Raw genomic sequence first — 71,708 nt, 5'->3', positions numbered from 1 at the left:
AATTATAAATTAATTAGTAAATAGATTTAATAAACCAATCTTTTTAAATCTCTTACCAAACATACAAAGCTTTTATCCTTTAATTTTCTTTTCAAAGTACAAAAAAAGAAACCCACTAGATAAGTGCATAGAACATAAATATGAGACATATAAATACATAATATACAATCATTGTGAGAACTAGTGAAGGGTATATTGGAAAATGATATATAGTAATATTTCAATCGCTTTTGAACCTTATGTTCCTTACAAAGACATGCTATACGATAAATAGCATATCAGAAGGAGCTAAGTAGCAACGTAACACGTACAGGTACCTCTTTTCCGAAACAAAATAAAAAGCGTACCATTACATGATAATCAAGTACATGTTTATATTTAGATAGCTACAAGAGTAATTGACGTCTGATTATCACTTGTCAGACAATTTGCTAGAATGACCATTTTATCAGCTTCGTTACTGTTACCCAACACCAGTTCAGTTAACATTAACAAACTATATACATACGCATAATTCATGACAATAATTTTTGATAAAGTGTATAAAGCTATATATCCGCTACAACAAGTAATGTTATATCTGAAAAAAGGAGAATACTTCCAAAATGTTTGTATGAAAGAAATAGTCTTATAAATGATACATGTTGTAAAGATTATAGCTTTATACCCTTTAAATAAAATACCCTTTAAATAAACGCACATGTATGTTAGTCTATTATTAAATTACATACATTATATTTATTTCAGAGCACGTATTTTATTATGATTATTTGATGTAAAATTTTTTTAACCGATATCATGTTTGTTAGACATTCATTTTGATCAGAAACTTAGTCAACTTTAGTTTTTATAAACTATACTTAAATTGTATCCTATGAAGTTAAACGACACTCGTCGTTAAAAATACAGGTATAGTGAAATGTTATGTCAGTGTAATGACTCACGTTTATTACTTGCCAAATAAATGAACTTAGCTGTTTTATTCAGCAACTGAGCACAATTTGTATTCATTAAATATTTGAATTTATTCATAGTAGGCCAAACACAATAATAACTTGGTAAACATTCCCTTCTGAGATCTCTATACTTAGGACATACTAACAGAAAGTGGTATTCATTTTCTACTTTGTTCATATCACAATTAATACAAATTCTATCATTTCTTAACAAATATATCAAAAAGGATTTTCGAGAAGCTGTTACATAGATAAACTACCAGGCAATTTAGCTAAGAAATTATTACTTTTTTTGACAAGAAATCATCGCCTTTCAATTGAAATAGGACGGTAGCAGAATATACCTACTCAAGACCATAAATGTAATATATGTAACGATATATATCTTGGCGATAATTTTCATTGTCTTTTTTTATGTCCAGACTTTGAAAATGATAGAAAATATACATAGATAACTTTTACATGAATAGGCTTAGTATGTTTAAATTTGTAAGCCTGCTCACATAGGAAAATACATATAAACTAAAGAATCTTAGTATTTTTTTGTATGAAAATAATGCAACATTTTATTAGAACTCGATGTGTTTAACTAGACAACTTTAAATCATGTCTTAAATTACAATATGCAAAAGATAAGTTATGACCCTTTTGTGTTTTTGATGATTGAATTTTTTTATATTTATTACTTTTCGCTTACATATATATACACACAGCTCAACTTTATAGCTTAAATAAATATGAATGTGTTAGGCTCTGTTTTTGGAAATCTCAATAGCCGTTTTCTACTACATTATGTTATGTGATTCTATGTATGTATGTATGCATTTATGTATGTCGCAAGTTTGCTTATGTTTCCCGCTATTGTGGGACTTTTGCATATATTGAAAATAAATCTTGAAACATCTTGTATCTGCGGATGTAATTGTGTTAACTGACGATTTGTTGTATACATGAGCGTTGTACACAGCGAGGTTTAATATAGATCTATTTAGGAAAGGAGGGTCAGAACTTTTTTATGATATAGACACTGCTAGTTAGTGATAGTACAGAAGTTTAAATTCTTTATGAAATATTTTAACTTCAGATAATTTGTATTGTATATGCAATCTATCAAGCCTGTAATGTTAATGATATAGAATTGTGACCTTATTTATATCCTTTTTACATTTCACGTGTTTAATTCGCTCTTTTATCAGTTATGCATGCCATGTATGGGACTAGGTTTTATAATATATAAAGAACAATTTTATTTATAAAGAGTTGTGTGAAGATGAGTACAAAGGTATGTACGTGCATCCAGATAACTTGATAACTTAAAATGATAAAATAATGGTCCAAATTTGAAAGTATTAATAATATTATTTCAAATATAATATAATAACGCAATGTTAATAATCTCAAGTTTCATGTTGACTCTTATTAAAATCTTTGAATAATGGGCAGCATAAGATTTAGTGTCTTTTGCATGATAATTGCGACGTTGCCGGAGCAATCATAATAACTCGAGCTAAATGAGCTAAATATAGCAAATAAAGAAGAAGAAAAAATGTTTTGTCATTGACATAGTTTAAAATACGGTGATACATGATTTAAACGACTAGTTCACTTTAAAGTTAACAGAGAAATATAAATCATACCGATCGAAAAGAAAACATGCATTCACGTAATGTCAATATTCAAATATATTTGGCAAGACAGGCATTTTGTGACCATATTACAATGGTTCAAAGGGGATATAGACTTAGTAAGAATTGTTCATATAATTATTATGCCCCCATTTCGAAGAAAAGGGGGTATATTGCTTTGCACTTGTCGGTCCGTCGGTCCGTCGGTCCGTAGACCAAATGATTTCCGAGTGATAACTAAAGAACCCTTAGGCCTAGGAACTTCAAACTTGGTATGGTGATTGGCCATGATCAGTAGATGACCCCTATTGATTTTGGGGTCAAGGGGTCAAAGGTCAAGGTCACATTGACCTTGTAAGCAAAAACGGTTTCCGATCAATAACTAAAGAACCTTAAGGCCTAGGAACTTCAAACTTGGTATGGTGATTGGTCATGATTAGTAAATGACCCCTATTGATTTTGGGGTCAAGGGGTCAAAGGTCAAGATCACATTGACCTTGTAAGCAAAAACGGTTTCCGATCAATAACTAAAGAACCTTTAGGCCTAGGAACTTCAAACTTGGTATGGTGATTGGTCATGATCAGTAGATGACCCCTATTGATTTTGGGGTCAAGGGGTCAAAGGTCAAGGTCACATTGACCTTGTAAGGAAACACGGTTTCCGATCAATAACTAAAGAACTTTAAGGCATAGGAACTTCAAACTTGGTATGGTGATTGGTCATGATCAGTAGATGACCCCTATTGATTTTGGGGTCAAGGGGTCAAAGGTCAAGGTCACATTGACCTTGTAAGCAAAAACGGTTTCCGATCAATAACTAAAGAACTTTTAGGCCTAGGAACTTCAAAGTTGGTATGGTGATTGGTTATGACCAGCAGATGGCCCCTGTTTATTTTGGGGTTAAGGGGTCAAAGGTCAAGGTCACATTGACCTCTTGGGTAAAAACGGTTTCCGATCAATAACAAAAGAACCCTTAAGCCTAGGGACTTCAAACTTGATATGGTGATAGGTCATGATCAGTAGATGACCCCTATTGATTTTGGGGTCAAGGGGTTAAAGGTCAAGGTCACATTGACCTCTTAGGTAAAAACGGTTTCCGATCAATAACTAAAGAACCCTTAGGCCTAGGAACTTCAAACTTTGTATGATGATTGTTCGTGACCAGCAGATGACCCCTATTGAGTTTTGGGTCAAGGGGTCAAAGGTCAGGGTCACATTGACCTTGAAAGTAAAAACGGTTTCTGATCAATAACTTAAGAACGCTTAGGCCTAGGAACTTCAAACTTGGCATGGTGATTTGTCATGACCAGCAGATTACCCCTATTGATTTTGGGATCAAGGGGTCAAAGGTCAAGGTCACATTGACATTGTAAGTAAAAACGGTTTCTGATCAATAATTAAAGAACGCTTCGGCATAGGAACTTCAAACTTGGTATGGTGATTGGTCATGAGCAGCAGATGACCCCTATTGATTTTAGGGTCAAAGGTCAAGGTCACATTGACCATGTATGTTAAAACGGTTTCCAATCAATAACTAAAGAACCCTTAGGCCTAGGAACTTCAAACTTGGTATAGTGATTGGTCATGACCAGCAGATGACCTATTGATTTTGGGGTCAAGTGGTCAAAGGTCAAGGTCACATTGACCTTGTAGGTAAAAACGGTTTCTGATCAATTAACTAAAAACGCTTAGGCCTAGGAACTTCAAACTTTGTATGATGATTGGTCGTGACCAGCAGATGACCCCTATTGAGTTTTGGGTCAAGGGGTCAAAGGTTAAGGTCATGACCAGTAGATACTTGATAACCCTTATTAATTGTTTGATCACTGGGTCAGAAGTCATGCATAATAACCTTATCACATTATTGACTAATTGGCTGCTGATAGGGGGCATACATGTTTTACAAACATATCTTGTTTTACTTGAACATTGTACATGTATTTTTCAATTGAATGTTGAATATTTAAATGCGAATGCATTTAAGACATCAACTTTATCATAAAAGATGTATATTTCAAACAAAATTCTGTCCACCACCTTTAGCTCAATTAAGAAGAGCATAGGATTTGTAATTCACTCTGGTAAGGCGGAATTTCTTCTTGACAATTTATCCATGTCATATGTGCCATTAAATCTGTAGCAAGAACTTCCTGATGAATCACAAAGTATGGATGGTGCGTTGATAAACGGTGGTGGTAGCTTAATGGCTAAGATGTTTGCGTCTCAACCCCAAGATTGTGGGTTCGAGCCCAACTCGGGTCACGACTATGTTTCTTCATTTGACACCAGTATTGAAAGTGATTGATACATGTTGAAAGAGCGTGTTTCGCAATCGAGCATAAAAAATATGTTTAAACTAATAGCTTGTAGATTTATTAAAGGCCCTAGTATCTTGCACTAAAATATATTCTTGTTTACAGGGATATTGCAGTACGATACTAATGAAATATATTTTGTGCTTATTTTGTGAAATATTTGTTTATTATACACTTTTAAAAAATTCGGAGAAATATTTGTTTATTTTACACATTTAAAAAAGTCGGTGAAATATTTGTTTATTATACACTTTAAAAAAATCGGTGCATTATTACGACATTTTATCAAGATGTTATAGGGATAACATAAATGAAACTCTTGGTTATTATACTAACCTCCTTTAGTTCCTTAATCAGAACGGGCTAGGACGTGGAGAACTTTTAACATCCACGTCCTTACCTCGACTAAGCCTGTCCTACCAAATCACAGTGAGCGAGATTCTGAGTATTGTATACGACAAAAACTAATAGTATGTATCTTAGTATCTTGTTCTCACGACATGATAAAAACATATTTTTATAGTACATTTTGATAAGCCAATTGCTTCGTTTGCACGACTTAGCGACATAGGATCTAGTGCTTCTGGTTAACACTACGGCACTGTATGATAACACTTTATATTTGTCTGTAACTTCTAGTAGGCCTACCCCTACTACTTAGAGCACTAAATTGAATATTTTGCTGTAACTGCTATTGTAGTTTGTGGTGATGATAATGTTGTAGCTGCTGCTGCTGCTGCTGATGATGATGATGATAGTGGTTTTGATGGCACATGTGGTATTTACGATTCCGTCAATAGTTTCTTTTTTTAAATAAACGGTATCGTGCAAAACGGGCTTATTTGAGTAAAAAATTAAACGTGACGTATACGTTGGTATTTCAATTTTTATGTGCGCATTTGAGCGACAAGCATAGAAAAATTAAATTCAACCGAATATGGCACATTTTATGTTCCAATTTCGGCTGAGGATTGTGCCATATTGGACCGGATTTGTCACTCGTGCGAATATGTCACAGGCATGCCATATTCGGTCTGTGAAATACGAGTATACGGTCCGACACGGCCTTCCTCATTATATCAAGTCTGCTCATTTGTAACCATTTTAAAACTTATACTTAAGATATTATCACACATTGGTGTATAAACAAATTGCTGGTCTCATATATGTAACATTTATGTGTTTAAATAGTTTGAATATCTTTAATATTGTTCCTTGTTAATGTTGTTAATGGTCTCATGGAAAAATGATATGTTGTTCAAATGAGTTCTCTCTTTATTATTATTATTATTGTTGTTACTACATGTATTATTATTATCATTATTTAATGATCATTATTCTTACTATAATTATTATTTTTAATAAATACGTATAAAGTTTAAGCTTTCACAATTTTTATATATAATTCAATATTTTCTCGGGATGAAAAGATGTCAGTTTGAGAAGGCATTGATGTAAAATATGAAACACACGATATACTAACGTATTTTACATTATTATATTTGATAAATTTAGTTGTAGATATTATTATGTTTGCATGAAGTTTTTGTTTAGGTACAGTTTGCAATGGAACCATAACCTTATGTTAGTATTGTTAACCACAGATTCTTAAACCTTAAAGATCCTTATAACTTAGACTGGTTGAAGGTTTTTATTATCTTAAAGGCACATTATGCCTCAGAAATCCATATTTTTTAAAAAAAATCTTTAGAAATGCCAGACATTTATCTAATATAATTTTTAATAATGAATTTAGAGAATATAAAATATTTTACAACTAAAGTAAGTTGTGCTGAATGCGCAGTAATGTGTCATAAAGGCAGCAAAATGTAAATAATGAAGTATTTTGACTTCAATATAAAAAACTCATTCACTATAATTGCAAGCAGCAGAGCAAAAGAAGTAACAGCCAGCTGAAATGAGTATGTTTTTTGGAAACCGTAACAAGACACCAAAAATAAAATAGTTTTCAGAAATAAAAATGATGACATTCTTAGGCCTAATGTGCCTTTAAAACTGTGATATTGAAACCAAATGATATTCGAGTCATTTAAATATTTTCGAGATCTTATTAAAATGTCTCTGTCATTTAATCTACTATTGAAATATATCACTTGAAGATAAAATAACAGAAGATTATATTGTTTGTTCGAATGGTATTGCTCCAGTAAATTTAACAGATGCAATCTCAAAACACCATGGTGAAATTGATCGAGCGAACATCAAATAGCATAACAACAATTATTATAATACTTTATATTAACAGGAGAGAATATCAATATGTAAACATTGCATCAAAAAGAAGAGCATTTGGAGGTAATGTTTAATTTGAATGTAAACTATTTTTAAAATCTATTTATACAGCAATAAAATACAAACATAAATCAACAGCTAAAGTGGTGACGGTTCGACAGGACTCTTAAACTATTAATAAATAAACTACTAGTTCTGTTCTTTATACGTTATAGTGTACTTAAACCATGTTATCGTTTTGTTATTTTTTTTTTAATTATGTTGAACAATACGACAGTACGTTGAAATAGCGCCACGTTTGAAGGTTTTACCTTGCATTGTCAATCACTATACATTGTCTCTATGTGAAGGTAGTTATTGTTTTCCCATAAACTGTCATTTTAGTTCCCGGTCACTTGAGTTCTGTCTATTCATACAATCAATAAACTTCTTTAGTGCTAGATAATGGTCAGCTCTTATAACATCTCCACGAATCCTTTCATTGGTTTAGCATATCTATTTTTTTTCTCTGTTTAAATATTTATCTCTTGTTAAATTGTTATCTATGGTTAAAATGGAATCCGTGTTATAGTTTGAACAATAAATTATGTTTGTTTGTTGTTTGTTTTTTTCGCATGTATACATAGTTTGATAAGTTCTTCATATTCTCGTTTAAAGTCTTAAAATAATAAACAGAACAGAACATAATTTATTTTGGGTTGCACATAGTACATCATGACTGCAATATAAATACACAAATTGTAAATATGTCACGTTTCTTTTTAACAAACAATATAGGATTTAATATATAGTATTGAATTCCATGTAAAGCTGTAGAATGAACAATTATGGATTAAGAGAATATTATTATCACTTGTAATATAATTTCCTCAGCAGAGTATAAACATATTTGATACAACAAATCAATTGAATTTTGAGTATAAATTTGCAACAAATATAAAATTTAGTTGTTAGTACTAACAAAAGTGTTCCTGATTTTAATCGATTCTCTCAGATATTTAGCTAGATTCGTAAGTATAATTTTATTATTAGAAGAAATCAGTTCAATAAATTTACATATTGATGGTCTTTTGTAATAATATTGTTTCAAATATTTTTCCTTATGTCTACATAGCATGGGCATATCAAAACAAAATGGTATTCATCTTCCAAATCCATAGAATAACAAAATAAACAATATCTTTCACTCCTTGGGATTCAATTTTGCCCATATCTACCCGTTTGTACTCTAAGTGTATGTGCAGACATTCTAATTCTTGTGATGTAAAATCTAAGATTCTTAGGCAATATGGTAGTTTTCGTATGAAAATAATTCTTTACAATTTTTATACTGTTCTAAAACAGAACAGAATTATTTTCTATAGATGAATGCCATATTTGTATATAATTATCAATAACTCTTTGTTTAAATAATTTTGGAAATAATTTACTATCTACAATATCATTTTAAAAAAAGTATTCGGATAAACCATATATATTTAGCATTGCTTGGACATTTGACACCCAGTTCTTTTAACCTATGTAACAATCAGATAACTTAATTTATATATTTTCCGTAAAATTATATTGTCAGTATTTATCAATTGACATTACGCCAGAGAAGAGATTGCTCCGCCCACTGATTCACGTGACCCGGTCATTCAGAACCTTAGACAAAAGACGGTACCGACGTTTACGCGAAACTGTCATGCCACTTAAGTGACTAATGAATTTACCTTATATCATTTGGTATATATAAATTTTAATGCTTTTATTGAATAGTTCAATGTATTATGGTATTTTTAAAAAAAATTAACTGCATTCACGCATTAATTATAAATAAAACGTTTGGCAAAGATCTTGTTATATTTCTTGCTGACATCAAGGAAGATGTTACTGACAAAATATCATTTTAGTTTACAAATTCAAAGATAGTTAAAATTGATGTAGTGGAACATATAATAGTAAAATTATATCAATGAAACAGTAACATTTACAAATGTTTTTGGGGTTTTATGTGCGAAATCACTTATATATAATGCATTTGCGCATAAATTGTCAAAATTAAATGAGAAAATTGCCCTTGCGTAACTTTGTTATATGATATATGATTATATGTTTATTTGTACATTAGATATTTTCGTGATAAAACGCAATATTATTCACTTCAAAATAAATTTCACATATACCATACCTCAACTTTAAATTAAAACCGTGATCAGATATAATGTTATTGAAGCAGATGTATTTAAATATTTAATATTTAATCTTAATTCATTGAGCTTTAATAGAAATATTTAGGTAGAATAATTTCACCTGAAATATTTATTGCATATTTTTTTTTTCATTTTATTTGCAAGTACTTTTTTCTACTACAGCATTTTATTGACAATATGTTATAAACGAACAAAAAATGTCATATCTTCTGGATATTCCGAGATCTTATAATATATTATGTGATTATGAATAGACATAATTGTAATGAAGGAAGGAATAGAGTATTTGTTTAAACTTTTTCCTTGTTTAATGCAATGTGGTATAGCCAGTTTTAACTTTCCTACCTGCTATATAACTTATTATCTTCATATATAGAAAGTTACTGATATTTTTGTTTTGTGTAAAATGAACTAACTAACTCCATCTGACAATATGTCAGGTTATTTTGTAACTTAGATATACCGTTTTAATAGCTTTAAATTGACAAAAAATCAAAATTTCAATATAAATACAGCTGCACCATTGTCTTATACACATAATTTGTCTAAGGAAAATGGCGGACTTCTCAGACATCTTAGCATAAAACTGATAACGATCGCCGATTGGCTTATTTGTAAGACCCCTGCCAGCTTGATTGACAGGCGGCGTAATGTCAATTTGCACCAAAATTTAATTATTCTTACATATCTATTTATATACAATGGGTAACGGCCGAGTTCGCCGTATATACTGACATTGCTTGTATTGGCTCTAACATTTAAAATTCTTTTATAAAATTTCAAGTGAATATGCTCAATATCTTTTGATTTGCTATAACCCCATACTTCTGATGTATATGATATGATTGAGCCTACAAAAGAATCAAATAATTGACATAATAATTTGGGTTTTAAATCCATGTCTTTACAATTTATCAATAATGTGCTCATTGCTTTTAAAGCTTCGCCAGTTAAATTGAGAAAAAATGCCTGTATAGCTGAACACTGTACATAGGTAGTTAAAGTGATCTACTACTTCTATCGTCTGACCGTTATACGTCTATTTTTCGTTAATAAAACGAATTATTTATTATACCTGAAATATATGATAAAGTTGGATTTCTCTTTCGCTTGTTCAAGGAATTTACTTGTAAACCAATTGTTTTAAAGTTATAGATACAAGATTGTCTCCATTTGTTTGCTTTGTTAAAACGTATTGATCGCATTTAATTGGATGTAGAAATTAAGTATTTGATTAAACAGTGTTAAACGATATCTAAATACACGATGAAAAAATACCGAAGTGTCTCGGATAAGTCCGTATTGTAATATTCCCTGGAGCACATTCACTATTGTGCCTTCAAATGAGCGTAAAGTGACGGGATTTGTAATATGGAAAATTTATTTAATATTGGTATAGTATGTTTGTTTTATTCTTTACTAAAACTAAATAATAATCTTAAAATTTTGTTAGTATTGCTTCTCTGTGCACCTCAAAGTAATTTTCATATCTTATTTTCGAAGAAAAAAATGGAGTTATTATCATGACCCACTCGTCGGCGTCGGCGATCATAAACCTTTCCGTTAATGTTATTCACATTAAACTTGATATACATCTTTAATATCCAAATTTAACTCTGTTTCAGAAAGGCACATATTTTGAAATTAATTTTTGCTAAATTAAGTTCCTTTTCTTTTTACATTAATTTACCATTTAGGGACAGGTCTTGTGAAACTTAATACATTGAGCGCATGATATTTTTGTTAACTTTTTCTCTTAATGAAATAGATATTCCGATATTGATATATTCATTTTAAAGCATATACTTGACGTTTAACCACTTGTAACATAATCTCGAGGTGGTAGTGTTTCTTTCACATGAAAACGTTGATTAAATTAATATTTTGTAAATTTGACATTTTGCAAATAACGGATACGTTTCGATAAGACATTGTTGACAAAATCTGCAGGTACTTTTATATACTTTTATTTTGATATATTAACATTTAAACAGTTATTTGATCACGTTAAACGTCATTCTGTTGTATATGAGTTGCTAAGCAACTGTACTTTAACTTCGTATGACTATTGATTGGGTAGAGGTCGACAGATCCAAGTAAAAACCTGGTAAATATCCTTGCTGAAGAAAGTATGACAGTATAAAGCCGGTAACATGTGATTGTAAATCTAGACATTAATTAAACGTCATCAATTATAAAGAGTTTTAACATGATATATGGTACCAATATAAATGGGGTTAGCGTATATAATGGAGGTTATATAGCAAACAACCGTTTGTTAGATCATATTATCTGTCAATATAAATAACAAAATCATAATTTATCAAAACTGCTTCCTTGGAAATAATTCTAAAATATGCTGCAGCGGCGAATATTTTATACATATATGCATGTATACGCTAATAAATGGAAGAATTTAAACAAGAACATCCGACTGTACCTGTCAAGCTCGATTAAGAGTTATCACGCTTGTTTTATCTATAGAGATACCTTTTAATTTAAATAAATAAATTGCAAATCAAACGCTGCTGAAGACACTTTGTGGTAAAAAGTATGTTTCAAATTTAAGCTTTTTTTATCGGAAGGAAAAGTAGGACAAAACACTATAAGCGTCACAATTATTAATGAAAGTCGGCGTTACAAACGTGCGGTATTATAGATATCATAATTATATTTATTTATATTAATGACTCACTAAACACGTTTCACGATCTATTTTTCAGGCAAGGCAGCAAATGCTATCAACAATACTTAATGAATGTAACTTTGTTGGAATTATGAGCATTTTATGTTCAAAAGTATCTTGAATCGGTGTACCTAAATGACACGGCAAAGAAATTTCAACTTATGATTTATTATAAAAGACGCTCCTGATTTACATTACTTATAAACTCGATGTTTTTGCTGAATATTGCCAGAATTACATAATTAAGAAAACATCGGTAAAATTAACATTGAAATCCTCTGAAACCAAATCAACAGTTTCATTACAATGTTACTACAAAGGATGACGCGTTATGGACTAGTCACAACATCAAGACGATATTTGCTGAGCGTTTGTATTGTTTCTACAATCTTTGTTTTTGTTCTAACTAAATTATCTCTCGTTTATAACACAACACCTACAAAACACAATAGAGATGACTCAAGCGAAAATCCTTCTATCTATCTGCAGTCACGACGATTTGATGTTATTGTTAAAATGGTTTATGCATATTTCTATGTTTATAAAAGTGAATTACCACATCCAATACTGCAGGCGTATTTAGACCACTTACGGGTTTGGAATCATTTTAAGGAATATTGTAGCAGTATAAAGAAGACATGGTTTGATGGTAAAATACCGTGCAAAAATAAACGAAACCAGTCAGATTTCATTTCATCATTTCATAAAACAATTGATGATATTAAACAAAATGGGTTTAAATCTAGTGTATCAAAAATTCCACTGGATAACACCGGTTTCCTTATGAATGGTGCTCATAGAATATCGGCAGCCGTAGTTCTATCACAAAATGCCAGCTTTGAACATCATCAGTATAAACAGAATGCCTTTCATTGGGACTATAATTTTTTTATAAGGAGGGGAATGCCACAAGAGAGACTAAATATTGTTGTTTTAGAATGGATGAAGATTCAGATGACTCTGCCGTATTTGAAAAGTTTTGTGTTTATTGTTTCTGTATTGTCCAATAATAACAATAAAGATAAAGCGATGCGAAAGATTGTAGAGAAGCAATGCTCAAAAGATAATAGCATTTTATATGAAGTACAAGTCAATTTTACAAGAAACGGAATGCAACAATTAGTAACCCACATGTATGGAAAACAACCTTTCACTTACACAAAATTGAAAAAGATTATGTCGAAATTTAATTCAACATACATTGGAAAGTTTTTTTTTATCTTTACAAAAGGTATCAAACATCTTGATAAATGTAAAAGACGGATCCGAAAACTGTACAATGACACAGACCAGACATTTACAGTTCATATTCCAGAAACGATTGAAAGAAATGTGATTTTAGCAGAAATGATTCTTAATTCAAATTCTATACAATTTATGAATTATGCTAAAAACGCGTTAGAGTGTTACCTGATCGCGAATGAAATGGCAAGACGTTATATAAACAAACCAGTAAAAGCGTTACCCGGGATATTTATTGGAAGGGATGATGTCATGGTTAACTCTGGAACTGTGCTTGCTATATATGGTATACGTAAACGAACAGACGTACACGTATTATTTTTACGTAAAATTATAAATGAATTAGCTCTACTTGGGAAAGAGCGCAAAATAGTTTTCCAAGCACACGCTTTCAAAGACAATTTCATATCGAAAGGAGATCGAGAAGATCAATTTGGCTCAAATGTAACAACTAATCAATGGGCCTTATTTTATGATCCCCATAATTTTGGATATTGATACGGTATAAAATTTGTATCTTTGGAACAATTAATTTGGTACAAAAGAATGCAGAATGATTTGGAAGACGTTCAGTTAATAAATAACTTTTTTAAGTCAATTGTTTAGATAATTATCCGCTATTCCTGTACTATGTAATCAAATATTTTCTTCATTTAACCAACACATACTTGTTTACATTGTCTCTTTTTGGTATGTCCCACAACAAGATAATAAGTACACTATCTAAAATAACTACACATTATTTGTTCATCTCAATGACAATATGTATAATATTATCATAGGTAGATGATATCTGATTTCGGATTATATGATATTCGTATATGTATTTGTTTCCGTAATACAACTATATCAGAGACTTATATAGGTCTGCAATCTAAAATATGAGTCTGTGCTTTATTTGTATTTGTTATTTATTACTTATTAATTATTATTTTTTTTATTAATTAGCTACATTTATGCACACGAGAGCAAAGTTTAAAAGACGATTGCTTCTTAAATATATGTTTTAAATGATTGTATTCTAATATTGTGTATGTGTTAAAGGGTTTGGAATTTTTCTCAATGTCAGGTCGAATTGTCGGTGTTAAATTAGAAAGTCCTTGTATCTTGATGGTGATACAATTATAGAGTTTAACATTTTTAAAAAGTTTTTTTTTAACAGAGGAATATCTTTATTTGAATATTCTGGAAGAAAAGTCATTTGGTGTGACCGTCTTTATTGTTTAAAACTTCATCATATGATACAGTATCAAAACGAACGTACTACCCGCTATTCCACAGAAAATCTATTAGCGTATACCGTAAAAAATTGATCTGTCATATGTAATTGTGGTTCGGATCGGAATATCTGTCCCGAGGGAGGAAAAAGAGACTTGTCAAGTTAAGGCCCATGGGCAGGTTCCCGAGGGGCTGATATTCCGATCCGATCCACAAACATGTCAGATATTTTTTTTTTGCATGTTCTACCATATTCCATTATACTTCAAATTCTTTACCTAAATATAACAAATTTTCCATGGAAATTTATGTCATTACATCCATTATTATTTTCTTACACATAACGGTAAATTACATCATACCAGATGAAACTTTCCGGCATGTGCAAAACTAACGGAAACGCCAGTCTGATAAACAACTTTTTACAAGAAACTAGTTTCTTGTTTGTGTCAAAGACGACCATTCAAATTGTAAACGAATAATAGTAATAGTAAAATTATCTTTAGGAAGAAAAATAAAAAAATAATGTATTGTCAATACCGACTCTTTATCTTCTGCATTTTCTAACAATGTCGTGTTTAATTACTTGTGTTTTCCAACTATTGCCTAAATCCAATAGCCCTAGGATGGCAGGACAAATTGTTTTATATACACCAATCAGTAATACGATCAAAATAAAGTTGTATTTCTCATACTGTCATACATAGAGATCTATCGTTGACCGATCTATGAATAATTCTATGGTAGAAAAAAAATAATTTCAAAATTTCGATAGTGGCATAAACATTTTTCAGCTTTCCTTGCATTAATTAGAAATAGTTTTTTTCACATAAGCTTGTCAATATTTCGAAGTTCGTTGGAGGCGTACATGTCTTAATTTTTTTATTTTGCTTTATGCCGACGATACAGTGATCTTCAGTGAAAATGAAATTGATCTTCAAAAGTCTTAAGATCTGTTTAAAATATATTGTGAAACGTTGAAATTAAATATTAATGTAAATAAAACATAAGTTATGATATTTAGTAAAGGACGTCCAAAAATAAATAGTGTTTTTAAAACTGGGCAACATTTCTTGGAAATTGTAAATGAATATAAATATTAAAGGATATATTTCAAGAAAAGTGGTTCGTTTAATAAATCAAAAATACAAATTGCTGAGCAAGCTAATAAAGCACTATTTGCATTGCTGAGGAAAATTAAAACTATGGCTTTACCATTTGACCTACAAATTGAATTATTTGAAAAAGACATCAAGCCTATTTTACTGTACGGAAGCGAAATTTGGGGATATGGAAATGTTAATGTTTTAGAGAAAATTCAGCTGAATTTCTCAAATATATATTAAAATTTTAAAAATCAACCGCGTCTTATATGATATATGGTAAAACAGGTGTTCTACCACTCAGTATGCACATTTAACACAGAGTAATTACATTTTGGGCAAGACTTATTGAAAACATCAATGAACCAACAAAATTATCTTCAAAGGTATAGATTTTCTTACGTAAATTACATATAGATAATAAAGTTAAATCATTGGGGATAGAAAATGTAAAACAATATTTATGTGAAACAGATTTTTTTTCTGGGATTTGGTATATAGAAAATTATAGCAGTAGTAGATGGTTGATAAAAAAAACATTTCAAAAACTAAAAGATATTTACGCACAGAATCGGCGTTCTGAACTAAATAACACTTCTGATACAAACGTTAACAAATATATCAAAAAGGATTTTTCCAGACGCTGTTACATAGATAAACTACCAGGCATTTTATCTAAGAAATTATTACTATTTTTGACAAGAAATCATCACCTTCCAATTGAAATAGGACGATGGCAGAACATACCTACTCAAGACCGTAAATGTAATATATGTAACGATATTGGCGATGAATTTCATTATCTTTTTGTTCTTCCAGAATTTGAAAATGATAGAAAATATACATAGATAACTTTTACATAAATATGCCTGAATTTGTAAGCCTGCTCACATAGGAAAATACAAATAAACTAAAGAATCTTAGTATTTTTTTGTATGAAAATAATGCAACATTTTATTAGAACTTGATGTGTTTAACTAGACAACTTTAAATCATGTCTTAAATTACAATATACGAAAGATAAGTTATGACATTTTTTGTGTCTTTGATGATTGAATTTTTTAATATTTATTACTTTTCACTTACATATATGAACACAGCTCAACTTTATAGCTTAAAATAAATATGAATGTGTTAGGGCTCTGTTCTTGAAATCTCATAGCCGTTTTCTACTACATTATAGTTATGTGATTCTAATGTAAGTATGTATGCATTTATGTATGTCGCAAGTTTGTTTATGTTTCCCGCTATTGTGGGACTTTTGCATATATTGAAAATAAATCTTGAAAAATCTTGTATCTGCGGATGTAATGGTGTTAACTGAAGATTTGTTGTATACATGAGCAGATGGTTGTACACAGCGAGGTTAATATACGATCTATTTTATGAAAGGAGGGTCAGAACTTTTTTATGATATAGTCACTGCTAGTTAGTGCTAGTACAGAAGTTTTGAAATTCTGTAAAGAAATATTTTAAACTTGAGATAATATTTGTATGTGATATGCAATCTAGATCAGCCTGTAATGTTAATGATAAAGAATTGTGACCTTATTTATATCCCTTTTTACATTTCACGTGTTTGATTCGCTCTTTTATCAATAATGCATGCCCTGTATTCGACTAGGTTTTATAATATATAAAGAACAATTTTTAAACCAGTTATATTGATAACTTAAAATGATGAAATAATGGTCTAAAGTTGCAAGTACTAATAATATTCTTTCAAATATAATATAATAACGCAATGTTAAAAATCTCAAGTTTCATGTTGACACTTATTAAAATCTTTGAATAATGGGCAGCATAAGATTTAGTGTCTTTTGCATGATAATGGCGACGTCGCCGGAGCAATCATAATAACTCGAGCTAAATGAGCTAAATATAGCAAATAAAGAAGAAGAAAAAATGTTTTGTCATTGACATGTTTTAAAATACGGTGATACATGCTTTTAAACGACTAGTTCACTTAAAAGTTTACAGAAGAATATATATCTTGCCGATCGAAAAGATAACATGCATTCACTTAATGTCAATATGTAAGTAAGTTTGGCAAGATAGACATTTTGTGAACATATTACAATGGTTCAACGTGCAAGGGGGATATAGATTTGTTAAGAATTGTTCATATTTATTTTACTTGAACATTGTACATGTATTTTTCAATTGAATGTTGAATATTTAAATGCGAATGCATTTAAGACATCAACTTTATCATAAAAGATGTATATTTCAAACAAAAGTTTGTCCACCATCTTTAGCTCAATTAAAAAGAGCATAGGATTTGTAATTCAAGGACCGCTAGTACTCTGGTAAGGCGGAATTTCTTCTTGACAATTTATCCATGTCATATGTTCCATTAAATCTGTAGCAAGAACTTCCTGATGAATCACAAAGTATGGATGGTGCGTTGATAAACGGTGGTGGTAGCCTAATGGCTAAGATGTTTGCGTCTCAACCCCAAGATTGTGGGTTCGAGCCTAACTCGGGTCACGACTATGTTTCTTCATTTGACACCAGTATTGAAAGTGATTGATACATGTTGAAAGAGCGTGTTTCGCAATCGAGCATAAAAAATATGTTTAAACTAATAGCTTGTAGATTTATTAAAGGCCTTAGTGTCTTGCACTAAAATATATTCTTGTTTACAGGGATATTGCAGTACGATACTCATGAAATATATTTTGTGCTTATTTTGTGAAATATTTGTTTATTATACACTTTTAAAAAATTCGGAGAAATATTTGTTTATTTTACACATTTAAAATAGTCGGTGAAATATTTGTTTATTATACACTTTAAAAAAATCGGTGCATTATTACGACATTTTATCAAGATGTTATAGGGATAACATAAATGAAACTCTTGGTTATTATACTAACCTCCTTTAGTTCCTTAATCAGAACGTGCTAGGACGTGGAGAACTTTTAACATCCACGTCCTTACCTCGACTAAGCCTGTCCTACCAAATCACAGTGAGCGAGATTCTGAGTATTGTATACGACAAAAACTAATAGTATGTATCTTAGTATCTTGTTCTCACGACATGATAAAAACATATATTTTATAGTACATTTTGATAAGCCAATTGCTTCGTATGCACGACTTAGCGACATAGGATCTAGTGCTTCTGGTTAACACTACGGCACTGTATGATAACACGTTATATTTGTCTGTAACTTCTAGTAGGCCTACCCCTACTACTTAGAGCACTAAATTGAATATTTTGCTGTAACTGCTATTGCAGTTTGTGATGATGATAATGTTGCTGCTGCTGCTGCTGCTGATGATGATGATGATGATAGTGGTGATGATTGCACATGTGGTATTTACGATTCCGTCAATAGTTTCTTTTTTTAAATAAACGGTATTGTGCAAAACGGGCTTATTTGAGTAAAAAATCACATGTGACGTATACGTTGGTTTTTCAATTTTTATGTGCGCATTTGAGCGACAAGCATAGAAAAATTAAATTCAACCGAATATGGCACATTTTATGTTTCAATTTCGGCTGAAGATTGTGCCATATTGGACCGAATTTGTAACTCGCGCGAATATGTCACAGGTATGCCATATTCGGTCTGTGAAATACGAGTATACGGTCCGACACGGCCTTCCTCATTATATCAAATCTGCTCATTTGTAACCATTTTAAAACTTATACTTAAGATATTATCACACATTGGTGTATATACAAATTGCTGGTCTCATATATGTAACATTTATGTATTTTAATAGTTTGAATATGTTTTTACATTGTTCTTGATTGATATGTTGTTCAAATGAGTTCTCTCTTTATTATTATTATTATTAATTATTATTATAATAATTATTATTATTATTATTATTTAATTATTATTCTAATTCTTATTATTAATTAATACACAGGATTCTCAATAAATTATTCATAAGTAGCCAAAAAGCAAATTCCAGCAGGCCTTTTGTGTAATTCAAACAACAATTTTCTGAATAAAAGTAAGAAAACTGTATAAGTTTCAACAGGCCAAATCATGATTTCAGCCAGTCATTTTGGCCTGTGGCCTGCTGTTATTAAAAACCCTGATACATATAAAGATTAAGCTTTCACAATTTTAATATATAATTTAATATTTTCTCGGGATGAAAAGATGTCAGTTTGAGAAGGCATTGATGTAAAATATGAAACACACGATATACTAACGTATTTTACATTATTATATTTGATAAAATTAGTTGTAGATATTATTATGTTTGCATGAAGTTTTTGTTTAGGTAGAGTTTGCTATTGAACCATAACCTTATGTTATTTGTGTTAACCACAGATTCTTAAACCTTAAAGATCCTTATAACTTAGACTAGTTGAATTTTATTTATTATCTTAAAGGCAAATTATGCCTCAGAAATCCATTTTTTTTTTTTAAATCTTTAGAAATTCCAGACATGTATCTAATAATGTTTTAATAATGGTTTTAGAGAATATTAGATGTTTAACAACTAAAGTAAGTTGTGCTGAATGTGCAGTAATGTGTCATAAAGGCAGCAAAATGTAAATAATGTAGTATTTTGACTTCCATACAAAGTACTCATTCACTATGATTGCAAGCAGCAGAGCAAAATAAGTAACAGCCAGCTCAAATGAGTATTTTGTTTGGAAACCGTAACAAGACACCAAAAATAAAATATTTTTCAGAAATAAAAAATGATACCATTCTGAGGCCTAATGTGCATTTAGATAAAATAACAGAAGATTATATTGTTTGTTTAAATGGTATTGCTACAGTAAATTTAACAGATGCAATTTCAAAACATCATGGTGAAATTGATCGAGCGAACATCAAATAGCATAACAACAATGATTATAATACTTTAGATTAACAGGAGAGAATATCAATATGTAAACATTGCATCAAAAAGAGAAGCATTTGGTTGGAGGTAATGTTTCATTTGAATGTAAAATATTTTTAAAATCTATTTATACAGCAATAAAATACAAACATAAATCAACAGCTAAAGTGGTGACGTTTCGACAGGACTCTTAAACTATATATATTTGTTCTTTATACGTTATGGTGAACTTAAACCATGTTATCTTTTAGTTATTTTTTTTAAAAATTATGTTGAACAACACGACAGCACGTTGTAATAGCGCCACATCCTTGCATTGTAAATCACTATACATTGTCTCTATGTGAAGGTAATTATTGTTTTCCCATAAACTGTCATTTCAGTTCCCGGGTACTTGAGTTCTGTCTATTTATAAATCAATAAACTTCTTTACTGCTAGATAATGGTCAGCTCTTATAACATTTCCACGAATCCTTTCATTGGTTTAGCATATCTGTTTTTTATCTGTTTAAATATTTATCTCTTGTTAAAATGTTATCTATGGTCAAAATGGAATCCGTGTTATAGTTTGAACAATAACTTATGTTTTTTGTTTTTTTGTTTTGTTTTTTTTTTTGAATGAAAACAGAGTTTGAACAGAACATAATTTATTTTGGGTTTGCACATAGTACATCATGACTGCAATATAAATACACAAATTGTAAATATGTCACGTTTCTTTTTAACAAACAATATAGGATTTAATATATAGTATTGAATTCCATGTAAAGCTGTAGAATGAACAATTATGGATTAAGAGAATATTATTATCACTTGTAATATAATTTCCTCAGCAGAGTATAAACATATTTGATACAAAAAATCGATTGAATTTTGAGTATAACTTTGCAACAAATATAGAATTTAGTTGTTAGTACTAACAAAAGTGTTCCTGATTTTAATCGATTCTCCCAGATATTTAGCTAGATTCGTAAGTATAATTTTATTATTAGAAGAAATCACTTCAATAAATTTACATATTGATGGTCTTTTGTAATAATATTGTTTCAAATATTTTTCCTTATTGTCTACATAGCATGGGCATATCAAAACAAAATGGTATTCATCTTCCAAATCCAAAGTATTACATAATAAACAATATCTTTCACTCCTTGGGATTCTATTTTGCCCATATCTACCCGTTTGTACTCTTAGTGAATGTGTAGACATTCTAATTCTTGTGATGTAAAATCTAAGATTCTTAGGCAATATGTCAAGGAAGTTTTCGTATGAAAATAATTCTTTAGAATTTTTATACAGTTCTAAAACAGAATTATTTTCTATAGATGAATGTCATATTTGTGAATAATTATCAATAACTCTTTGTTTAAATAATTTTGGAAATAATCTGCTATATAAAATATCATTTTAAAAAAGTATTCGGATAAACCATATATATTTAGCATTGCTTTGACATTTGACACCCAGTTCTTTTAACCTTTGTAACAATCAGATAAACTTAATTAATATATTTTCCGTAAAATTATATTGTCAGTATTTATTAATTTGCACCAAAAATTAATTATTCTCACATATCTTTTTATATACAATGGGTAACGGCCGAGTTCACCGAATATACTGACATTGCTTGTATTGGCCCTAACATTTAAAATTATTTTATAAAACTTCAAGACAATACGCTCAATATCTTTTGATTTGCTATAACCTCATACTTCTGATGTATATGATATGATTGAGCCTACAAAAGAATCAAATAATTGACATGATAATTTGGGTTTTAAATCCATGTCTTTACAATTGATCAATAATGTGTTAATTGCTTTTAAAGCTTCACCAGTTAAATAGAGAAAAATTGCCTGTATAGCTGAACACTGTACATAGGTAGTTAAAGTGATCTACTACTTCTATCGTCTGACCGTTATACGTCCATTTTTCGTTTATAAAACGAATTATTTATTATAACTGAAATATATGATAAAGTTGGATTTCTCTTTCGCTTGTTCAAGGAATTTACGTGTAAACCAATTGTTTTAAAGTTATAGATACAAGATTGTCTCCATTTGTTTGCTTTGTTAAAACGTATTGATCGCATTTAATTTGATGTAGAAATTAAGTATTTGATTAAACAGTGTTAAACGATATCTAAATACACGATGAAAAAATACCGAAGTGTCTCGGATAAGTCCGTATTGTAATATTCCATGGAGCACATTCACTATTGTGCCTTCAAATGAGCGTAAAGTGACGGGATTTGTAATATGGAAAATTTATTTAATATTGGTATAGTATGTTTGTTTTATTCTTTACTAAAACTAAATAATAATCTTAAAATTTTGTTAGTATTGCTTCTCTGTGCATCTGAAAGTAATTTTCATCTCTTATTTTCGAAGAAAAAAATGGAGTTATTATCATGACCCACTCGTCGGCGTCGGCGATCATAAACCTTTCCGTTAATGTTATTCACATTAAACTTGATATACATCTTAAATATCCAAATTTAACACCGTTTCAGAAAGGCAGATATCTTCAATGTATTTTTTGCTAAATTAAGTCCCTTTTCTTCTTACATTGTTTTAACATTCGGGGACAGGTCTTGTGAAACTTAATACAACACATGATTTTTTCCTTAACTTTTTCTCTCAATAAAATAGATATTCAAATATTGATACATTCATTTGAAAGCATATACTTGACGTTTATCTGGTCCTTTGTGTAAAATATCAAACCACTGGAAACAGAATCTCGAAGTGGCTTTGTTAAATAGTTAAGAGCCAACTTCTTTCAATTCAATTCAATTCAATATCTTTATTGTACAAAAGGCCTCCTGCCAATACACAGTGTTTACCATACACAATACAAATTGGCATTGCTGAAGATATCTTTAAAACATCTTGTTACTGAAAATTGTTTTATTTTGTCAACTAAAAGTTACTTCTTATATTTGAAACATCTACTCCACTCTGAGTACTGCCAACCCCTCTCTCGAGTGTTATAGGCAGGAAATATAGTGCGCGTCGGGTGTGTTAGTGAAAGGTTTGAGAGAAAGTATAAACCTGAAAATGAACATGACCAGGACAGTGAGAGACATTGAAAACTTCTTGTCATTGTTAAAATATTTTTATTAGTAAGGGTGAAAGAAAGATTTAAAGTAAAAAACAACAATTCAACTAATACTGTATCTTAACCACTGCCTGTTTGTATTGATCTAAATCAGGCAGCGTGACAATGTTCCTTGGGAGCTGGTTCCAATGTGTGATATAGTGGGGGAAGAACGAGAACTTATGGTAGTCTGATGTAACCTGTATTTTCCTAAGAAAGAAGGGATGCATATGTCTAGTAAGCCTAGATGGAGTTTAAATGTAGGTGGGAAGGCTAATGGCTTAGATTATGGTAAACTTAAAAAAAACAACATAATAAGTCTAGGGTCTAGTCTGCGATGCTCGAGAGAACGTTAGCCAAGATTTTTCTGCATGGCTGTAACTGATGACAAGGGGGAGTAATCCTGTTTTACCCTTGTTTGAATGGTTATACAGGATATAAAATTTTTTAGTTATAAATTTCCTCATTATCATTTCACTTCTCAACTTATTGACTTTTAAGGTCCAACTTTCGGCAATAGCTCAATATGATGTAACATTAATAACTCAAATGCACATGAAAGCGTTTAAATCTTTTTTTGTATATTTGACATACATGTATTTCTAAAAATGGTTACGCTTCGATAAAGCTTTGTTGACAAAATCTGCAGGTGACTATATACTTACATTTTGATACAAAACTTGGAAATGTAAACATTTTAACAGTTATTTGATCACGTTAATAAGTCATTCTGTTGTATATGAGTTGCTAAGCAACTGTTCTTTAACATCGTATGTCTATTGATTGGACCTGCAATTATAGTAGAGGTGGACAGATTCAAGTAAAAACCTGGTAAATATTCTTGCTGACATGAAGCTGGCGATATGTGCTGGTAAATATCAATGGTCCCTCGAGTCTATACATTAATTAAACGTCATCAATTATAAAGAGTTTCAACATGATATATTGTCTCAATATAAATGGAGTAAGCATATATAACGAAGGTTTTATAACAGACAACCGTTTGTAAGGTCATATTATCTGTCATAAAAGTATAAATAACAAATTTATAATCTAACAAAACTGCTTTCTTGAAAATAATTATAAAATATGCGGCAGGGGCGAATATTGTATACATATACGCTAATAAAGGGAAGAATTTAAACAGCTAAAAGTACGAGGAACTCCTGACTGTATTTGTTAAGCTCGATTAAGAGTTATCACGCTTGTTTTATCTATAGAGATACCTTTTAATTTAAATGAATAAATTGTTAATCAAACGCTGCTGAAGACACTTTGTGGTTAAAATAATTTTTAAATTAAAGCTTTTTTATCGGAAGGAAAAGTAGGACAAAATACCATAAGCAACACAATTATTAACAAAAATCGGCGTTACAAAACGTGTGTAATTATAGATACCATATATTTATTTATACATATATAACTCACATAACACGTTTCACGATCTATTTTCAGACAAGGAAGCAAATGTTATCAACAATACTAAATCAATGTAACATTGTTGGAATTCTGAGCATTTTATATTCAAAAAGTAGATTGAATCGTCTTACGTAAATGACACGACAAAGAAATTTCAACTTATGATTTATAAAATAGACGCTGCTTATTTATACTGCCAATAACCATTGTTGTGCTGAGTTTTACAGAATTGTATTATTAAGAAGACATCAGAAACAATATCATTGAAATTCTCTTAAACCAAAGCAACAGTTTGACTAAAATGCTTCTACAAAGGATGATGCGTTATGGACTAGTCACAACACCAAGACGATATTTGCTATGCGTTTGCATTGTTTCTACAATCTTTGTTTTTGTTCTAACTAAATTATCTCTCGTTTATAACACAACACCTACAAAACACAATAGACATGACTCAAGCGAAAATCCTTCTATCTATCTGCAGTCACGACGATTTGATGTTATTGTCAAAATGGTTTATGCATATTTCTATGTTTATAAAAGTGAATTACCACAGCAAATACTGCAGGCGTATTTAGACCACTTACGGGTTTGGAATCATTTTAAGGAACATTGTAGTAACATAAAGAAGACATGGTTTGACGGTAAAATACCGTGCAAAAATAAACGAAACCAGTCAGATTTCATTTCATCATTTCATAAAACAATTGATGATATTAAAGAAAATGGATTTAACTCTAGTGTATCAAAAATTCCTCTAGATAACACCGGTTTCCTTATGAATGGTGCTCATAGAATATCGGCAGCCGTAGTTCTATCACAAAATGCCAGCTTTGAACACCATCAGTATAAACAGAATGCCTTTCATTGGGACTATACATTTTTCATAAGGAGGGGAATGTCACAAGAGAGACTAAATATTGTTGTTTTAGAATGGATGAAGATTCAGATGACTCTGCCGTATTTGAAAAGTTTTGTGTTTATTGTTTCTGTATTGTCCAATAATAACAATAAAGATAAAGCGATGCGAAAAATTGTAGAGAAACAATGCTCAAAAGATAATAGCATTTTATATGAAGTAGAAGTCAATTTTACAAGAAATGGAATGCAACAATTAGTAACCCACATGTATGGACATCAGCCACGAACTTATACAAAATTGAAAAAGATTATGTCGAGATTTAATTCAACATACATTGGAAAGTTCCTTTTTATCTTTACAAAAGGTATCAAACATCTTGATAAATGTAAAACACGAATTCGAAAACTATACAATGACACAGACCAGACATTTACAGTTCATATTCCAGAAACGATTGAAAGAAACTTGATATTAGCAGAAATGATTCTTAATTCAAATTCTATACAGTTTATGAATTATGCTAAAAACGCGTCAGAGTGTTACCGGATTGCAAATGAAATGGCAAGACGTTATATAAACAAACCAAAAGAAGCGTTACAAGGGATATTTATTGGAAGGGATGATGTCATGGTTGACTCTGGAGCAGTGCTTGCTATATATGGTATACGTAAACGAACAGACGTAAACCTATTATTTTTACATGAAATTATACAGGAATTAGCTCTACATGGTGAAAAGCGCAAAATAGATTTTCAAGTGCACGCTTTCAAAGAAAATTCACTATCAAAAGGGCGTGCTTTGGGAGAAGATCATTTCGGCTCAAATGTAACAGCTAATAAATGGGCCTTGTTTTACGATCCTCATAATTTTGGATATTGCTACGGTATAAAATTTGTTTCTTTGGAACAATTAATTTGGTACAAAAGAAACAGACATGATTTGGAAGACGTTCGGTTAATAAATAACTTTTATAAATCAATAGTTTAGATTATTATCCGCTATTTTTGTACTTTGTAATCAAATATTTTCTTCATTAAACCAACACATACTTGTTTATATTGTCTCTTATTTGTATGTCCTACAACGAAATGACAGATACACTATCTAACATAACTACACACAAGTTGTTTATCTCAATGACAATATGTGTAATATAATCATATGTAGATGATATCTGATTTCGGATTATACGATATTCGTATATGTATTTGTTTCCGTAATATGAACTATATCAAAGACTTATATAGGTGTGCAACTATATGAATTAATCTATAATAGGAGGAAGCCATGTAGTCCGTGCTTTATTTCTATTTGTTATTTATTACTTATTAATCATTACTTTATTTTTCATTATCCACATTCATGCACACGAGGGTGCTTTCAAGTCCGCAAAATTTAAAAGACGATTGCTTCTTAAATAATTTAATTTAATTTTACATATATGCTTTAAATGATAGTATTCTAATATCGTGTACGAATTAAAAGGTTTGGAATTGTTCTTAATGTCGAATTGAATTGTCGTTGTTAAATTGATTTTTTTAAACAATGAATATCTTTATTTGAATATTCTGGAAAAAATGAATGTGGTGTGGCCGTCTTTATTATCATATGATACAGTATCAAAACGAACGTACTACCCGCTACTCCACAGACAATAAACTAGCGTATAACGTAAAAATTGATGCGTGGATACGTTTTTCATTTTTTTTTATTATTCATTTATTTTATTTATTTATTTATTATATTTTATTTTATTTTATTTTATTCGTTCATCCATCCATCCATCCATCCATCTATTAATTAATCAATTAATTATAATTAATTAATTAATTAATTAATTAATGTATGTATGTATGTATGTATGTATGTATGTATGTATGTATTCATTCATTTTATTAATAATAATTTAAAGAAAAACAAGGTCACAGGTGCTAAAAATAGAAAAACCTTGTTAACACTCTAGCGGTCACATTTTTGCCTCAATCATCATCAAACTTGGTCAGGATCATTGTCTGGGTGATAGTTCGGATGAGTTCGAACATGGGTCATCTCGGATGAAGAACTAGGTCACAGAAGCTAAAAAATAGAAAAACCTTGTTAACACTCTAGCGGTCACATTTTTGTCTCAAGTGTCATCAATTAAACTCATGTCACTTTTTTTTTAATTGTAATCAATTTTCCCGCATGAGAGCCATATTCAAGTATAGTGTATGGCGATAGAGGTCTCAGCGATGAAACAAATGCCACCATATTTGATCTTGTACATGAATATATCTCTAGCACACAGCGGTTTTGTCTTGCCTAACTCCTTACATAATTCATAAACAATATAAATGGTGTACTTACGAACGTTTATCACGTGCTTTCATAATTCAACATTCTTTTAATTCATCCTTTACTATATTATCATGATTTATCATTTGTCTCTCATGTAACAATAATAATAAGATACTAGATACTACTTATATCCAGGATGTAAATACTCCTGATAACCACAAAAAAAATCAAATAATTTATATTGACATATAAGTAAAAAATTCCTTTTCTTATATAAAAATTATCACAGACATTTGCTGTGCAAAACTGACCTATCATCTCATTCAAAGACAATGGCCACTTCTCGTTCTCTGAGTTCTATAACTATCCTTCTATATATGCTTCTTCTTTACTATAATCATTGAGTGTTCATATTTGTTCAGACTTAAGATCGAGCTTTTTTTTCCTTCCGTACCCTCTTTATATATAATCGCACATTTGTTGTAATTCTCATTTTTTTTCGTCGTTTGTTGTATTTTCATTACTTATCTCACTCTTTCTAGGCGTAATTATAGAATTATTTCATGTTAGTAACTAGTATACTTACAAATACGTGTTGTAACATTATAATTTGCTTTATTTTTACAATTTACAGGAAAGAAAGCTACATAAGTCTTTGACTTCCTTTTCAATCCTGTTTATATAATGTTGTTGTATCATAATTGTATATGTTTGTATTATATGAAATAAATACAATTAATTAAACTTAGTCAGGATGCTTGTCTAGGTTATTGCTCGATGAGTTCAAACATGGGTCATCTCAGATGAAAAACTAGGTCACATGAGCTAAAAATAGAAAAATCTTGTTAACACTCTAGTGTCTACTACTGTTTTGATCCAAATACCCTGTAAATTGGTCCGAAAGTTTGTTTTTGATGATTTTTTAGGTCAAGTTCGAATATGGGTCACCTGGGGTCAAAAACTAGGACACACTGCACTAATATAAAAAAAACCTTGTTAACATTCTAGTGGTCACATTTTTGACTCAATTATCATCAAAGTTGGTCAGGATTCTTGTCTAGGTCATTGCTCGGATGAGTTCGAACATGGGTCATCTCGGATGAAAACACTAGGTCACCTGAGCTAAAAATAGAAAACTCTTATTAACACTCTAGATAGTGGCTACTGTTTAATCCATGGTCATCTCGCATGGGAAACCAGGTCACAGGAGCTAATAATAGAAAAACATTGTTAACACTTTAGTGGTTACTGTTTTGATCTAAGTATCCTGGAAATTGGTCTGAAGTTTGTTGTGATGATTTCTAGGTAAAGTTTGAATATTGGTCACCTGGGTAAAGAAACTAGGCCACACTGCTCAAATATGGATAATCCTTGTTAACACTCTAGTGGTCACATTTTGGACTCACCTGTCATGAAACTTGGTCAGAATGTTTGTCTAGGTAATTGTTCGGATGAGTTCGATTGGTCAAGTGAGCGATCTTTGAATATTGGTCACCTGGGTAAAAAACTAGGTCACACTGCTCAAATATGGATAATCCTTGTTAACACTCTAGTGGTCACATTTTTGACTCACCTGTCATGAAACTTGGTCAGAATGTTTGTCTAGGTAATTGTTCGGATGAGTTCGATTGGTCAAGTGAGCGATCTTTGAATATTGGTCACCTGGGTAAAGAAACTAGGTCACACTGCTCAAATATGGATAATCCTTGTTAACACTCTAGTGGTCACATTTTTGCTCACCTGTCATGAAACTTGGTCAGAATGTTTGTCTAGGTAATTGTTCGGATGAGTTCGATTGGTCAAGTGAGCGATCTAGGGCTATCATGGCCCTCTTGTTTTATGATATAATCACTGCTAGTTAGTGATAGTACAGAAGTTTAAATTCTTTACTTGAGATCATTTATATTGTACATTCAATCTATCAAGCCTGTAATGTTAATAATATAGAATTGTGGCCTTATTGTTATCTTTATTTTACATTGCACGTGTTTAATTCGCTCTTTTATCAATAATGCATTCCCTGTGTGGGACATTACTTTATCTCAGGTTTCATAATATAATGAACAGTTTATCTATGAAGTGTTTGTGAAGAGGAGTACAAACTTATGTAATCTAAATCATATACATGCAATGCATTGAACATTTTAAACATTTTGCATTGCTTTGAATAAAAATGGCAAGCAGGTAATTTTTTTTTTGTATACATCTTGAAACGGATTTTAAGTTTTAAACGTTTTTTAAAGTTCTATCATCAATTTTACTACTATTTGCGCAATAGTTTAAGGTGCTTTACCTTAGTTTATTCTATCAAAATTTTATACTTGCAGTAGTAATTTATTAAAAATGAAATTATATAATTGAACAAAGGAGTTTTGTCAGTGTATGTGATTTCGTCAAACCTTACATGAAATATATTTAACATGTTATAATATAACTAATGAACTTTCAGCGTTTGCTCCAAGCGATGTTCGAATAGAAATCATTATTGAATCTTATTAATTTAGCATTGTTTTCATATTTAGAGTCTAATTCATCTCTATCTAATTCATATCATACGTCAGCTAGCATCTTTTTAATTTTCTGAACAAAAAAACTTAAAAATTCTTTATTGTATCTGAAAGAACAAAGCACTTTGAAGAAAAATGTTCTGTCAAAATGTCAAAAATGTTTTGTGAATTAAAGGTCATCATCATACATTATTGAGTACAATACTTAAAGATCCTGTATGTAATAGTTACCGTACGAGGAATAGGTCATCAGCATAGTATTTACAGACCCGGGTGGCGATTTGGAGACCGAGAGAGCGTAGCAATCGAGGTTTTTAAAAGGCCACTGGGTCTGTAAATACTATGCAGACCTATTCCGAGTGCGGTAACTATCTTACCTACATGCTCTTTTGTTTTTCTATCCATACATCCGTTTTATAACTCAGTATTTATTAATATTTCTCATAAGAAACATATTATTTATGTACTTTATCATGTTTAACAAAGCATTCCAAAGCCATGCAAAGATACCATCCGTTACGCTCTTGTAATTTATTCTTTCACAAATAAGGTGTTCGTGTTTTTCGTGGGGTTTTATTATGTAAAATAAGGTCAGGTAATGTTCTGGTTGAGTTGACAGAATCATAGGAACTCGAGAACGGGACCGCAGATTGCGGCGTATTTTTTCAATCCTGTAACGGTTTTTAAAAACGTTTCTGCTACATCTAAATATCTTTTAGTATTATCCGAGTGTATGGACTCAAAAAATATATTATCAATTGAACCCAATCTGTCTCTTTTAAAACTGGTCAAATTTTACGGTATTATAAAAAAAGACAAGGAGTGACATCCGCCATTTGCCGCAACGTTTTCGGCATGAGTTTTTCCCCTTTGGCTACAATTGATTACTATTTTTTCAGAATTTTGTTCCCGTTATTTTTGTCAACTATCAGGTATCGTCCGGATATAATGTTAACAGTTTATTGTTTACACGTGTTGACATGTATTGGCAGCATTATCGCATAATATGAAAAGATATTCAAAGGTCGGACAAACTATATGTAAAGCCGGTAAGAATTCGGATTTATGCGCCGCAATATGCGGTCCTGTTCCAGAGTTCCTATGGACAGAATGTGTCGAGTATAGGAAAGGTATGTCATTATTTTGATATATCAATACATAACATATTAATAATATATACAAATATTGAGGAAGATAAAAAAAGTTTTCTAATCATAAAAACGGAACACTTTATCTTTATATGTAATAAATTTCATGGAAAATAGATGATCAGGCTATTTCTAATATAATTAAAATATACGATTTTTTTTCAAAGAAAGTAAAAGACAGGGTTCTATGAATTAATATTAGTAATATATGCAGATATACCATCATGTAAGTTGGGATTTTTGTTGTTGTTGTTATGATGGCTGATTTTAAATATTCTTAGAATTTTCGTTCATGTTTGGAAGAATTTTCTTTCGGTGTATTCTTAATTAGAAGCATCCGTTATTCATATGTTTGATAGCACGCGGTTTATAGATTGGAAGCGTAAGTCGTATTCTTGCAAAGAACAGGCGAGTACTGGTATACAGAATCCAAATTATAATTTAAAAAAATGAGATAAAAATGAGTGGAAAAAAACGGTCTTATACTTACGATGAACTATTCGCTCACTGAAAGTAATATTTTGGGAAAGAAAGATACAGAGGTTAACTTTGATTTGATATGCGCCAATAATTTAATCGTCGTATATATCCCATAATGTAGAATTGTTAAAATAATGCAGGAGTGTGCAAAATCAGATACAGTTGTGGACAAAAATGCCGAAAACTAGTATCTTATGAAGCTATATAGTTCAGCAAATGTGTTAGGTATACCAAAAAGCAAACTTTAAAGGAAGGCTAAATGTGTACTCATGTGTTGTACTCATTAATATCAGCGAAATACAAACTTCAACGCCAGAACAGTAGCCCGTTTATTTTCCTCACAAATAATCTAGAATACATGTTATGAGGGTCCTTACAGTCGTATGCGCTAATTTATTTCTATTTATTTGATGAAATGTACTTTTAAATATATATCGACCCTTTTTCCTATTCGAAAAGTGGTCATTACCCCTCCCCCTCCCCCCCCCCCCTTATAAGTTTGCACAATTCAGCTTTTTTCAAAATGTCTGTGTTTACGGTGAATATTGTGTAATGCACGAGTTTCCCGACTTCACATATTTTCTATTGAATAGAGAACAATAGAACAAAAACAGGAAAACAGGGCAGACCTGTAAAGCTGTCGGTAAGTTTTGTGATTGATATTGTTACTGTGTGTATACCACGTTTGCAAAAAATATATATGTATATAATTGTGCATAAAAACAATTTTCAAACATCCAAGAATATGTTAAATGTGTACTGCAAATATTTGTGCACATTATATTTAATCAATTAATTACATGCATTCATTTCTTATTGGAAAATTTGACTTCTAATTACCTCTATTTATTTACATGAACTGTTAAATTGGGTGATATCTTTATAAATAATGCTTACTGGAACTTACAATATTGACGAATCTTAATTTGAGCATCATATCAATGAAATAAAACCATGAAAAAGTGTGTTACACGATCTGTAATTCTATTAAACTCGTGCACAGCTGCAACACCTTTACCAGACTCATCCACCGCCTTGTCAAATATTGGTTAGACAACTGTGTTCGAGTCTTTGTACTCAATAATGTATAATAACTCATATCATTTGATTTATGAAAAAGCTTATCTTTATATGATGTTCGCCATCTCATGTTATTTTCCCTGCTACTGAATGGTAATACCATTCGATCGTGTTTAACATTGAATTTCGACTGGTGATTTCTCCTTTGTTTGAACCTAAAATCTCAATAACTGTTACAATAAGACTTAATTAAATGATAAATCATTAATTCTGAGATCAGATTTCATGAGCACTGCATGTCTACTTGGGTCAATATTGCATAAATGTCGCGATTTTGTGTTCTTAGTGTTTACTTTAAAATTCCAACTGTTACAATAATTGAGCAGATCATTAAGGAATGACTGTAGCGCTTCCGGCGAATATAAAAACTGTACGGCATCATTGACAAAATGATTATTGTTATAAATTAAACCTTTAGGGCTTCCGTATATCTTATCAGAGTTTCACACAGGGCATTCAATCATAAACATCCAATCAAGTGAATTGGTATTCAACAAAATACAAAGGCACATCTTCTACGGTTAAATGTTTCATGAGATTTGGTAAAAAAGCAAGAAATACCTAGAAGTACATTTGTTTATAAAATTCTCAAAATGAAGTTACAACTTGTGTTATCATGGGACGAGAGTAAGTAACATTTGAATGCCAAACATTAATTATAAATCAGCCGCGCCATGACATAACCAGCATAGTGCGTTTGCGACCAGCATGAATCCAGACCAGCCTGCGCATCCGCGCAGTCTGAGTTGAGAAACTGATAGCTAACAGCATGGGTCCTAATCAGACTGCGCGGATGCGCAGGCTGGTCTGGATCCATGCTGGTCGAAAACGCACTATGTTGGTTTTGTCATGGCGCGGCTCAATTATGTATGTTTGCTATTGTATAAGACGTTCATAACATGTTTTCTTTATTGTGTTAAAAAGTCAATTTAAGATTTGTCGACTTATTGTTATATAGTAATACACATTTTTTTATTTTTCAATTTTGTTGATTCACTAAATAAAAATTTCTAAAAAGCCAAGAAAATCCACTAAGAACAGACAACTCAGGCGTAGTCTGCACTATAACATCTCGTCAAAGGTTAAGATAGATCTCCTGTAACAAGTTTATACATACATATAGAACTATTTTGATAAGCATACTATTCTACCATTCTTAGACTTGTATAACTAGGCGCACTACATAAAAGCTATTTTCAGACCAAAATGTTAATAACGAACTTAAAAGCGGATTGTGGTAAAAAGATTCTATGTTCATTAAGATTATATTATACACTATTGATGAAGAAAGCTTGTAGCTTATTGAAACCAATCACGACTTTCTAGAAACAGAGTCGTGTCTGGAGTAAGGATTGAACCCAAGATCCCTGGGTTGAGAGACAGACACCGTAATCAGTATCCCACCGCTGCCCTTTATCACACACGCACACACACGCACCCACACACGCACACGCGCGCGCGCACACACACACACACACGCACGCACGCACGCAAAAACAAACTCTGCATATATTTGCTTTTTAGCATTACCAATTGCAGTTAGCCATGTGACTATTTTCCCGATTTAATACACATCCCCTGTTCGGTAAGAAAAAGCCATTTTTTCTAAATATATTCAATCTATATATGTAATTTATTTTGTTTTAATCATATTTACTTGCTCAGTCAATAACTCATTCAATATTCATATATAGTTTCTATATTTGTCATGTTTGTGTTGTAAACCGGTCAGTTACCGGAAGATAATTTAACACTATCGGTTCTGTTACATCACTTGTCTTTTCTTAATCTACATTTTTCTCCTGAAATAAAAGAATTTTTGTGGAATTAAATTCGTTTTTATTAAATAATATTCACATTTAAATGTTCTATTTCCTCGACTTCTGTCAGATCATTAACGTCTTAATTAGCTCTTTAATAACGGAAGTAGTAAAATATTGAACTACCAGTTATTATGAATGATATCTCGTTAATATATCGTAGGTCAGTATGAAAATTATCATGAAACATTAATTATTTACACCATTGCGAAACCAGTGTTTCATTACTCTAGATAATATCCAACATCTTAACTAATTATCAATAATTAATGAATGAGAAAGATAGGGTAATGAAATAAGTTCAACTTCAATACGGAATTCGTTCGTATGGCTATCCCAATTATTTAAATGACTTGCCGACAGTTCATGACAAATACGATGTACAGTCAATAGCGTTCATATACATTTTGTTGTATCTCTCATTATTGGAAGTCATATAGAACGCGTACATTGTAATCTTTTCAATCTTATTTTGCTATTGATTTATATACATTTTTTTGTACCTTAAAAAAGAAAAGATGTAACATCAAATGCATTATTACACATTTTTTGAATAAGTTATTTTGTGACATAAAAGAAAATTAAATCTACAATATTAAATTATTTTAAAGTAACAATATAATTACGTGGCAAATCAAACACACGGAAATACGATATAAAAAAGGAAATTTTACTTTATCCATTTACAGGCTGTCATTCAAAACCAAGAAATATTCAAGGAACTGTTGACGGTAACATGAAGTAAAAAGAATGACGCATTTAATGCTTTAACTTTTTGTGTTGATTGTGAACAATTCTAATGGATAATATTGCAAGGAGTTTCAAAATGAAAACAAGATTTGCTAGACTGATAAGGTTACTGTTCAGATTAGTGTGTGTAGGTTTGTTGCTCCTATGTGTGGTAAACCTGGTTACGTTTGTGCAAGACCGTTTCCGGTCACGATATAATGTACAGCTCCGGTCAAATATTTCCGGTCAAGGAAGACTTGTAAACAACCACAACATTCTACAAGAGCATCCCTACTCCAATAAACCGCTAGAGAAACCTAACATTCAACAATCAGAAAATCCTTCTTTGTATCTCCAGTCGGACAGATTTGATTTGATATTTAAAATGGTTTATGCGTATTTCTATGTGTTTAAGAAACATGTGCCACAAGCAATCGAATATGCGTACACAGAACATATTCGAGTATGGAATGATTTCAAAGAATACTGCTCGGATCAAAATAAATCTTGGTTTGATATGAAATTTTCGTGTAAAGACAAAATGAATAAATTCGACTTTATGTCGTCATTCCACAAGACCATAGATACAACTAAGGAAAAAGGATTTAATTCTAGTTTATCAAGAATACCCATAGACAAAAATGGCTTCCTTCTAAATGGTGCACATAGAATTGCAACCTCTATTATTTTGTCACAAAATGCAAGTTTTGAACATTTTGATTACTCACGACGATTCAAATGGGGATACGAGTTTTTTCAAAATTTGAAACTTTCTGAAACTCGTATTATGAACATGGCCATGCTGGAATGGATGAAAATCCAAATAAATCTACCAGAGTTGATGTCGCCTGTTTCTATTGTTTCTGTATTTTCGAATAATGAATTGAAAGATAAAGAAATGAGAAATATAGTAAGGGAAAAATGCTCCCGAGATAACGGCATTTTATATGAACAGAGAATTAACATTGGACAAAATGGCGCACGCGAATTATTCACACATATGTATGGACAACAACCGTGGCTGGACGTGAAAATTAAACAGATGCAATCGAAATTTACAAAATATTTCAGTGCCTTATTCCTCTTTGTTTATGCCAGGGACAGCAAGGATCTAGTTCAATGTAAAACTGAAATCAGAAATCTTTATAATGACAAAATATTTAAATCAACAGCTCATATACCGGATAACTTGGAAGAAAATTTAATTCTAGCAGAAATGATTCTAAATCCAAATTCGGTACAATTTATGAACGATGCAAAAGATGCGAGTGATTGTAAATTAATCGCAACAGAAATCGCTAGTCGAACCTCGCAAGTGTCAATCAAAACACTTCCTGGAATATATCTTGGCAGAGAAGACGTCATGGTGGACTCCGGAACAGTTCTTGGCTTTTTTGGACTCCGAAAACGGACAGATGTGGACCTTTTATTTTCAAATGAAATCGATATGTCCATTTTGGGAAATAAGAATGGAATGTCAATTCAAGTACATGCTTTCAAAAATAATTCAATATCTAATGAACGTCCTTGGGGTGAAGATCATTTTAAAGTCAGTGGAGTTAAAGACAAATGGGATTTATTTTATGATCCTGACAATTACGGTTATTGTTATGGTATAAAATTTGTGTCACTTAAACAGTTGATCCGGTATAAAACTGTGAGAAACGAGCCGAACAAGGATATGCGTGACGTTGAACTTATAAACAACTTTTTAAATACAACGAAGTCATAGCAATATTGCAATTTTGGTAATTATTTATGAAGTCATAAAAAAGAAATCAAAGCTTATTCTGGTATTGCAATAAATTATAAGAATCTTTTGAAATATTTATAAAAACCGTTTCTTGTGTCAAGGGGGTTGGGGGAATCCAGTATCTTTTATTTCAGTTGGACAACATTTGAAACGTTTTTCATCATTTAAAACTGAATAATACTGCTTATCTTGTATGCATTGTTAATGACTGTTAATGTGTGTACCATTAACATTTTAGCACATGTACGCTATATAATTGGTGAAATGAAGAACTAATTAGAAACACTTATCGTGCCATTATCAATATTTACAATGACTAAGGCAGCCAATTATAAATGTTGACACAGGCTATCAAATTACCAATACATGTTACACGTAATTTAATACAATAAGTAATATGTAATATTTTGTTTACGCACAGCTTGCGATAAAGTCACGTTATGAAAGTGACATCTTTTTATTCGTGCAACAACGCCATTCGTAACTTTAAGAGAGAAAGTAAATGCCTTACACAATATTTCATATTGTTTGATTTTAAAACACAGAAAACTAAATTATGCTTTTTATCACCGATGCGTGAAATGGCGTATGCGTCTTTAATAGTTGGCAAGGGTCGATACAAAAGCATATGCTCTCGTCTCTCTTCCTCAAAAGTACAACATTGGAAAAATAAGTGATGATGGTACTGGTCTCTATGGCTTTTTAAATGGTTTATTATCTTCAAGATGTATTTCATATATTAGCTTATATGTATGTCCAATATCACAAGGTCCAAAAGAGAACACATGTTTACATTTATATACTGTTTTTTTTTCACTATTAACCTTTTCTTCTGGAACGTTTGATAAATCAATCTTGAGTTCAGCTATGAGTCTTCTTCAAAATATTTCCTTTTTATTTCTCCAGGACTCCACAATCGTAAAACATTTTCCTCTTGAAGTTCCCAAAAGACTGATTTAGGTTTGATAGAAATGTATGTCAATAAAGTTCACTGGTATTCGTATATTTCTTTCTGGTTTATTGAGTTCAACAATCAGCAGACAGATGTTCAATCTACCTTTTATTGAATTGTAACTAATCTAAGAATTTTGTCAAAGGTAACTTCTTATTTCGGTTTAGGTTCTTATAAAACTTGTTAATTTCTTGTTTCTAAGTAAAAGTCTTGATAGTGTTATCCTGTCCTAATTAACGTTGTTTATCCAATAGCCATTCTGCTTTTGTTTTGAATTCTGGTTCTTCTCTTTTCAATTACATATCTTTTAACAATATACACCTTTCTTTTGTTCCAGAATAAGCAAGTTTAATTCCATTTGTTTCTCTTTACGTATTTTCCATGTATAATAGTCGTCTAAATGGTTGTTGCAATATTTGCTCATCGTATTTCTTGATTTTCATTCATTACGTTTTCCCTCCCAAAATGTTTATCTACATTTTCTCTGTTTGACTTTTTATGTAACTCACCCTTTTTCTTCATTAAGGCTTTATTTTGATAGATTTGAAAGTTATCATCATTTATGTCTGGATCACCTCTCTGACTCTTTTCATTGGTGGATTCGGACAATTAGTCTGTGACTGATGTATACGTTCTATGAGCCGAAGATTGTCCATACAATCTAAATTTCATATTACTTTCTTAGTTTGGTTTGACATGCACACGTTTTTTGACTGGATTGGATCCATATTTAGCAGATGTTAAGGAAGTCAGTAGTTGTTATTGAAATGTATGGTTGCTATGGAAAGTCACTGGTTGCTATGGAAGTTAATGGTTGCAATTGAAATTGACTGATTGATATGGAAAGTCATTGGTTGTTATGAATGTCTATGGTTGTTATGGAAATTCACTTGTTGCTATGGACCTCAATGGTTCCTATTGAAAGCAATTGGTATCTATGGAAAGCCAGTGATTGCTAAAGAAGTTTTTAGTTGATATGGAAATTCATTGTTTTCTTTGTAAGTCAGTGGTTGCTGTGAAGAGTCACTAGTTGCTAAGCAACTATGCAAAGTGATTGGCTGCTATGGATAGGCAGTAGTAACTATGGGGGTCAATAGCAACTATATGGAGACTATGGTCACTGTTCTATAACCCCCGGGGCAGAGTCATTTTTGACTCAAGGGCTTTAATTTGAACAACGTATTTAGAGGTCAACCAGACAATGCTTCATGCTAAATATCGAAGATATAGCCCTTGCAGTAATTACTTTATAAGGTCCAAGGGCTATAATTTGGACAATTCTTTTGCCGGTCCTAACGTTTCATGCCAAATATCTTTCTAAAGTCTAGATAAAGTAAAATAAAAGAAGTTTTTTTGTGTTATTTTTTTTTACAATATACATTGTACATATAAGGAAAATCAATGAATCCTTGGGCGGGGCCAGTTTCTACCCAAGTGCTATAATTGGAACAAATTTTGTTTAGCTCTGCTAAATAAATTTCATTTCAAATAAGTTTTAGCTCTTGTAGTTTCAGAGAATATTTTTTTTTACTATTTGAGGAAGACGACGGACGCACTGACGGGCGATGGAGGCCGGGCAATTTGTGAGCATTAAGGCTCACAAAGAGCTGTTTTTATCCAACAGCTGCAATTCTATTTATCAAATATCGTCTTTGTTATGGTGTATAATTGTGTACACTATTTACATTATTACTAGTACGTTTTATTAACAATGTTTCATTAACATGTCATTGTCCGAGAAATGATAAAACCGATAGAATCAGATCCACATCATACAGCGTCTGGCATTCACAGATTGGTTATAATTAGTCATCAGTAAATAAATAATTTACCGCATAAAAATTATACTGGATTTATTTTCATACAAATTCATGTTCGCATATGGAATATTCGATTATTGTTTAATAATTGGATACCATCAAACATTTACATGGACTAGCATTTACATTATAACAACACATATTTTGTAAGTAAACGTATTTTATATTATTAGTGTAAATGTATGAGACATAAATGTATAGTTAACTTTATAATAATACAAATACTTTTCTCGAATTTTGGTTGTATACGATAGCGTCTATAACAATGTTTTCTCCATCGTAGACGGTAAACTAGTCATGTGTGCATAGAAATTGCATTATTGCATTTTGTTCTTTAGGGCTTATTTCTACGGTTTTATTATCATTACATAAATAGTTAAAAGATTCACCGCAATTAATAAATTTGTTGGTATTACTTTTTATCATCAGCGTTCGAGCAATAAAATTATTTCTTTTTATAGAACAACATGAGGAATAAGATAATTGAAACATAAAAAAAGGTACCAGTCTGTTCCAAATAACTATAGAGGCATCTCTATAACCAGTTGTTTTGAGAAACTATTTACTGTTTAACTAAATGAATGATTAAAACATGGGTAGAAGAAAATAACATTGTATGCCCAGTTTGGCATAGTACACTACTGTAGACCCTGTTTTCATTTTACACTCATTAATTTAAAAGCAACTTCTAAACAAAAATAAACTGTATTGTTGTTTTGTAGATTATTTTAAAAAAGGTTATGACTGTATAGCAAGAAGTACGTACTTGTGTACATTTATAACAAATAGGAATAAATAGTAAATTCCTATCGGTATTAGATCAATGTACAGCGAAGTGATTTTTTCAATAGTAATCTAGGGTTGTTCCAACAAGAAATAACTTCGCAGATTTGAATCTTCCTATTATTAATTAAAATGAAATGCAATAACAGAAAAATATTGATGCTGCAATAAATATTGATCAAATTGCGATATTCGCTGATGACGCGATAATCAGCTCTGAAACAAGTACTGGGTTACACAAATCACTTGATAGTTTATATTCTTATTATTATAAATGGGACCTTACAGTTAAAATAGAGAAAAAAACAACAACTAAAGTTGTAATTTTTAGAAAGAAAGTGGGCTAAGATGTAATGACAAATGGTATTATGTTAATCATGAAATAGAAATAGTCTTAATTCATCTTAATTTTATGCAAGCGGCGAACTCATTGAGGGTTCATCATTTTATTATTTTAGGGCTTTGGTTCGTAGTATGAAAGTTTCAATAAATATAATGTTTTATCTTTTTTATTCGTATGTAACTTCTTTTATAAATTATGGCGCAGAGTAATGTCATTATATATACAGATTCACAGGATATAGAAAGAGTACATAAGAAATTTTGTAAATGGATACTAAATGTAAAGCATACTACACACTCTCTAGCTCTCTATGGTAAATAAAGAAGATTTTCACTCAATATGGAAAGCTATCTTAAGATAGTCAAGTATTTTCTGATGATTAAAACTGTCAAGCCTGAAAATTGTATACTAAAGGCAGTTTTACAGAACAAATAAAATGTTTTGAGGTGAAGGAATCAACGAGTTCAATAAATTCAGTAATGAACTTACACGAATTTAATATTCTTTTTATCACATATCCAAAATAAAGACCGTTCAAATTGAAAAAGAGTCATTTTTCACTGACGCGCCTATAGTACAACGCGTCTTTACACTATGTTTGTATAACGCTTATGACGTCACGTCAAAATATATGCACGGTTGTGCAATACCATTTTTACGGAGTCGCAAAATCTGCACGGGTGTGTGATAAACAAAATTTAGAAACGCATGGCTAAATTACGCATCCCTTCTCATAAACTTTACATTGAAGTCGGCCGATATTTCAATGATCCGCGCGACGAAAGAAAATGTACACTTAAACGATCTAGAAGACGAATTTCATTTTGTTTAAAAATAAACAGCTTATGTTGGTTTAAGAAGATGCTATATACCCAGATATTATTATACCCACACACATATTAAGTATACTTCATTAATGTAAACCATTGGCAGAAATAAGAAAATTTAAAAAATGGCTCTGTTTTGTTACAAGGCTTCCAAATTAAGGGATTCACTATAGCAATAATAGTACTTAATGTGATTTATCTATTCTTTTGAATTTTCTCCGGCCGAAGGCCAGTTTGTTTTTCAGCTTCACTTCCTGTAAGATTTACTGGGAAGAACTTAATATAAGAAGAGTTTTCATTGGTCATTTTATAATAACAAAATGAAATCTGGGAATCTCATAATAAAATGAAAAGAATAGTTCTAAACTAAAATGTAAAGGATAGTTCTTGCCATTATGAAATAAAATGTGAAAGATAGTTCTAAAATAAAATGTACAGGGCAGTTCTTTAACATTGTAGTTAAATTACTCAGATATATCAGTTCTGTTTAACAATACTTGATGTGGGTCTATACCAAAAACTTATGTCATTAACTCGCTCCGTTTTTCCCGAATAATTATTTTAATTGTGAAAAATGAGCCAAAATTGAAAAGCGTTACATTTGACTACGAATTGCACAAACGTACGATTTTCAACATATTTCTGAGTATATTTCTGAAATATATTTTATTTATGTTTCTGTTTTAAGTGTCCCTGTTGTTCTATGTGAGAAATCAAAAATTGATGTTTCTAGGCTAATAAACCTCAGTGGAGTTCCTTTAATATATACATATATATTGATTATTCATGCGAAATAAAATGTAAAAGTTAACCCCACCATTTACCCTGGGATGTGTATAATGTCACACATTTGATGAAATATTTGATATGAAGGTATATCTTCCGCTTACTCGAGTAATTGGAGTTACAGATGAAAGATTTTCGCTATTGCATTGACAAATTTTGATGGGTATAGAATTTATAGTTTCAAGTTAACAGTGTGAGATGATATCTGACAGCATCAGAATACCTTGGATATGTACTTACAGCATCAAAAAGAGCGCATTCAATATTGTGCATTGAATAGCCTGTTGTCACGGAATTATTTCTGAAGGAAAATTGGTAGTATTTTATGTTGATTCACTATAACTAAATTGGTATACATGTATAACATTATAACTAAATTGGTCGCTAAAATTCTGTTTAGAAATTGCTTGCGTTTCAAAATAATATTGTCATGACTCACTCGTCGGTGACCAGTGTCGGGTTAATTGGCATACAACAAATATCTTAGATGTGAAAAAGATTGCCCGGACTTTTGCAATTTTGCGCGTTGCGTTATCGATAGCGAAAACACAACCTATATCGCTATCGCCTGTTCGTTTTTTCGTCTTGTCGCTAGCCAAACGCGCCAAAAGATGCGTTGTCGCATTGCCGTTTTCTCTTACTGTCGCTAGCGAAGCACGCCAAACGGCGCGTTGTCGTGCGGCGTATTGTCACGATGTAGCCCTGTCGCTAGGCTTGTGTATATCAAATAGCAAATCTTTTGATTTGAGCAGACCGACAATGTGACATTGCGACAACACGCCGCACGACAACGCACCAAAAGTGTTTCAAATAAGCCACCATAGATATTACCACATACGTTTAAAAGAAATGTTCTTGTCATTTCGTCAAACGATGATGTTTCGTGATTTAAAATTTCCCGTGATAATTTATTTCAAAGTTTTCCGTGTTAAACTATCATATAGGCCATCTTCAAACGCCATTTTCGATATCTTGAAAATGGACTAAAAAGGTGCTGTACGGTGGTAAAAAATCGTTTTAATCAAGTTAACTCATGGAGCCTACCGAAGAAAATATTTTAAAATTCCAACTGTTCACGCCTGCAGGAACATAACTACGTGACATACAATCGGAACTCCTTGACAATTATTCATAATCTTCTCGGAGTTAATAAGGATTGAAACTAGTTCTATCACATGACACCATATGTGTATTCTTTATAAAATGATGGTCGAGTTTTTTGGTTTTTTTTTACACTCATCTATTTCTTTAAAATTATGATCTGTCTGACAATCAGAATCAATTTAAGAATGTCCATTGACAAACATTTGTAACCATATTCACGAGTTAAACATCTACAAACATAATAATAATTATATAAGTAATGTATTGTAGATATTTATACCTATTTATTAACTAGAATAAACGAAGTCACCAAATCCCAACATTTATCTTATACTTGTTTACATGTATAAGTTTTAAAGTTCAAGTAAGTAAGACCTAAATACCGTATTCGTTTCGTGTATTCATACATTTTATAAGTTCGATGTCATTATTCGAAGATTGACGAAAATGTATGAAGTTATTATAAAAAAAAAAACATCGCTAAGTAAAAACTATCTATATATCATATTCTATATTTAAAAACATGATTATGTTTTAAAGACAAATCTATCCATTACGTTAGTTTTATTTTTGTCCAAGCAAACCATAACGTTTTACGATCACACTGTCTACGACGTCAGCTATGACTATGTCGTATAACGTAGGAAGAACTCACAGATGTTACATACTTTTAATATACAAATACAAACACACAAGTGAACGAGTGGAATACCAAAGTCGAACTCCCCACCTTCTGACTTTGAGAATAGTATATATAATATCAAACTGTCCTAAGGGACATTTTATAATGTATATAAATACACACGTTTTAGAGTTGACATATATTTATCATCCTGACATAAGGTCAGTCCGTATGCAATCCTGCCACTATATATACTCATAAATCATTGTCATGTTCCATAGTGCACATAAGAAATAAAAAACCCTAATATTATGTAATATACATGTTGACTTGTCATTCTTTTTGATTATAGCATGTATGAACTAATTAGCCTGTGCAACCAGCTATACGACAATTCCTCCTTTGACTTATATAAAAAAAAATTAAAAAAAAGAGTATTTATCAAGGTTTTCACAATATCAAATATTTCAAAACTCGTTCTAACAAATTAAAAAAAAATCTAAAATCAACTTGACATCTGTTTTACCCCTAAGGTAAGGATGTTATACATCAACCTTTGGTCACTTTATTAAAATCTTTTTAATAGAGAAATTTGGATAGATACAATGTAGCACAGGTAAGTTTACTTTTGATATTAGTTTTAAAAGTTTTGAATAAGTAAAATAATAATTATTGTTAAATGTTCGATTAATCTTTATGCAAAAAAATACAAAAATAATATGTTGAAGTAACATAAGGTAAATATTATAGCTTTATAAGTTTTTCAATAAATATTAAATTTCCTTCTTGTATTGAACAATACAACAAAGTGATGATAGATCTATAATTCTTCATTTATGTAGCAATGTTTTTTGAGTAAAAGATAATTAAATTAACAGTTTGCTGTTGCACGATCCTCGCAAATGTTTATGTGATATTTATTTTGGATATCTCTGTCGCGCACAAATAATTATTTTGATAAGAAGTAGTCATCAGTATTTCTCTGGGTTTTTGTTTTTTAAGTTTATATAACACATAGAAAAACACATTCTATTGATAAACGGAAGTTTTTCGGCTTTTTTGGTTGAATACAGGAACAAAAGTTTTATTTGATTCCACACAATTTTGTGTTGTTGTTGTTTTGTTGTTGTTGTTGTTTTGTTGTTCGACGGCTTTGTCAGCATAGGTTATATATTTTAAACATCATAGACGCTTATTTCATATAATTTTATACATCGACGAAGGTGTTTAATGGTTATATCTGAATGGTTTTAGCATCGAAGAAGGTTGTTTATGGTTATATCTGCATGGATGTACATCGAAGATGGTGTTTATGGTTATATCTGCATGGTTTTGCATCGAAGAAGGTGTTTTATGGTTATAATCTTGCATGCTGTTTTACATCGAAGAAGGTGTCTTATGGTTAATATCTGCATGGTTTACATCGAAGAAGGTGTTTATGGTTATATGCTGCAAGGTTTTTGCATCGAAGAAGGTGTTCATGGTTATATCTTGGCATGGGTTTTTGTTGTACATAGTTTGACATCGTAGAGGCCTGACTGTAATATTTCTAGTCAGGCGGTGTTTTACTGTAACCGGCGAATTCGCTCGCGACCTCTCGTCCTTTGGCTGGACGACAAGTGATCGTTTAGACCAATATTTTGCATTTTCGTCCGTTGTTCAGATCGGTTAATAGATATTATATACAAATAAACATAATTTTGTTTCAGATAATATGAACAACAGACAACTGTCATAAAAATGCATAGGATAAGAATTCCAATGAAAGATGTTCTCTAGTGTAAAGTATCTTTATTTATGTAATACTTGATTTTGCGTTGACAGTTGAAACATGTATGTATACACATGTTATTCTAATATGAAATAAAGTAAATAATCAATTTGAAACTCATGATTAAGTGCTGTCATTTACTTTGAAATGCATTTTAATTAACCGATCTATTAATAAACATATAGCGAATAACGGATCATTTTTTAAGCAATAATAAAAAAAATCTAAGATATATAGTTCTAATAAAAACAACTTGAAATTAATGTAAATTGAATACAACCACCAAAAATATAAAGATATATGGTAAATAATGTAATTTTCTGTTTTGTTTTATAATTGTTGTTCTTTTAACATATATATTTCTTCTTTCCATAATTACTATTTACAATGCCTGACGGTCAATTTTACCGAAAAGTATAGCATATAACACGAATATAACGTTCTATAACAATTCAAGTCTAATCCCGCTTGTAAAATCGATAATTTAAAACTTGATTTCGACCCTTTATCTTTACTTTGTAAACTTTGTGTTTACCTTACCAGATACTTTATATCGAGGTTTTACAATACTTTTCTTTTTAACTAGAAATAGAGTTTAATAAACATTTCTTTATCCGAATCATTACTCATCAGCCATTGAATCTGACTGAATAAGCATTATATGCTGCTTGTGACTGGAGGATTGCTATTTACCCTTGTATGGAATTTTGAGTCTGATAATTCTGAATCAGTCTGCGATTTGCATTTCGTCTGAATGTGCATTACTTTGAGCATTTTTCATTATTTGAAAATTTGGTTGTTGTTGTCCGAAGATGTTTCTGTAATTCAGCTAATGGAATATCATCTTCACTTTATCAGAATTTGACCTTTCTTTTTCTTACATTCTTAGCAACTTGGGGTAATACTGATTCTGGTAATTTCTGAGCATCAATTAAGTATCGTAATTTCAGGTGTACTAAATGTGGCATTTCTTTTTGGTCTGCCTGTATTATCTCTTTTTGGTATTGACCTAAGTCAATGAATATTTGCAAGCCTAATTTGTTCTGCATGGTACTTTAACTGTTGAATTGTCCAATTGTTTTTTTTTAGTTATATTAGAGTTATAGTGGTGACCGTTTCTCCATAATCTCTATAAAATGGCTTTCCATTCACATCTAGTTTGCTTCTCTTACGAAATTCTATAAAATACGGGATAGCCCTATTTCAAATTTGGATATCTTTGCGATCGGTTATCTGCCATAGGTACTTGTTGCTCGGTTTTGTTTTTTTCAAAGTTCTTATAAACAGATAGAAAAGTATTATGTTGTTCTTGTAATTGCAATTTTGTGATACTGATTCGCCATGATAGCGCGTACCTTGGTTATAGCAACAGGTCCTACGGGAGAATTGCAATAAACGGTTATATAAAGATAATGGACTAGCTTCGAAGTCCCTAAGAGACATTGAATCTAAATGCGGCTAGTGTCATGTTAAGATGAATATCCATTGTTTGAGATTTCCCTGGATTCTTTAGCTAAGAATATCATGTATGACATGATGAGAACGATTCAGTTTTGGCGTTTCCGGCAGCATGATAGGGTAGTTTGTACGCAGTGAGTAAATTCTAACTCTTTTAAGTGTTTCTTTGAAAGCATTACTTGTGAATTCTGATCCATTGTCAGTGACAATTTGTTAACTGGACATGCGTATCTAGGGTAAAATTTCTTCTATAGTAAATGTATAATTGTATCAGTAACTTTTGTCAGCAGTAGGGAAAGGCACTCGGGATAACCACTGTAGAAGGTCAATAAACAAATTAAATGTAGCGGGTTACAACTCATTGTTCTCTCAATAGCGGCCCAAGTAAGCGTCGATACTCATGGTTCGTGGAATGAATACAAGATTGGTACTCTTGTTTCGCCATCTAGGTGCTTTTTTATTTTGGTAAAGATTACGTTGACTGACAATCAACACATTTAGAAACATATTAATAACAATTCTTTGAACATAACTGGCCAAAAATATTTTTTGTTTTATTGTTGTAAATAACTCTGGGGTTCCTGGGTGACCATTATTTAAATGATATTTGGAGGTAATGACAAGGTGTTTTAAGTGTTGCGCGAACAAACAATCTAAGATTAGGATTATCATCTACATTAGCAGATAATAAAGAAATTGGCCAATTTCTCCTAAATATTTGCTCTGCCACTGATCTTAGTTGGCTGTCCGTGACGTTAGTAACATTTTTCAGTTCAAGAAATAGTTTGATCTTTATCTTGCTCTGAGGCCGCTATATTTAATTTTTTCGAATTGGTTTAAATATCTTCACAATTGGCTTGGTTGAAATTGGTATCTTTGTTGTTGCTATTTCTTTCGCATAAAAGTGCGTAAGAATCAAAAGCATTTACTTCATAGCTTCATCAGTTTTCACAAGCATGTACATTTATCAGTATTTGAATTATTACTTGAATTTGAGACTGAGTTATTTCGAAGGCATTGTCATTTATATCAGGCTTTCATAAGTTCAATATTCGGACTTGTTAGCATTTTATCATCAGCTGGAGGTCTAGAAAAGAAATCGGCAATTAAATTTAATTTTCCTGGCAAATATTCAATTTTACAGTTATAGGCAGAAATATTTAAAAGCCCAAAGCTTTAATTCTTGTTGTTTTGCATAGGTGGCTTCTAGAGAGATATTTTTAAAAGGTTTATTGGTCTGTAAATATATAGTAAACTCTGCTATTATGTAAATAAAACATGCTCATTTTTTGTAACGCATAATGAATACTGAATGCTTCTTTTTTCTATGGGTACTGGTACTTTCTTTGAGATTCACTTAATTTATGAGATAAGGAAGTAATATAGGTTTTTCAAATACCAGATTTGTCACATTTCTGACTTAAACATGCCTCCGACCACTAAATCTGAGGAGTCAGTGTATAGAATATAAGGCTTATTTGGGTCTGGGAACTGCTAAACGTGGAATACGTGTTAACATTTTACTTAATTGTTAAAAACTTTCTTGACATTCTTTTGTCCATCCTTAAACAAAACACGTTTTCTTGTAAGATTGATTGAGTAGGTTCAACAATTTTAGAATATTTTTAGGGCAAAAATCTTTATAAAAACCAGCAGCACCAGTAAAGATCTGACATCTTTAACACATTTTGGTACCCGGAAAGTGACTAATAGCTTTTACTTTTTTCTGGGTCTGGTTTTATAACCTTCATGATCAATTATAAAAACCAAGGGTACCTTGTTTGTTGCTTGAATAAAAACTGCACTTTTTTCAGTTTAAGTTTTAATAAATGCTCTTTTAAGGCTTTGAAAATCACTGTCTGTATATGTGTAAATGTTCATTTATGACTTCGAAAATTTAGAATGTCGTCAAGATAACTGAGCAGCAATGCCTCTAAACCTTGTAAAGTACATGTGACATGAGTTCTTGGAAAACTCCAGGCGGCAGAAACTAGGCCAAAAAGGTGTACGTTGAAACTCGAACAAGCCTCAGGAATGTTCGTAAAAAGCCGTTTTTTCCTTGTCTGAATTCATGCACGGGTATTTGCAAAAACGCCTGAGCGCATGTCTAGTGTTGTAAAAATATTTTTGAAGACCCTACGTAGTGTTAAAATATTTCGTCCAATTAATGGAGAGGATATGATGTTGGCTTTGGTAATTTTATTCAATTGTCTAAAAATCAACACAAAACCGTTTACGTGCCGTCACGTTTCCCTGACAATAACAACAGGAAATGAATAAGGGCTATGACTTCTTCTTATAATATTAGCATCTACATCTCATCGATTTGGCGTCAGCTTCATAAAATTTTCTATTGTTTAAAGGTGTGCGATATGGGCTTAATTTGATTGGAGGAAATGATTACCTTGTTTGGTATTTTCATGGTTACAGTAATCTGTTCTGTGATAATTCAGAATCTTTATTTGCGAAAATATTTCTATTTTTCTTAATTAGTTCCTCTAACAATATTAAAATGCTCTGAAGGTGTATGAATATCATGTTCGAAATCGTTGTTAAAGAGGGGAAGTTGTTTGAAGAGCCTCTGGTGACCGAGTTTAATGCTCTCAACTTCTTGAAGACTTTAGCAACCTACTGAATCTCGTTTCAATCTTATAGTTTTATGTGTATTATTGACAATCATAATAGGAAAATCTTCCAAAAGATAAAATTCATGATGTAAATCTTTAATTTCCCCAAATTCTAGTACTTATTCTTTTTTTTAAATTGTTTCCACTTACGAGGATTTATCACGCAAATATCTACATATAAAATGCTGCTAAACAGTCCTTTACTTGATTGAAATGCGACTAATTTGATTTTATTATCATCCAAAACCTTTTAAAATAGCATATTTTTCTATAGATTTTATCCAGTCAATTAAAAATATTTAGAATTTCCATCAAATTCTGTACTGATTTCTGATAACCCTCGTTACTATGACAGTTGAAGATATTTGTCTAATTTAATCCGACAAATTTTCAAAAAATTGTAGCTATATCTTGATCTGACATCTTCAGGTATATAAACGATCACTTACCTTTATTTTTCCTGTTTTCAGGTACTTCGTTGGTGTCCCAGCTGTCCAAAATCCGGTCGCTTCGAAATCGCTGGTCTTAGGCGCCAAATCAACCGTTGTCGTATAACGTAGGAAGAACTAACAGATGTTTACATACTTTTATATAGGCAAATACAGACACAAGTGAAGAGTGGAATACCAAAGTCGAAACTCCCCACTCTGACATTTGAGAATAGTAATATATAATATCAACCTGTCCTAAGGACATTTTATAATGTATATAAATACACACGTTTTTAGAGTTACATATATTATCATCCTGACATAAGGTCAGTCCGTATGCATCTGCACTATAATACTCATAAATCATGTCATGTTCCATAGTGCACCATTAAGAAATAAAAACCCTAATATATGTATATACATGTTGACTTGTCATTCTTTTTGAATATAGCATGTATGACTAATTAGCCTGTGCAACCAGCTATACGACAACTACTGTACGGTGACTATGACTAAGACGTTGACGGACGAAGACGATGACTACTAAAACTACGATTAAAACAAAAACTGTAACGATGACGACGACCAAAATTTTAATAGGTCATTTTCTGATAATCACTGACCTTCTTCTGCAGGCAGAAAGTTCTTCCTTTATTGATCGGGCTTTTTATGTTTACCGCGAAAGTGAACTTGACCTTTGATCTACTTACCAAAAAAAGAAACACCAGGGGCCTTTAACTGGTGATTATCAATATCCCTACCAAACATGAAACTGGAGGATAATTAAAATAATGTTTTTTATTTTATTTTTTAACTTGGCGTTAGATACGTTATTTAATGCACATATCAATAGTAAGCTCTATGCTGTGTAACAGGGCTGGTCTAGAAAAACAAGTATAGTATAATCTTGAAAATATTATGATGTGTCATATCACGATCGTACATTTACCAATTTCACAATATTTCCTCACATTCTCTTTCATGTCTTGTATTTATGACAATGATGGCATTGTATTTCAGTTCTTTGATTTACTAACTTAATATAAGTCGAACATTATATTTAATAAGAAATGTTTGTCCGCTTATATTACGTTTTAATCTTCTATTACAGTTAGGGTAATGAGATAAAGCTTTAGTTGATGATTCACGTGAAATACCGGTAATAAAATATTTATCAGGTAACGAAATAATTGCTCGGTTTTTAAAAACAATTACTTCCGGATTGAAATCATCTACTAAACCTTTTGTTATTTAAAGTGTTTGAGGTTTCAAAACCTCGATTCTGGATATATCTAATTTAAGTGGAGTGCATTGCGTAAGAATGATAACTCTTCCTTATTGCCCTTTTTATTTTTCATGCTAAATTTGTCCGGATGACAACTAGAGATATTAGAGATATCAACAAAATGTGACAATTATATAGGTGTTTAAATTCTATGAAAGAGGCACAAGGATGTAAACTGTAACGTTACCTTTCAAAATCATGAGTTTGGTATATTTCACGCTTATTTTTCGTCAGATATCAACATTCAACTATTTTGTTGTGTAGATATTATTTTGGAAGACTGCAGTTCACAAGAGCGATAAAAAAAACGTCAACCACTTGAAAAAACAACACCTTGTTACTGATAATAAATAGATTATGTCAATTTTAAGATACTTTTCATATTTTAAAAAATCAAGCGGTTTTATCGATTCTAATTCTTTTGAACAATCATACAGGTTATGAAATTGTAAAGTTCCTGATTGGTAAATATTGATTTTCTGATTGTCTTGTCAGTTTACCCCTCAATTTATTGAATTTTAAGACGACTTATTATGGATACTACATTTCAATAGTTCAAATTCATATAAATCAATAAGTCTTTTTTTATATATCTGAAATATTAAATGAGGTATATACGTATTAATAATGCAGTTAACATTTTATCTGTAGGTGTCTTTATTTACTTAGACATCACGTGACATGACAATACTAGTATTGTAAGATATGTCATGCTTTCTTCAACAGTATAATGTTTTTGTACATGTTTTTTGTTGATAATAAACAAAAATTGTGATAACAAATAACAAGAAATATCATCAAGACGGTAAGAATATGGTATAAACTTTTTTACAGATATTTAATAAATCCCCTGTCATCACGCTAATTAGTCATTACATTTAATATCTGTTGCTTAGCAACTGTACTTTAACTCGTATGACTATTGATTGAGTGTTCAATAATTACTAATGAGAAGTGGACGACAGATCCGAGTAAAAACCTGGTAAATATATTCATGCTAGCGGGAAGCTGGCGATATATGATTGTAAATATCAATATATGCTTCCTAGATTCTAGATATTATAGTTCGTTGAAAAAGAAGAAAAACAATGACCTTACCATACAAACAATTGTTATTAGCTGTAAGTGATAAGTATTTACTGCTGCATGACACAAGGAAACAACAACATGCTAAAATAAATAAATAGATAGATAAAAAGATAGATAGATAAATAAATAAATAAATAAAACACATTCGAATATTTAAATTCAATTGAAACCCATTTATTACAATGAGAAAATGACCCTTTATCGGCTATGTTTATTAAATGACGTCATCATTTAAATCGCGATATACTTGTCTACATATTTTAGTGAAGGTCAAAGGGCACTATATTATAAAAGCAAGATATTTGAACCCACTTCTAATAACACCAATAACGCATTGCAGATGCTTCACACTCAATGGTCAGTCTAAAATATTACTCTCCAGGACACCGAGTACAGTGAACACAATAAAATGTACTGGCCGTTCACAGTGATCAATTAACCACATTTCAATATAATTAGACCTGAATATGCTCTGACTAAGCTGCGGGAGAATTTGGAATTACACACAGAGAAAACATCATTGTCAACCGACTCATCACTTGTAGATCTATTAGTTGTTAAGATAATTGATCGGCCTGACTTTGTAATGTAAGATTTGAATGGTTTATAGGAACATGGTGGGCTCAGAGTGACGTTTGGTGCACCATTTACCGGTTTAAACTCCACAGCCGTATTAATGCTGCTGACCGTTCCAAGGCGGCGCCCCTCTGTGTTCCTCAGATGTATGTCTTTGTTGTTTCATACTGTTTTGGTTACACTTGTGTCCCTTGTTTTATCGTCAACGGTAAGTATCTTCCCCTTTGCTCCTAGTTTTTATTTCCTTTATTTGCCCCCCCCCCCCACACTTCCCCGAGTCTCCTGTACCCCTCCCCTGTGCCCTTTGACTTCACGGGCCTATTATTCAATCATTTATTTGTTTTCTTTAGTTCCTTATCGCTTACTAATTATTTCGTCTTATGTATGATTTTAGTGATTAACCTGCCCATGCTCTGTTTTTTGCCCTGGTCTGTTTTTGTTTGGGGTCCTCCTGGGCTCCTTGCCAATGTCTCTTGTTGCTGGATCGTGTAGGACTTGCGTTCATTGAACGCCGCCTTTCCTTGTTAATCGTGTTTATCATATTTTAGGTGAGTTATTATCACATAGTTTTTCTTCATCAGATGGAGGTTTTTCAGTTTGTCATTTTTCTTGTTATGGATATTCTGTAAAGTTTCCATATTTTTGTTAGATAAGTGATTACCCTGGACTTTACAGGTAGTGTGAATTTTCCTTAAGTCTTTTGTTTACCCCCTCAGTGATCTTTTTATCTGTTACAATTTGGTCACCATTTTCACTTTCATTCTATTTGATTGCATTTTAACCGGTGCTGCAATTACAGATTCACTTTTTTGAGGGTCATTGCTGTCTGTCTCTTAAGGATAAAACGGTTGCTGCGGCAAAGAGTATCACATTGTGTTCTTTGACCCATTCGGCATGTGTGATTGTTTGTCCGTCATATAATATTATAGTTTTAAGTGTGTCTGGTCCTTGAGAAATTCCAGTGTGTTTGACAAAAAGACCTGCCATGTAATCCTTAAACTAATCCCCACTAAACTACTGTCAGATATAGCCCCATCTGAACAGACTTTCACACCAACGTTTTCCTGGAAAAAATGTAAACGGTGATGGTGATTTCGAATTGCATTGACTGAACCTATTAAAGTTACTGTTTTTTGACCTCTCAGATAAGATCATGATCTCTCAGATAAGGTCATATCATAATGAAGATTTTAGCATATATCCAAGTTTATAGACCTGACAAATGTGATATTTAGCTCATCAAGGTCAAGGTCACCTGGGCTAACAATAGATTTGTTTTACATAATTATATATATTTGATATATATTTGATACAATTTTATTGGTAAGTTGAATATTTTGCAACCTCACCACAGTCAAGTTATATAACCGTGTTTATATTTTTTGGCAATTCTGCTGTCAATAACTGAGTGGATATGTTAATCTATTTTTTAAAAACAAATGTTACTTATAATTACAAGAATGACCGGGGATATTTGTATTTACCAAACACGTTCTTGTTTTTATATAAGATTACCCAGATAAGCCCCATTTACACTGTCCCGGTAATTGCCATGGTATCGTTACGATGTCTTAATCCGGTGAACCGGGGTGTTCCGTGGTGGTTTTCTGAAAAATCAAATTGCGTTTACACATTCCCGACAGAGCCCAGGTGTATTCCCGGTTCAGTACACGATATAGCGTCGGATATATTACGGTAAGTGCCGATGCTAACCCTGTGTATTCCCGGTTGATCCCGGTGGAGACCAGACTAGACATGGTTTTATCACGGTCCATCCCGACCGTCGCCGTTTCGCAACGGTTAAGCGACGGGTAATGCTGGTATTATCCCGGTGACGCCTCGGTAATGCGCCGATGCTTCACGGTTAAAGTTTATGAGAATTAAACTGCTTGACCACGTTGACACCAGTCATTTGGTCAAAAGGCAGCAGAGATGCCACCCAAAGGAAAAGGGAAGAAAGTTTGGACAACTGTGCTTACGACGCCTACAGAGGTTGAGGTACCTTTGGAAACGACTCAGGGAAGAACAATACGGAACGCTCGCCTCAGAAGTGTAACAACGTTGGTAGAACGTCATAACACCCATAATGAGCATAACAATATGATAAAACTAAAGGTGAGGAATTCACATATAGGATAGTATCCAGTATATAAGGGCATAACCACTCTCGTTGGTGAGCTAGTTTTTCACCGACAGAGTTTGTGTGCCTTAAACGTTACAGAAGAAATATCAGAGAATGGTCTTCGTCTTCACTTAACAGAATTATCGAAAGTAGCACTTCAACATGTTCTTTAAATTGGCACGAGGTCGTGACGCCACCGACTAACATCGTGGTATAACCGGAAATTTATTTGACACCACTATTGAGACCACTGATATTAAAATCAACACCTACATAGATCTTAAATTTGTTGTAATGTTGTTAATATCTGCTTGAATGCTCTTAAGCATGACACTTGATTTCACAAGGTGTCAAAAACTGTTGTTATTGGGTTATTGTATGAACTAAGGTGAGAAAGTAAATTTTAGAGTGGTTTAATGATGCTTTAAGCACATTTATTTTGTGAGGAAATAATGTCTGATATGATATGTGAAATATGTACATCATAGAATAATCAATATTGAAATCAGAAATAAGATAATTTGACATTAAATTTCTTCAGAAATATGTTTTCTCCCCATCAAATGTAACATTTTAAAATACTTTGATATTGTATTTGCAGGTTAAGATACATATTGTTTGTTGATACAAAATGGCTAAAATAGACCATGTGACTGTGTAAGAAAAGATAAGAATATCCATATTTTAAGACCAACCCGCAATTAAGACCACTTTTGTCCAGTCCCGATGATGGTCTATTGACGATTTTACTGTACTTTAATAATTTAATTAATAATCTACATATATATGTAAGCACTATTTTACTGAAGGGTTTTCTCATAATATTTTTTAAGAGGCGTCATATTAAATTTAACTGCGTCGTTAGTAATTAAAAAACATTCTAGTACGTTAATGACTAGTTAAATTTTATATAGAAACTAAAGTTATAAAGGTCAATAGAACAAAAAAAACCCGCTTGCATGGCAAAATTTGGTTTAAAAGTAAATAAAATATCGTAAATTTGTTGTATCTTATTATCTGTCTAGATATAGAGTGACCAGCATTTTTCCAGCTCTCATCTAGGTGAAGGTGACCAGCGTTATCCCGGCTTCCATCTAGGTGAAGGTGACCAGCATTTTTCCAGCTTCCATCTAGGTTGAGGGTGACCAGCGTTATCCCAGCTTCCATCTAGGTGAAGGTGACCAGCGTTTTTCCAGCTTCCATCTAGGTGAAGGGTGTCCAGCGTTATCCCAGCTTCCATCTAGGTGAAGGTGACCAGCGTTTTTCCAGCTTCCATCTAGGTGAAGGTGACCAGCGTTTTTCCAGCTTCCATCTCGGTGAAGGTGACCAGCGTTTTTCCAGCTTCCATCTAGGTGGGTTTTTCCAGCTTCCATCTAGGTTGAGGGTGACCAGTGTTATCCCCGCTCCGTTCTAGGTGAAGGGTGACCGGCGTTTTTTCTGCTTCCATCCAGGTGAAGGGTGGTCAGTGTTATCCCCACTTCCATCAAGGTGAAGGGTGACCAGCGTTATTCCAGCTTCCATCTAAGTGAAGGGTGACCTGTATTGTCCTTCTCCAATCTGGATATAGTGAGACCAGTATTGTCCTTCTCCAATCTTGATATAGTGAGGCCAGTATTGTCCTTCTCCAATCTTGATATAGTGAGACCAGTATTGTCCTTCTCCAATCTTGATATAGTGAGGCCAGTATTGTCCTTCTCCAATCTAGATATAGTGAGACCAGTATTGTCCTTCTCCAATCTGGATATAGTGAGACCAGTATTGTCCTTCTCCAATCTGGATATAGTGAGACTAGTATTGTCCTTCTCCAATCTAGATATAGTGTTACCAGTATTGTCCTTCTCCAATCTGGATATAGTGAGACCAGTATTGTCCTTCTCCAATCTTGATATAGTGAGACCAGTATTGTCCTTCTCCAATCTAGATATAGTGAGACCAGTATTGTCCTTCTCCAATCTTGATATAGTGAGACCAGTAATGTCCTTCCCAATCTAGATAAAGTGTTACCAGACTGTCCTTCTCCAATCTAGATATAGTGAGACCAGTATTGTCTTTCTCCAATCTAGATATAGTGAGACCAGTATTGTCCTTCTCAATCTGGATATAGTGTTACCAGATTGTCCTTCTCCAACTGGATATAGTGAGACCAGTATTGTCCTTCTCTAATCTGGATATAGTGTTACCAGATTGTCCTTCTCCAATCTGGATATAGTGAGACAAGTATTGTCCTTCTCTAATCTGGATATAGTGTTACCAGATTGTCCTTCTCCAACTGATATAGTGAGACCAGTATTGTCCCTTCTCCAATCTGGATATAGTGAGACCAGTATTGTCCTTCTCCAATCTGGATATAGTGTTACCAGATTGTCCTTCTCCAATCTGGATATAGTGTTACCAGATTGTCCTTCTCCAATCTGGATATAGTGAGACCAGTATTGTCCTTCTCCAATCTGGATATAGTGTTACCAGATTGTCCTTCTCCAATCTGGATATAGTGAGACCAGTATTGTCCTTCTCCAATCTGGATATAGTGTTACCAGATTGTCCTTCTCCAATCTGGATATAGTGAGACAAGTATTGTCCTTCTCTAATCTGGATATAGTGTTACCAGATTGTCCTTCTCCAACTGGATATAGTGAGACCAGTATTGTCCTTCTCCAATCTGGATATAGTGTTACCAGATTGTCCTTCTCCAATCTGGATATAGTGAGACAAGTATTGTCCTTCTCTAATCTGGATATAGTGTTACCAGATTGTCCTCTCCAATCTGGATATAGTGAGACCAAGTATTGTCCTTCTCCAATCTGATATAGTGTTACCAGATTGTCCTTCTCCAATCTGGATATAGTGAGACAAGTATTGTCCTTCTCTAATCTGGATATAGTGTTACAGATTGTCCTTCTCCAACTGGATATAGTGAGACCAGTATTGTCCTTCTCCAATCTGGATATAGTGTTACCAGATTGTCCTTCTCCAATCTGGATATAGTGAGACAAGTATTGTCCTTCTCTAATCTGGATATAGTGTTACCAGATTGTCCTTCTCCAACTGGATATAGTGAGGCCAGTATTGTCCTTCTCCAATCTAGATATAGTGTTACCAGATTGTCCTTCTCTAATCTAGATATAGTGAGACCAGTATTGTCCTTCTCCAATCTAGATATAGTGTTACCAGATTGTCCTTCTCTAATCTAGATATAGTGAGACCAGTATTGTCCTTCTCCAATCTAGATATAGTGTTGCCAGATTGTCCTTCTCCAATCTGGATATAGTGAGACAAGTATTGTCCTTCTCCAATCTGGATATAGTGTTACCAGATTGTCCTTCTCCAATCTGGATATAGTGAGACAAGTATTGTCCTTCTCCAATCTAGATATAGTGTTGCCAGATTGTCCTTCTCCAATCTGGATATAGTGAGACAAGTATTGTCCTTCTCCGACTGGATATAGTGAGATTATCCTTCTCCGACTGGATATAGTGAGACCAGTATTATCCTTCTCCAATCTGGATATAGTGTTACCAGATTGTCCTTCTCCAATCTGGATATAGTGAGACAAGTATTGTCCTTCTCCAATCTGGATATAGTGTTACCAGATTGTCCTTCTCCAACTGGATATAGTGAGACCAGTATTGTCCTTCTCCAATCTGGATATAGTGTTACCAGATTGTCCTTCTCCAATCTTGATATAGTGAGACCAGTATTGTCCTTCTCCAATCTAGCTAAAGTGTTACCAGATTGTCCTTCTCCAATCTAGATAAAGTGTGACCAGGATTGTCCTTCTCCAATGTGGATATAGTGTGACCAGTATTATCCTTCTCCAATCTAGATATAATTCGACCAGTATTGTCCTTCTCCATTCTGGATATAGTGTGACCAGTATTGTCCCTCTCCAATCTGGATATAGTGTGACCTGTATTGTCCTCCAATCTAGATATAGTGGGACCAGTATTGTCCTTCTCAAATCTATATATAGCGTGACCAGTATTGTCCTGTTCAAACCTATATATATCGTGGCCAGTATTGTCCTTCTCCAATCTAGATATATCGTGGCCAGTATTATCCTTCTCCAATCTGGATATAGTGTGACCAGTATTTTCCTTCTCCAATCTAGATTTATGGTGTGACCAGTATATTGTCCTTCTCCAATCTAGGTATTTCGTGACCAGCAGTTTCTCGATATTATCTTGGTTACAAGACGTAGTATTTAGTAATGGTCATCGCTTATGAATGAAGCAATCTGAAAGGCAAAAAAACAAACACAAAAACTCTAATTATGATAACAAGGACGCAAAAGTACGAAGACGAATATATAGAAAACACGAAAGTACGAAACAGCGGGAAAAAAACGTGAAAACACGACGAAGATAAAACGAAATGGACAAATTTATAAGCTTTCGCGTCTTGGTATTCGTGCGTTCGCATGTTTGTCATCGAACTTTCGTGATTTTGTGTACGTGTCCTTTCGTGTCCGTATTTTGAGGGGTTTTTTGTTGTTGTTTTTTCGTATTGTCGCGTGATTTCGTGCTTACTTCATTCATAGGTGATGGCATTTACGTGACATCGTATAATTCTGTAGCAGTTTTTTTACGACACGAATGGCGGGGGTATAGTCTTACGCTTTTTATGACTTCGTGATAATTGGCCTGGTTTCAAGTTAAGTGTATTTGAGTTTTAACAATAAATTTGATTGCATAACTATATTCACTGTGTATATTTTACAAACAGTTTTAAAACTTACTGGTGCAATTCAACGGATTACATTCATATTGCACTTTGTAAATTACTAGGATAATTGTTTCATGAGACATATGATACAATTACCTTATTTTATAGGGATTTATAGCTTGTGTTAAAATAGAAAAAGAAGTAAGCTGTTTCATTTTATTTACATTTAAATACGAGATATTATCTGTCAACTTAAATTTTCTGTTGAATATAATTGAATGTTATGTTAACTTTGGACATATTGTTTTTAGATATAATTTTATTTTCATGTTGAATTGCCTTGGCAATGACAATTTTGACCTCGACCCATGACAGTAATTGATATGATATTACAAATCAAATATTGAAATGTTTGGGGTAAAGATAACAAATGCAGGTCGTCAATTATAAAACGGCATATTCAATTATGTTTGATATTGTAAAACGTTTTGAAAAAAAGTTTTGGACTAGTCTTTATTGAAGAATATACGTATATCTTTTATATTTCATTGCACAAGAATTCTGAAATTTAAGATCACGAGCCAAGGAGTAACTATTCAGTCTTATTAGTCCCCTACCGGTTTACCGGAGGGGACTTTAGGTTTACCCTCCATCCGTCTGTCCGTCCGTCTGTCTGTCAGTCCGTGCACAAAACTGGATCCCGCGATAACTTGAAAAGTACTGAAAATATTTTTATGAAACTTGATATATGAAAATTCTGGTTGCTATGGCAACACATAGACTGAAAATATGACAAATTTTACACATAAACTGAATCCAGTGATAACTCAAAAAGTACTGGAAATACTTTTATGAAACTTGACATATGGGTAGATGGCAGTCTGGAGATTATGTATGTCGTATCTTTTTATGCCCCCGCCATGTAATGGCCGGGGCATATAGTGTTACCCTGTTCCGTCATTCCGTCCTTCCGTCATTCTGTCATTCCGTCATCATCAGTTTCCGTTCATTATCTTAAGAACGGTTGCACACATTCACCTCAAATTTGACATATGGATATGTCATGAGAAAATACAGGTCAAGTTCGAATTTGGTCATGGTTCGATGATTTATGGCAGAGTTATGCCCTTTTTACTTTGAAAACAATATAAAAATTTTCAGTTTCTGTTCATTATCTCCCCAAAGGTACAACACATTCAACTCAAACTTGACATATGGATATGTCATGAAAAAAATACAGGTCAAGTTTGAATTCGGTCATGGTTCGATGATTTTTGGCAGAGTTATGCCCTTTTTACTTTGAAAACAATATAAAAATTTTCAGTTTCTGTTCATTATCTCCCCAAAGGTACAACACATTCAACTCAAACTTGACATATGGATATGTCATGAAAAAAATACAGGTCAAGTTTTAATTTGGTCATGGTTCGATGATTTTTGGCAGAGTTATGCCCCTTTTACTTTGAAAGTAATATGAAATTTTCAGTTTCCGTTTATTATCTCCCCAATGGTACAACACATTCAACTCAAATTTGACATATGGATATGTTTTTGGAATGCCCAGGCCAAGTTCGAATTTGGTCATGGTTCAATGATTTTTGGCAGAGTAATGCCCCTTTCACTTTAAAAATAATATGAAATTTACAGTTTCTGTTCATTATCTACCCATTACAGTGTTACATATTCAACTTAAATTTGACATATGGGTATGTCAAAGGAATGGGCAGGTCAAGTTGGAATTTGGTCATGGTTTGATGATTTTTTGGCAGAGTTATGTCCCTTTCACTTTGAAAATAATATAAATAAGCAGTTTAAGTTTTAATTTGGTCGTGGTTCAATGATTTTAGACAAACTTATCTTTCCTGAATGTTGGAAAAATTTTCAGTTTCAGCACTCATACTTTTAGCCATTATCTTGGCTACAAATATGCAATATGCTATTTTTAAAAGGTTAAGACTGAATAATTTCAGTGCCTTGAACATTGTATGAAAATGGTTTGTGTTAACATTGAAAAGTTTTAAGGGCTTTGAACTTAAAATGAAAAAAATAATTAATGCACCATCTGAAATTTTGGCTGCATGCGGGGGCATCCGTGGCATGATGACACATTTCTAGTCTTCTTTTTTTTTTTAAATATTGGTTGCCTTGGCAACAAATAGGCTTAAAACATGGCAAATATAACAATATTTGTGATTAGTCAAAAAGAGCTGATTTTTTTTTATGAAATTGCATCTTTAATTCAAGAGTTATCTCCTCTTTAAGAATTTTGCTTTTAAAAATGTTCTATTTTGGTAACATGGATGTTTAAAATATTAACTTTAGAGTTTTCTTCAGTCCGTCTGTCTGTCTGTTCATAAAAACTGTTTCCTGTGATCACTTTTAAAGAACTTTTCAAACAAATTTACTTAAAATAGAGAAAAATTGAAACAATGGCCCATCAGAATGTTGATAGGGTTCTAACCGGTAGGGGACTTATGGATTGCTCGCAATACTATGATAATTGCTTATTCTACATAAGTAAAATCTAAATCTCACTGTCAAAATATTCAAATAATTTTCGAACTCAAAACTACATTTTACATGTTTAAGTATATACGCTCGTACAATATATTTCTGTTTTAGAATCTGTTTACCATTGTTAAAATTGTATATCAAGAAAAACTAGCAACAAAGTGCTAACTGACTACAATGGCATAGAGGCGACATAGTAGCTCTCGCGTTCGCACGTGGTAGATTTAATATTTCTGATGGCCACTTTATGCCTTCGTAAACAGACCGACAAATAGAATGAATATTCAAAACGAGCTAAAATAGCTTTAAAAGATAGTTATCATCTTTATATTTTAAGTAGTAAAACCTTTCAAGTCAGGAGGGTATCGGATTTCTTGTACAATATCTCCGTGTGACAACTGATTTTTGTTATCCTGGCTGAGTAATAAATCATATGGGATAAGTTCAAGTTTCAAGACTTTATTCATCATAAACATACAATATGTTCATTGCTATACATATGATATAATGTGCATGTAATATGACAAGAAAACAAACAAACAAAGAACAAAATAATATACATTTATGGGATAAATAGTTGGTCATATGCGGACTGGTAGTAATGCATGAAATCCGGTTTGATGTGCCTACCGACGAAATGTTTTTTTTCGGTCGAAGGCCGTCTAAAATCTATTTGACATCCTGTAAAGAGCTAAATATAAGAATAATTTTCATTGGTCATTATAAAATAACAAACTGAAATCTAGGAATCTCATTGGTCATTTTAAAATAAAATGTAATGGTTCAGAAATACAATGTAAAGGATAGTTCTTTCACAGTTGTTTTTGTTTGTGAAATTAAGGTCAGTTAATTAAGTTTTTACAGTGTTATATTTTTTATCATAGCAGTTTGCATTACATTAAAGATAAAACGTTTATCTAATTAGTATCTTTATTATATACTTTCAATTATCCTATTATTCCTAATTGCATTATTTTATAATTAATTCTTTTTTATAATACTGCTAATATTGCATAGGATAACACAAATATAAAGTCAACCGTAAAAACAAGTAATAGAGACACTTAAATAAATAACGTAGTGTGGAAGTTGTCCTACTTTGAAGAGACATCAGTATCAATATGAAAAATTACGCTTTTTATTTAATTTTTATGTTTACAAAAAACAATTTTTAGCTACAAGAAAATGTTATGTTATTGTAATGCAAGTATTACTAACATTTCTAGTTGCCTCGAAAACTTAGAAATTACATAATTATGCAAGTTAACCAGTTTTACTTCGGCCGAGTGTCATTTTTTAAAGATACTTCTTGTTTTCCCTAAATACAATAAGATCTATATTGTATTTTTATGAATTTATTTGGTCAGTCAATAAATCATACAATATTCATATATAGCTTCTAATTATGTAAAGTTAGCGATATAAAGCGGTCAGTTACCCAAAGTTGATTGAACTCTGCCGGCTATACAATATATGTTTGTAATATCACAAGTCTTGCCGTTGTATAATTTGCACGTTTGGTTTGTTTACACGGGTGATGTACATTTGCTGTAAATCACGTACCCTTGCCGCTTTTGCAACTCAGTAAAATGGTATTGCACGGCCGTGCATATATTTTGACTTGACGTCATTTGCGTTATACAAATATATCGTTAAGACGCGCTTAATGTGAGCGTTACACTATACGCGCGTCAATGAAAAATGGTCATTTTCACTTCAAACGGTCGTTATTTTGGGTATGTGATAAATAAAATCTTAAATTCGTGTAAACTCATTACTGAATTTTTGAATTCGTTGAATAAAATAATATCAAAATTAATAAAGACATGCCTATCGGCCTTGGTGATAATATTCCTGCGCATTTGAACTCGAACTACATGTATGTATAATTCTACAACAATGCACTCACAATTGATATATATCTCTTAAGTATACAAATATAACACGGCCTTAGCGGCTCAAGTTACAATGACTTACATCCGTATATGATGGATCATAATTATACTATAAAACATTGTATTATTTTAGACTTTATTATGGTCTCATTAATGTGATATAATACAGTGTGTATATAAACAACATATCAAATATTAGAAAACGTATAAACATACTTTAAAAAGCATATTGTCACTCTCTAAAGTGTTATATGATAAAATCATAATATATATGCTAAAGTCACTATTATATAATGGAGTATTAATATTCAGCCACTAAGCTTCATCTTGAATACGGTATAATTTAAACCCCATTGTTTCCTGTATATAATGTTAAACATTTACCAGATATCTTAAAAATGTGCAACACAATTTTTTTTTATTCGTTCCTAAAACTGGAATTAAATAAACTTGTAAACATATAGGTTAAACAATGTTTTATTTATAAACATTACATTTACATGACATTTGACAAATAATAAATTGTACGGATAGAGAAGGAAGCTTGAAAAGATTTTTTAGAAACTCTCTCCGTAAGCACTATTTCAAAGAGTATGTAAAAATTGTAACGATTATATAATTATGTATTTTTGTGTAAAATGTACATAATATTTTCACTATAAACTTACTTCTTTACATGTACAAGAAAGTTAGCAATTTGCATATAATAAAGTATAGGCAGAAAAACCCTATAGCTCTATAGCATAAATGCACGTAAGTGATAAATACACAAATTAGCACATTTAAACTTATCAAGAAAAATAATAGAACTTTTAAACATGTTTGAAAAAAAGATATGGAAATAATTGTTAAAAGTGTTGGGTAGTAAGAGACAGATTTGAGAGAAAGAAGAAGAAAAACAACAGAAAATGGTCACTTTAATACTATGGAGTTGATGGAACGAGTTTATATATACCTTTGAGAAGATACTATGCATCTTGTAAACATATGTGCTGAGGATGTAAAGTTCTATCATATGTGCGTGATGACTCATTCGCTCAGAAATAACGGAAGTAAAATATTAACACACAGTGTACAACTCTTTAGTATTTTGTATGTCGATATGCTAATTAATAGATGATATATAAATACAGGATTTACTTTCATCAGATGGTATGAAAATAGATATTTCATTAGCGTTCGTTAGCTTTCTTGTATGAGAACCGTTTGTTTAATATAAAGCAATCAGCAATTATTTCATGTACTTTTTTAAATTTATTTTTATATTTTATATCTTTAGCAAGCTGGCGCGATTGCTCAGTTGGTAAGACCACTAACTGTCACTCCTAAGGTTCCGGGTTCGATCCTGGGTAACGACCTTGGGATTTTTCAGAAACATCTTCAGTGTTTCCCACCTAACTAGATGGGTACTGGTAAGAAATCCAGGTAATCCTTGCATGTATCAGTGCTGTACACAGGACATGAAGAAGAACTAAGGGGTCTTTTCAATAAGAGCTAGGGACTGGTTACCGGATTCCCTTGTATCTCATAGCTATCTTTTGAGTCTGCTGAGGTATAGACCCTACTGGAAATAAATGCTCTTGCACTTTCCTAGGTTATCCTTGACTGCTCGGCCAAAAAAAAATCAACTAAGCTTGAATATTATTTAACGAAATTACAGAATTTCAAAGTAACAGATAATTCATAATAATTATTATAAGTTGTATTTTACAAATCAACAACAACAAACACACAAAGGAAAGAAAAAAAAGAAGCTATTTGATAAGTTCTGAACTATTTTGAAGAAAAAAGATTAACTATTTGGGGGAAAAATCTTGAATAAACTGTCAAATCTATTCAAGAATATTCATCTTATTGTTTAGTAAACATAGAGCTATATTGCATGTGACTATATTCCTACATTACATGTATTCTATTTTATTTACAGGCTGACGTTCAAAGTGTTGGATACAATATATGAAATATTTAAAAGAGCGGCTGAAATACGGTCCTGACCGCGGATATAGAGTAAAGAGTTAAAGATATTTACAGAACAACTCCAATTGAAAATATGGTCTGGATTAAATTGATTAAAACAAGATTTATTGGATTGACAAGGGTGCTATTTAAATTAGTGTGTGTAGGTTTAATGCTCCTATGTGCGATAAACCTGGTTATGTTTGTGCAAGACCGTTTCCGGTCACAATATTATGTACAGTTTACAAATAGTTCCGGTCAAAGAACCGGTCACAACATTCTACACTCCAATAAACCGCTAGAGAAACCTAACTTTCAACAATCAGAAAATCCTTCTTTGTATCTCCAGTCAGACAGATTTGATTTGATATTTAAAATGGTTTATGCGTATTTCTATGTGTTTAAGAAACATGTGCCACAAGCAATCGAAAATGCGTATACAGAACATATTCGAGTATGGAATAATTTCAAAGAATACTGCTCTGATCAAAATAAACTTTGGTTTGATAAGAAACTTCCGTGTAAGAACAAAATGAATAAATTCGACTTTATGTCGTCATTCCACAAGACCATAGATAAAACTAAGGAAAAAGGATTTAATTCTAGTTTATCAAGAATACCCATAGACAAAAATGGCTTCCTTCTAAATGGTGCACATAGAATTGCAACCTCTATTATTTTGTCACAAGATGCAAGTTTTGAACATTTTGATTACTCACGACGATTCAAATGGGGATACGAATTTTTTCAAAATTTGAAACTTTCTGAAAATATTATGAATATGGCAATGCTAGAATGGATGAAAATCCAAATAAAGCTACCAGAGTTGATGTCGCCTGTTTCTATAGTTTCTATATTTTCAAATAACGAGATGAAAGATAAAGAAATGAGAAATATAGTAAGGGAGAAATGCTCTCGAGATAACGGCATTTTATATGAACAGAGAATTAACATTGGACAAAATGGCGCACGTGAATTATTCACACATATGTATGGACAACAACCGTGGCTGGACGTGAAAATTAAACAGATGCAATCGAAATTTACAAAATATTTTAGTGCCTTATTCCTCTTTGTTTATGCCAGGGACAGCAAGGATCTAGTTCAATGTAAAAACTGAAATCAGAAATCTTTAATAATGACAAAATATTTAAATCAACAGCTCAATATACCGGAAACTTGGAAGAAAATTTAATTCTAGCAGAAATGATTCTAAATCCAACTCGGTACAATTTATGAACTACGCTAAAGATCGAGCGATTGTAAATTAATAGCAGCAGAAAATCGCTAGACGAACCTCGCAAAAGTCAATCAAAAACCTTCTGGAATTTTATATTGGCAGAGATGGCGTCATGGTGGACTCTGGAACTGTTCTCGGCTTTTCTGGCACTCCGAAAAACGGACAGATGTAGACCTTTTATTTTCAACATGAAATCGATAAGTCCATTTGGGAAATAAGAATGGAATGTCAATTCAAGCACATGCTTTCAAAAAAAATTCAATATCTAATGAACGTCCTTGGGGTGAAGATCATTTTAAAGTCAGTGGAGTTAAAGACAATGGGATTTATTTTATGATCCTGACAATTACGGTTATTGTTATGGTATAAAATTTGTGTCACTTAAACAGTTGATCCGGTATAAAACTGTAAGAAACGAGCCGAATAAGGATATGCGTGACGAAGAACTGATTAACAACTTTTTGAAGGCAACGAAATCTTAGCAATATTGCTATTTTGATAATTTTTTCTAAAGTTATAAAAGAAATCGAAGCTTATTCTGGTATAGTAATAAATTGTAAGATTTTTGTAATATATATGAGAATTAATGCTTGTATATGAAGACAAAATAGGTACAGTAAATCGTAATCATGATCATAGTTTCTGATTCAAAACATCATTTATGTTCCGCTATTTAACGTTTGAGCTGCTATAGAGATACGTGTGAATCTTTTGTGATTTTTCAGAATCTGCAAGCCCTTATTGTATGTCTGTCCGTCCGCAAGCCTGTCTCATCATCGGGATTTTGATTCTCTGTCTAGAACATTTTAAACCCATTTCGTGATACTCATGATGCCGTTGTTAAATATCAATTACATGTGATATAATTCACTGTTTGAGATAATACACCCACTGATTATAGTCTTTTATAACTACTTATAATTACCTATATAATGAAAATATATTCATTGTAGTAAATAAGATATGTGTATGAGGAATAATGATAATAATAATAATGATAATGATTGTGATAATAATAATAAAGAAAATGATAGTAATAATAATAATACTAATAATAATTATAATAATAATAATAGTAATAAAGGATATACTTACAAAGAGAACTCATTTGAACAACATCTCATACATCCATGACCCACAGCAAAGAACAGTATAAATTTAACGTATTAAAACAATTAAAATACATTTGAAGTTTTTATGTAACATGACTTAAACAAGATAAATTATACAGAAATAATAATACTGTTTTTACCGCAATTCAAAAATTTGTTAACTAATAAACGTTTGCATATATGTGCTTGTTTTATTTGTTGTTGCTTTTTATTGGTTTGTTTGATGATTTCAACGCATTATTGGTCATATATCGGCTGTTGATTCACCTAACCGGCTTTAGCTGGATAACTAACCTAATAAGCGTGTCCACGGTAAGGACTGCTATAATCCCCAATGAGTTCTGAAAAGTTGTGAGGACAATTTGTATTAGTTCAGTTCGAGGTCAAATTTTCAAGGATAATTCACTCTGACTGAGGATCTTATAGCGACCCCGTTACATTTATCTGTCTTTAAAAAAGGCAGTTCACAAAGACAAAATCATAAAGAAAAAAACCCCCATTAAAACGCATATTTGCTTTCAAAATTTTAAAATTTCAACTGTATACCAAATTGATATTCCGAGATTTTTATTTTTAAAGGGTTTTTTTTTTTTTGGAAATTAAAGTCCTATCCAAATTTTAAGCAGGTCAGAATTCGAACGAAAATTTTGCCCCCCCCCTCTTAGCCCTTGATCTTTTCTATTGGGAAAATTTTTTATAGAAAAATGCCATAAATTAAATGGGTACACGGAAGTTTTCAGTTATGGAAAAATGACCAATATGACCTGAAACTGAATGAGAGCTATCATTAATAAGTTATGCAAGTTGGTGGGTAGGTGGAATAAAATATATATTATCGTATTCATGTAACCATTCTGACAATAAAGGCCCCTGTGAACCTGACTCTTGACCTAATGATCTCAAAATTAATGGGGTCATCCACTAGTTATGACCAATCAGTATGTGAAATATGAAGACTTTGTGAAGAATAATTTTCAAGATGAACAGTAGAAACCATTCTGACCCTTAAGGCAACTGTGACCTTGACCTTTGATCTAGTGACGCGAATATAAATGTGGGTTATCTACTAGTTCTGACCAATCAGTATGTGAAATATGAAGACTTTATGATGAACCAATTTCAAGAAAATAAGCGGAAACCATTCTGACATTTAAGACCCCTGTGACCTTTGACCTAGCGACCCGTAAATCAATAGGGGTCATCTACTCGTTATGACCAATTAGTATGTGAGATATGAAGATTTTTTGGTGAGTAGTTTTTAAGATAATCAGCGGAAACCAGTCTGACATTTAAGGCCCCTGTGACCTTGATCTTTGACCTAGTGACCCGAAAGTCAAAAGGGGTTCATCTACTTGTTATGACCAATCAGTATGTGAAATATAAAGACTTTGTGATGAATAGTTTTCAAGTGATAGCGGAAACCATTCTAACATTTAAGGTCCCTGTTACCTTGATCTTTGGCCTAGTGACCCCAAAATCAAAAGAAGTCATATTAAACTATTTATGACCTATCAGTATGTAAAATATGAAGACTTTGTGATAAATAGTTTTCAAGATGATATGCGGAAACCATGTGGTCCACCCACGGACATACCGACCGAACTACATTAGCAAAACAAAGGCATGAAAATGGAGAGTCATTAGTCTCCATTTTCGCCGGCAAATGATTCTTTCAAAACATTCAAATTGTTACTTTTAGTTTAATTGTTTTAATACATAAACATACATTGTACCCGTTTTGCATTTACTTTAAAGTCGCCTGTGCAATGGAGATTAGAATATGAATTCGACAATAAAACGCGTACAATAAAAAAATCTGAAAAATGATATCTTTGCAATAACAAAAGTCCACAGTACGTTATTGGCACATTCCTGCGTTACTGAATATGCACGGTAATTTATATGTTCGCTTTAATATGCATGTCCAAATTTATCCAACATGACGAAAAAGAACTCAAATATCAAATATTTTAGTCATGTCGACAATGAACCTGTCGACAGAGACCTGAAGATAGCTGCTTATGTATTTAGACGTTTTTCAAAAGTTAAGATGACGTTTAGTGAAAGCCAGCCAGGGGAGTTGCGTTTTCCGTCGGCACCAGAGTTTCTTCCCATCAATGTAAAGAAGGTAACACATGAAGATATACC

At 32.0% G+C, this 71,708-nt stretch overlaps 3 protein-coding genes across 5 annotated transcripts; 2 read left to right on the top strand and 1 right to left on the bottom strand.

Annotated features, from left to right (window-relative positions):
• The first annotated feature begins 30,088 nt into the window (after positions 1-30,088).
• On the top strand, positions 30,089-37,854 carry LOC132743619 (uncharacterized). The gene is made up of 2 exons (XM_060732159.1): positions 30,089-30,255; positions 35,796-37,854. The coding sequence occupies exon 2, from the start codon at positions 35,906-35,908 to the stop codon at positions 37,565-37,567; it is 1,662 nt and encodes a 553-aa protein (XP_060588142.1). The 5' UTR covers positions 30,089-30,255; positions 35,796-35,905; the 3' UTR covers positions 37,568-37,854.
• A 5,488-nt stretch (positions 37,855-43,342) lies between these two features.
• LOC132743626 (uncharacterized) lies at positions 43,343-68,336 on the top strand. 3 transcript variants are annotated; one of them, XM_060732179.1, is made up of 2 exons: positions 43,343-43,414; positions 67,180-68,336. In XM_060732179.1, exon 2 carries the CDS (start codon positions 67,303-67,305, stop codon positions 68,326-68,328), a length of 1,026 nt encoding a protein of 341 aa, XP_060588162.1. In that variant the 5' UTR covers positions 43,343-43,414; positions 67,180-67,302; the 3' UTR covers positions 68,329-68,336. The 3 variants fall into 3 exon arrangements, with proteins under 3 accessions (XP_060588162.1, XP_060588154.1, XP_060588171.1); XM_060732171.1 differs by lacking the exon at positions 43,343-43,414 and adding an exon at positions 60,197-61,047; XM_060732188.1 differs by lacking the exon at positions 43,343-43,414 and adding an exon at positions 65,946-66,404.
• LOC132743646 (uncharacterized) lies at positions 57,690-60,742 on the bottom strand. The gene is made up of 7 exons (XM_060732200.1): positions 60,736-60,742; positions 59,913-60,364; positions 59,495-59,719; positions 59,353-59,442; positions 58,719-59,159; positions 58,365-58,631; positions 57,690-58,172 (listed from the first exon to the last, which is right to left on the bottom strand). Exons 1-7 carry the CDS (start codon positions 60,740-60,742, stop codon positions 57,690-57,692), a joined length of 1,965 nt encoding a protein of 654 aa, XP_060588183.1.
• Positions 68,337-71,708: the final 3,372 nt, after the last annotated feature.

Source organism: Ruditapes philippinarum, unplaced genomic scaffold (genome assembly GCF_026571515.1).
Source record: "Ruditapes philippinarum isolate M1 unplaced genomic scaffold, ASM2657151v2 ctg1172_1_1_1_1, whole genome shotgun sequence".
Lineage (NCBI taxonomy): Eukaryota > Metazoa > Mollusca > Bivalvia > Venerida > Veneridae > Ruditapes > Ruditapes philippinarum.
The sequence above is the reverse complement of the archived record's forward strand: the minus strand, read 5'-3'. Positions and strand labels throughout refer to the sequence as shown.

Excerpts from the sequence above, each read along its gene's own strand:
- LOC132743619 (XM_060732159.1), top strand. The coding sequence starts at position 35,906 with ATGGATAATATTGCAAGGAGTTTCAAAATGAAAACAAGATTTGCTAGA.
- LOC132743646 (XM_060732200.1), bottom strand. Across the intron at positions 58,632-58,718 it reads GATTGGAGAAGGACAATCTG|ATTGGAGAAGGACAATACTG; the intron begins GTAACACTATAT and ends CACTATATCCAG. Across the intron at positions 58,173-58,364 it reads GATTGGAGAAGGACAATCTG|ATTGGGAAGGACATTACTGG; the intron begins GTAACACTATAT and ends CACTTTATCTAG.
- LOC132743626 (XM_060732179.1), top strand. The coding sequence starts at position 67,303 with ATGGTCTGGATTAAATTGATTAAAACAAGATTTATTGGATTGACAAGG.